This window comes from Pteronotus mesoamericanus, unplaced genomic scaffold (assembly GCF_021234165.1).
Source record: "Pteronotus mesoamericanus isolate MK-2021 breed Mesoamerican mustached bat unplaced genomic scaffold, CSHL_Meso_final scaffold_651, whole genome shotgun sequence".
Classification (NCBI taxonomy): domain Eukaryota; kingdom Metazoa; phylum Chordata; class Mammalia; order Chiroptera; family Mormoopidae; genus Pteronotus; species Pteronotus mesoamericanus.
The window spans coordinates 31850611-31922406 of NW_026555325.1; the positions used below are offsets into that span (position 1 = coordinate 31850611).

General features: G+C 45.0%; 1 protein-coding gene across 1 annotated transcript; it reads left to right on the top strand.

Moving 5' to 3' along the window:
* The first annotated feature begins 5673 nt into the window (after nucleotides 1–5673).
* On the top strand, nucleotides 5674–45991 carry GAD1 (glutamate decarboxylase 1). Its single transcript, XM_054562658.1, has 17 exons — nucleotides 5674–5804; nucleotides 7209–7353; nucleotides 10649–10711; nucleotides 16148–16306; nucleotides 17659–17901; nucleotides 24345–24435; nucleotides 31343–31455; nucleotides 32706–32821; nucleotides 32904–32983; nucleotides 33208–33262; nucleotides 34536–34652; nucleotides 35721–35785; nucleotides 38927–39005; nucleotides 40091–40240; nucleotides 42207–42314; nucleotides 43665–43754; nucleotides 44602–45991. The coding sequence occupies exons 2-17, from the start codon at nucleotides 7272–7274 to the stop codon at nucleotides 44773–44775; spliced, it is 1785 nt and encodes a 594-aa protein (XP_054418633.1). The 5' UTR covers nucleotides 5674–5804; nucleotides 7209–7271; the 3' UTR covers nucleotides 44776–45991.
* The last annotated feature ends 25805 nt before the right edge of the window (nucleotides 45992–71796 follow it).

Sequence of the window (71796 nt, forward strand, 5' to 3'; positions counted from 1 at the left end):
GGGCAGCCGGTGCCAAGACACTTCCTGGGTCCCACCTTGGTTCTCCCTGGCCGTCTTGTGTATTCATCAACTGCTTCCACAAAAGTGATACATAACACACCATGCTGAAACTCATGGATTTGCAATTCCGCTCCATTCCAGTGGCCACAGCAAACTGGGTGGCCAAAGAGGATGGGGGGTGTGCAGCAGAGGAGTGTAGAGTCCTGATCCAGAGCAGAGGAAAAATTTTTTTAACCACTTCAAGTCTCCCCATGCTCTGATGCTTGCCCGGGGCTTGTCCCTGGCTATGAGGTTGAGAAAAATGTGCCTGTAGCCCCAGTGAGAAGATATTTAGAGACTGCTTGAGATTTCAGGTTGTGTAGATCTCAGGGATCCCTGACACACCCAAAGGCAAAGAAAACAGGAGCTCGACGTTGGGACTCAGTGAGACAGAAAGAATAAGATCCAAGGCAGGCAACTCACTGCCCTGGAAAGCCTGGCATTAGGGATTTCAGATGATCCAGGTGAGAGCCTTGGGTGCAGTAAAACTCCAGTTCTTACATGAAGGGGTGGAGCTAGAGCAGCAAAGATGAAGCCCCTTCCTGTAGGGTTCCAGTTTTCTCCCCTGAGCAAATGGCCAGGATTAGGGCATGAACCCTATCTGAAATAGAGGTTATCAGATTCTCCTAAACTAAATCAGAACTTTCCAGTACTTCACAAACAGTAGTCCCATACATCTAAGTCTGAAACAAGGACTAAATACCTGTTATTTTAAATAGTTCAAGAACTCTTTACACAAAAAAATGGATAAAATATTACTGTACCTAGTAACCTATTTCATACTGTTTCACTAAAAGCATCTTACGGGAAATCATCATTTTTGCATCCCACTCTTTTGGGAAAGGACTGAATTTGCCTTCGTTTTTGTTGAACGAAGAACTGAAAACATAGATACATCCTAAAACCTCTCTGTCAGAATTGCAATCCAAATCTGTTGCTTCCTTAGTTTCCAGTTTTGCAGTGAGACACCTTGCCTATCAGCAAAGGGTGAGAAAAGGATACTCTGCATCTCCTTCTCTTTCACCAAAAGGACAGAGACTCTGGACGTTTCAGGCCACTTCCGGCTGCATCTCTCCGTTTAAAAAAAAAAAAAAAAAAAGGCTCTGCTTTGTGAAATATGGCAGGGAATGAGTGCGAACTGGAAAGGGCCTGCAGCTTTCCCCGAAGAACTGCTCCTTTGTCGGGCCGTTGTTTCTTCTCAGAAACTGTTATCTATCGCCACCTGCTGGTGCCTCTGTCTTCCTATTGGAACGGCAAGAATTGGGCGTCTTAAGATTGTACGAGATTTGCCCTAATACAAATCACTCTGTCCTCCTTGATTAATTTCTTTAATACTAGAATACTTTCATCTTCTGGGTGTCAAAGGAGAAGGGGCCATTTGACTATATTCTCTGAGCCATTCAGCTCTCGAGGAGAAAAGGTTGTAATTTCCGGAGTCCTTTCCAGCGTCTGCCTGGAATTCTGCCTCCCTCGCCGCCCTTTTAACCCTTCCCCGTCTCCGAGGAGTGAGAGCAGTGTGGTTTGCTGGGATAGGGGTGTCGTTTAGCTCTGGTCTCCAAAGTCCAGAATGATTTGGGGAATTATCATTAAAGTAACACAAGCAGACTACGTACACCTCAGCTCCGACCTAACGAAAACCGGGTGTAAAGTTGACAATGCTTCCCACGTCCCCGGTCTCGGGAGACAGACGTTTAAACCGTGAGCACTGCCATTTTCTCTCTCGCTCGCTCGCTCGCTCGCTCGCTCTCTCTCTCTCCCCCCCCCCGCCCCCCATAAATTAGATACTTAAAATAGACCTTAAAGAGCCGGCTAAAATGAACCAACACCGTGCCTCTAAATCACCTTTCCCGGAGGCTATAAATGCTAAATACGTCAAAGAAAAAAAAAAATCGAGATTGACGTTTCTTATTTACTCACCTTGACGTGGACGCTATTTTACACAAGAAAATCTCCCCCGCAGCCCGTGGGGGCGCCCCCTCCACGCCTGACTCTTTTCCCACCCACTCCTTTTTTCCTTGGCTGAAAGGCTCGTCCCCAACTCCGGTTGGAACATCTTTAAACCTCCCCGGGAAAGGGCCCTGTGGGCGCGGGGGCGCGCTCCCCGGGTGCAGCCGCGCTGACCTACAGGGAGGCTGTGCCGGCGGACGGGATCGAGGGGCCGGGGCCGCAGGCCGGCAGGTCCGGGGGAGAGTCCGGGGCGGTCGCGCTCGCCCACTCCCGCTGCCTCCGGGCGCCGCGCTCCCATTTCTTCAAAGCGCCACACGTTAGGATCAAACGGAAACCAAACAGCTGGGCGGCTACCACTCCCTTCCGAGCTACCCCTCCCCTCCGGTTCGGGTCCCTAGAGAGCATATCATTTTTCCACCCCACCCCACCCCCATTGTCCAAAGCATCTTCGCCCGGTAGTAATAAAAGATAAAAAGAAGAGTGAGAAACACAAAAATAGAGATTCCAAATGTTCTGAAGAGCCAAAAGACGACCGCAACCGCCCTCCGTACGATTTCGTAAGGGGAGGAGAGAAGGGGGCGAAACTCTCCACCACTGCTAACCCCACCCCCCAAAATGGGGAAACAGACAGCAGTTACTGCCCGGGAGGGAGGCGGGCGGAGGCCGCGGGCTGGTTGGCCCGAAGCAGGAGACCACAGCCGACCCGGGAGAGGCTGGAGGGAAGCAACGGTGGGCGCTGTCCTTGGTGCTGAAAGGCCCGGGCCCCGCCTCCGACCTCCACTTGCTGGAACTGCGTGGGATTCTACGCCTTCAGTTCCTTACCGCCTCCTCTGAGCCCAGGATCCTGGCTTGGGACGAGAGATGCTCGGAAAATAAATCAAAGTCCCCCAAGTCTGTTACTCTCCCCGCCTCACTGGCATGTCCACTCCTTGAGTGCAGGGATAATACAAGTTACTGGGACAGCGTAAGCTCCGTGAGAACAATGTCTGGCACATAGTAGGTGATAAATATTCGTTTAATTTCTAATATTGAATTAAACATTTTTGAAATAAGGACAAATCCTTACCCCCCTCCCCCCATAATAGAGAAAGAGAGGAATGTCCTCGCAGCTGGAGCCACTCAGCTTTCGTTTGTGACACCTGGTCTTGTAGACTTCTTTTTCCAAGGAGATAATTTTCTTGACCAAAACGTTAGGGGTGAGCGGTTTGGACACCGGGGTCAGAAGGGGAGGTGGTTGGAAATTTCTCAGTCTGATGACACAGAGGAAGGTAAACGAACCTCGCTTTAGGAGATGCTCGGGTCAGGGGAGAACGTTGAGGAGACAGAGGGCAAGCAGGCGTCTTCCCAGAACGGCTGGCCCCGAGGGACGCCAGGACTTGTTGTCTCTTCCCGCCTGTCCCCTTGCGCCAAGCGTGTGGCATAATTTAGCACTGGCACTGGGCTCTGTGATTGGTGCAACGATCTCTTTGAGGGAAGCTCGAGGAGGGGGCGTGGGTGGAACTCGAATCCTCACCTGAGAGTAAACCGCGCGTTTCAAGCACCGCAGAGAAGCTGCGCGGAGCGCGGCGCGCGGATCCTTCCTGCGCGGAGTGGGCACGCCCACCCTTCCCGGCCGCAAACTCGGGACTGGAGCTGCGGTCACCCCAGGCCCGCCCTTCGGGAGGCTCTTGTGTCTTTAAAAAGTGCCCAAGCTTTTGTTGGAAAGTGGAGAAAGGGCGTCAGTATTGATTTTAGTATCAAGGACAACGCGGTTATTTCAAACCTCACAACGAGATCTCTTACTGATCGGACTCTCTTCTCAAGGCCAATCTTCCATCTCCCTTATGGAATTTTCAGTGATTTGGAAGATTTCTCTGCATTTCTACTGTGTCGTGGTGGAAAGTGATAAGACCTTAGGACAGGAGGGGCAGGCCAGGGGGGCGGGGGACCAGGCAGGCAACGAACGTGTCCATAAATAACCTTTGCCGGCTGCGCCGCAAAAGGAAAAAAAAAAGTCACTGTGAAAAGGAGTAAAGGTTACCCGGTGTCATCCAGGCACAAAGAGCAACTTTGTTTTGCCTTAAGTAAAAAGGAGCTGAAGTAGAGGGGAAAGGAGAACGTAATTTAGCAACGAGGGTAGCTGACGGATGGCTTGAAGGGACAGGAGGGCACAGCCAGCCCCTCCAGGTGTTGGCTCTGGCGCCCCAGGAAAGACCCGACCAGCAAAGGGCCTCTCGGTTTCTGGGTGCCTGGCGCCCTCTGGTGGAAGTTTTTCCGAGAACGCCTTTTTGTAGTAAGGGGCTTTCTGAACGCGGCAATTCATTAAATACGCTTAAATATTGCAAAAGCCAGAATCTTAAAAGCAAGGAATTTTACGCACACAAACACCCACATTGATCACTGTGCTCCGGTTTCCCGTGTGGGTAGAGGAGCGCTCATGCATGTTATTAACCTTCAGATGTGATCAATCAGAATTACTTCTTTCCCCATCACCAAGAAGACCAAAGCCAGTGAGGAAGAGAATCAAGAAATAAAATGAAGTCAAGCTAGAGTCAAGCTGCCAAATTACTAAAAATCAAGTAGGGTGAGGCATGAGGAAACTACTCTTATTTTAACTAATCTGGGAACTTCAACTTTTTAACTTTCCCGTCTTGTCTCAATGTCCGGATGTACATCAAACCTCCAGATAACCTTCCGATTATCTCTGCGGACTAAGGCAAGAGTATTCAGGCATCCCGACCACCTGGCATCCGTTATCCACAGCACCCTGCCATCGAGAGGATGACCACCTCGGGCCAATCCAGAAGCTGCGAATGCAGGACTTAATTCTCTTACGAATTTTTACTGTCAGAATACTCACCTTATCTTTCTTCTTCGGAACACTTGGGTATTGCCTAATTGTGTTTGCAGTGTGCAAACCCTAACACCCTTGAATAAATCTTTTTCACTCATTTCCAGCCAAGGCTTCTGATTCGTTTATACTAGGTGGACACTTGGAAGGAGCGCAAATGAGTGGGAAACGAGACCATTTTCTCGGCCGCGGCACTGGGTAGCTGTGCCCAAGTGAGGGGCTTTGGGGAGACCTTGCGCTGAATCAAAGAACGAGTGAAAAGGAGATGGCGACCCCTTCAGGGGTCTGAGCGCTCCCCTCACCTCTGCCTCCTTTGCTTTTATAACAATCCTTGCTAAATAGAGAACCAGGGTGGACACCGCGCGGAGGGGTCGCAGATCTGGAGAACGACTGGAAAAGAAATTGAGGCAAAGCCACTGCTTTCGTCTTCTCGAATACATGGGGGTGGGGGGAGTGGAAGGAGGAAGAAGCGCCAGCCAAGCAGAATTCTTTACGAGAATTATCTTTACCCTCGTCTTACCCCTACACTGCCTATTAAAAAAAAAAATAGACCGTGTTGAGTACATTCTGGATTACTCATAGGGTTTTGGGTTTGGGGGGTGTTTTTTTTTCCGTGCGCAAAACCGTGATCTGGATTTAGAAACGCCGTATAAAGCTCCAGAGGTGGTCAGGCACCTGCAAAGGAGCCCCGCCGCTCTGGCGACTAGCTGCCCCCGCGAGCAGCGGCCTCGTGATTCCCCCGCGGAGCCGGTCCCGCCTCCCTACTCCGCCCCCGCCTCCCCCGAAGCCAGGCAGCAGCCTCTCCCCGTCGCTCTCTTCTCCTACGGGCGTTAGCGTGCGGGACGGTGCTAGCGGAAGCGAGGCAGCAGCTGGAGGTGACGCTGGGCCGGGCTGATAAGCCTGTGGCAGAGCCAGACAAGCCGAGCGGGTCGCTGGGCGCTGCGCAGAGGAGCGGCGGGAACGCTCTGCTTGCTGTCGCCGAGCCGAGGTGGGTAAGCGCGCGACCGCTGGACTTTCTGGTGCCCAACCTCGGCTGGTCAGCTGGGTCTTCTTCATCCGCGGTTTTTCGGTCAAGCCCCACACTGGGCGTCCGCCACCTACCCTGCGCAGCCGAGTGCCGACGGCCCGCCCAATCCTGGCTCTCGGCTGGTACACCGCTTAGAGACCACCGCCCTCGCCCTCGTCCTATCCCCACCAGCGAGATTCACGCCCTGGGGAGGTACAGAGGCTGAGCTAGCGCAGAAATGGATCGAGAGTGATCTTCTCCTGCGCTTCGTGGCTGCGAGCGCCCGTCTCACCTGAGGACTCCTGGGCAGCGGCAGCCGAAGGCGCGACTCGGAGCGGTAACCTGTTACTTTCCCAGGAGCCACCGTCTACCCGCTGCCTGCGAGAGTGCGCGCGCGGGGCTAGGTGTGGGGTCCTAGGGAGGGTGAGGAGGCGGTGGCGGGTGGGCGTTACTCTGCGGGCTCTGAAATCAACCCACATTCGCCCTCACTCTTTCTGTCCCGGAGTCTTCGGACGCCATCGCGCCAGCGCGGAGCGCTGAGCTGGGGCGCCGCGCACCAATCCTTGTCTGCCGCCTCCCGCGCGCTGGGCGCAAATTTGTTTCCCTGGTGACGTTCCCTTGTCTTGCCTTCCTCACCTCGCCGACTCTGTGCGGCGAGAAATCCGGGGACCTGAGAGATTTGGGTGGAGGGGAAACGCAGAATCCTGGACTGAGCCTTGTCCTGGGCTTCGAGATGGCTCAAAGCGGGGTGGGACTAAGAGGGAGAAAAGCGAGGCTGTGACGCTCTGCTTTCTGGCTGTTTGGAGTGCAGGTGACTGTAGTTCGTCCCCGGCCAAGTCCGAGGAAGAACGTAAAAACCTGGACCGCTTATTTCCTCACCTTGTCTCACCAAAGTCCTCTGTCCCCGGAGCAGTTAGCCTCCTTCTTTCCAGGGAATTAGCCAGACACAACAACGGGAATCAGACACAGAACCAGACGTGCCCGCCCCGTGCGCCCTCCCTGCGTCTGCCCTCCAGCCGGCTGCTGACAGCCCAATGGGGCTTGTCACGGCCAGGCTGGAAAACCGCGCACTGAGCCTCCCTTGCCCTCCTAGCCCCGTCCCCGCACCCTCGCGCCCTGCACTGGCTTTGGGCTCCTCTAGTCTCAGCGCTGCGCTCCAGGTCGCCCCTCTGCTCAGCCAGACTGGAGAGCCGCCCGAGGCTACCTTGCCGGAGCCCGAGCCTCAGAGCTCGCGCGCACATCTACCCCTTCCCCCCTCGCACCCCGACCCAGCGGGCTCGCTGCCCTTCCTCCAGCTTCTTTCCCCGCAGCCGGGACTTCAGGAGGAGCCTGCCGCGCGCCGGACCCCGGAAGCCCTCCCCGCCTAGCTGTCGCTTTTCTTTACAGCTTGCTCCTGCGCCTGACCGGCCAAGGACCCCGGAGAGCAAAGGCCCCGGGACGACCGAGCTGATGGCGTCTTCGACCCCTTCTTCATCCGCTGCCTCCTCGAACGCGGGAGCGGACCCCAATACTACCAACCTGCGTCCCACAAGTAGGTCCTGCCCCCGTTTCCTATCAAATCGACTGCGGGGAAGATGAGGGCGCTGGGACGTGAGGAGGCTACGCCGGCGGAAAGGGAACGGGGAGCGCGAGGATAAAGGCTGGAAAGAAACGGGGCCCTGACCCGTCCCGGCCAGAGGTCATTCTACTGACAGGGACGCTAGGCGATCTGGGGGCGCTGGAGAGTGGGAACCTCACAGGGTTGGGGCGGCAGCGATCCTAGAGGGTTTCGCTGCGGGGGAGAGGCAGGCGGCTAGAGTGTTGTTTTTGTTGTGTTGTGTGTGGTTTCTTTGCTTAATGGGACGTCGGAGGTCTGTGCAGGGGGCGGCATGAGGAGCCGGGAGTCTCAGCGGGGATTGAGCTTTCTGTCTCCAGCTTTCGTTAAGCCGGGATCCCCCTTTCCCCCCTGCTCTGTGCTCGAAGTCTGTAATCAGCGGAAATTTCGACGTTAATTGCAGCTTTTAGAAAACTCGAGGTCCCTAATTGCTCCAAATTTGCCTCAAGCTATTGACAAGTGAGAGAGAAGTCAAAGGCGAGGAAGGTGCATAAAACGGTTTGGGGTTGAGCCTGGACGTTTTAGACACTTAATTACATCTCAGAGACCAAAAAAGAAAAAGAAAAAGAAAAAGGGAGCGACAGCATCCTGAGTGTCGAGGTTGGGGGGCCATGGGGCCCAGGAGGCCAGCAGGTTTGCCCCCGCGGGGGGGAGAGAGCACCCCTCTCTTTTCTCCGGAGACCTGTCTGCAACTGACATGTCCCGGAGAGAGAGGAAGAAAAGAACCAGATAAAGGGCGGAGGCGGCGAGGAGATTTATGCTTCCTTACTCTTAGCTCAGTGAGCTCTGAAACCCATTCCAGAATCTGTCTTTAATTCAGATTGATTTCCCACTTTTCTGTAGAGCCATGGAGATGAGGGAATTTTTTTCTTCCAATTTGGATGGACATGTACCTCCCCCCACATCTATCAGCTCCAGATAGTAACAGCCCCAACACTTCCGTATAAGAGAGACTCAGGGATGGCAGTGTGGTTGAGAGGGCTTATTGCTGAGCTTTGGTAGCACTTTCTATGAGGTTAAGGAAAGATCGATTGTTCCCACTGACCGAGATGGGGGATGTTCTGGGGTAAGGCCGCTCTCCAACCCCTTAGTGCTGCCCCTGGCTCCCGGGCTGGAGTCCTTGTCTTACGACCGTAGGCTGCGTTCTAGTTCCCTGTGCAGCCTCCTCTCCCTGCACCCCCCCGCTCCCCGGCGAGCTACAATTACCCGCACAACAAAGAGGGGCTCGGGAGAGCCGCCAGCCCTGGTGGCACGTGAATCCGGGCGAGCTGGCTGGAACAGGCCGGAAGGAACCGAGGCCTGCGCCTCTTTGTCTCTTGCTCTGGCCTTGATGGGTTTCTTTCCAGTCTTCTCCGCATTTCTCTCCCCTCTTCTGCTGCCCTGCGGGGTGGGGAGGCCGTTTCTGTTCCCCTGCCCTTGGGTCCTGCATCCCCACCTCGGACCTGCGCTCCGCGGCTGCAGCCGGAGGTGGCGTGCATGAGCCCAGCCCCGGGTCCGAGACCCGCTAGAGGCTCTGAAGTGAGTTCGCACACGGCCTGGCGCGACTGGAATCCGCCGAGGCAGCAGGAAGACAGTCGAAGACACCGCCGGGAAGAGCATACACCTGTCAGGAAAACACTGTCGCTCGCCCCCAGCAGCCCAGCTGCTGCCTGACCTCCCAGGCCGCAGGCGCTCGCCAGGGTCTTCACCCGGTCTCAGCCTCCGCTGCAGACATGTCCTCGCCCGCCCAGGTGGCTCCGCTCCTCTGCCCCTGCAAGGTCTCCTGGGAGGTGGCCTTGCTCAGTCTGCACAACAGTTCTCGGCCTCTGGCTCCGGCGGCCCCTCCTCCTCGCTCTCCGCGACTTCCTACATCAAAGGGGCTCTCTCAGTTCCTCTCCCCATTCTCTCTTTCCTTTTCTTTTCCCGTTATTCTCAACTCTGGAAGACCGAGCAGAAAGTCCGAACACCAAAGGTCCCGCTGAGTGACCTTGGAAAACTCACTGAGCCTCTCTGAACCTCAATGCTTTGTATTTGTAAAGTGAGTCTTAGAGTAGCACTCCTCTGGTTTCAGAGGGTGTTATGAAAACTAGCTGAGATGGTGTTTAAAGTGAAAGGCACTTTATAGGCTTTTTACCCGCCAGGTATTTTATTAGGGTTTTGCTTTCCCACCGATTTCCTGTCCGTTGCAGGAACTCCATCTGTGACAGGCTGTCTCACTGACGTCGGGCTATTTCTTCCCTTCACTGGGTCTCTGTTGTGCTTCGGTTTAATGGATGTCACTCTTCTTATCGCAGCCAACAGTCGCGCGGGACTGAATACACCGACCAGGGTGGGATGGGGGATGGGAGTGGCTGGAGGAGCCTGGCTTTGAAGGATCCGAAGGGAATCTCACGCCGGGCCCATCACAGAAACTCGCAGGCGGACTTCGCAGCAGGCGCCCTCGTGCCCCTTGCTGGAAGCCGAACCCCGAGGGCAGGAAAGACCCTGAGGAGTTTGGTAATACGGCGCCTTCTGGGTTCGCGGTTAGGACCCAGAGGCACGGTGCCTGATTCCCTTCGCCAACTCCAGACCCCAGATGTCGAGGGAAGGGTTAATGAGGGGCCGGTTGGGACGAAGGGGCCGGGAATGAAGACCGGATGCTCACTATTGTCTGTCCGGCTCCCCGGCCAGACTGGAGAGCATTCAAGCGCGTCCGATCATCTAGTCAAATACTATTTTTCACCCAATTAATTCCTGAACTCTTCCGCGACCCCATTTCATGCCAGTTTATTTTAAGCTGCCACTCGGCTGGAGACCCGCCAAGAAATTATGAGATGTGTTGGTCCCAGATGCCTCTGTGTTCCCTTTCCGAGCTGCTGTGGTCGCCCTTCGAGCCTCCGGGGCCGCGACCAAGAGACAGGGCCTGGAGGGTGGGTACTGGGCAACTCGAGCTGCCGATCCTGGCCCTTTGCTCTTGAGGTCAGTCTGCTCCACCCCGACCCCCACCCCCGCTGCTCCCCAGCGAGGGTCTCTTGCAGGCCGGGCGGGGCACTGGTGCGTGGCCTCTCAGAAACAGTGTTCTGTACCTGAAAGTGAGAGCAAGACACGAGTCTGCCCACCTGCCTACAGATCTGGCTCCTTGCTCCTTTCAGGAAAGAACTTGTAGTGAGGCTCACCGGCGGAGACCTGCCCCACCTTCCCCAGAAAAACCCTTGCCCTCGCCCCGGTCTCCCACGGTCCAAGCCTCACTGATCGCCCCTCTCTTGCTTTCTAGCGTATGACACTTGGTGCGGCGTGGCCCATGGATGCACCAGAAAACTGGGGCTCAAGATTTGCGGTAAGTGGAAGGTCCTGCTGAGGCTGGGCAAGGCGCGCGGCCAGAGGGCTTGTGGGTTCATGAGAGGGATGCACGCGAAAGGGGACCCTGGCTGTTGGGTCCAGCTTTCTAACGTACCTACAGCCCTGAGGCGGGGCGGAGACGCAGCTCCACAGGCCTTGACCCTCCTCTGCGCTCTCCCGACCCGTCCCGGAGGGACATTTCTGCTGGCGTCCCCGGCTCCCTGAGGCCGCCGGGCCGCGCCCCCCCCGCCCCCCCGCCGCGCCCCCAGCCCCGCCACCGCGTGTCTGGGCGCAAGAGCGCGGGCACAGCGCCCCCGCGCGGCAGCCCGGCCTTTCTTGCCGGGCGCAGGGGCCGCTCCTACCCTTGCGCTCTGCCCCGCGCGTCCAGAAGGTCGTGCAGAGAAGGTGAACTGGTCAGGCTTTCCCGGAGAGCAGGCCTGTGGCGCAGTGTCTGCCTAAGGCGGCGGCTGACACGTTGTCCCCCTTCCCTCTCTACCATCGTGCGTTAAAAGTGGCCTTTCTGGCTAGAGGTTTTTGCCCTGAGATGCCCTAACAAATTCAGATTTTGTTCTTTGGGGCCTCGGAGGGCAGGAGAAAGGATTTCCGCCGGCCCCCGGTGGCCTGCCTGGGGAAAGGGCAGGCGGCCAGGCCTAAGGGTTTGCTGAGCTTGCCCTTAAAGTAGAGGAGGGAAGGGAAAGGGAACAGGCGAGGGCGGGGGGCCGCAAGAGAGAAAGGGGGAGTCGGGTGCGGTTTGCCAGAGAAAGGAAAATAGATCTGGGAGCTGGAAAGGAGAAAGAACAGCTCTCTGGAGACGTGCGGGTCTGAAATGAAAACGCCCAAGGGATGTAATTTTTTTTAAAGGAAAAAGGAGATTTGCAGGAAGGGACACAGCCGAGTGGCTCCGGCTGAACAATGAGGACTTGCGTTCCTTGCTACAATTCACCGTCTAAAATCTTTAGCCTTATCGGGCCAGAAAATACGGACGTCCCCGGGCAGGGGGTGGAGCGGCCCGGGAAGATTAACGAGGGGCTTATTAAAGAGCCATCCATTAGCGGCTGCGCGGCTGAGATAGGCGGTGGAGCCGCGCCGGGCCCGCCTGCCCGCCCCAGCCCCCGAGCATCCGCTGGTGGGCGAGCGAGGTGCTCCCTGGCCCTGATTTTCCCAGGGTCGCTGCGCCCTGGGTCCCCGGGCGGCAGCCGAGGGGTTATTTAGAAGCTTCCGTGAACCACTCTTCCTTTCCAGCGCGGCGCCCTCCCGCCGTTTTTCGGGCTCTGTCTCTGGGATCCCCGAAGGGTTGCTCAACTCCAGACCTAGGCATTTTACAGGGAAAGCCCAGCCCCGGGGTTTGGCCCTCTCCCCGGCACGCGAGGCCCGTGGGGCGAGGCCGGTAGCCGGGTCCCCGGCGGGGGCAGCTGGCAGCAGCCTAGCTTTGTTCTATAAATAGCTCCCTCCCCCAGCCGCCATTCCCGGCTTAATGGCCCGTTCCGCGCCGTGTCCCTTCCGCGAGGCGCTGGGCTTCGGCAGCCGTCATTGTCATGCAGTCGGGCAAGCAGAACTGAGCCAGCTCTGGGCGCCTGCCGCGGTGGAGGACGGGGCGGAAAGGCTTGGGGTGAAGTTCGCTTTTCCTGCGGTCCTGGGCCTGCCTGGGGGCAGCCTCTCCCGCCCCAACCCCCACCTCCTGGCCTCGGCCCCCGGCCGTGCTCCGTGCTCCGTCCTGCCGGGACTGCAGAGCCTTCGAGGCCAATGGAAGAAAAGGTCTAAACGCCTGTTCGGGTGAAGGTGCTCGTCTGGGTTCGGGAATAGGGGCCCCAGAGTTTGCATCGACTCCCCGCCGAGAGGACATGGGGGGACTACCTTCCTTAGAGAGTTTATTTTCTGTTCCTATCCCCACCCCCCAGCGCGAAGTCCAGGGAAGTTGAAACCCACGTGACAGGTCAGGGCTGGTAGTCCGTTCAGGGGAAATTGCCGCCTGCTAAAATGCACGCTTTGGGGCCACGGGTTAGGAGGCTTCACATGAGGTTTGATTCTGAAAGGAAAGAAAACACCACAAGGCTTTATTTTCCATACGTTGAGCCAAATCTGGCTTTCCATTTTAATCTAGTGGGGGCGAAGTGCAGTCTTTAGTTTTGACCTAAACCCACAGCCCCCTCTTCCACACACAGACACCTCCGCCCACTTCGTTCCAGACTTTCTATGGCCTGAAGGGCACCCTCTTCACCTGGCACCATTTGAGGCTGGTTTGACCTTTCACTTTCAAATAGTAGAGTGACCAACGGTCCTCTTCCCACATCCATTGCCCTGCCCCTCCCAAACCTCTTCAGGGCCTTGGCAAGATTTTACACCCACCCACGCGCTTACCCCTTCCCTCTGGAATGAAGCTGCAGTGAAGACGCTGCGTCTCACCAGTGGTGCCCTTAACTCTGGAGGCAGAATTCCTGGGAAAGGAATCAACTGAGAATCTTGTCAAGAGGCAGAGTGCAGTGGCCACAGGCATGGTGGCATCACCTAAATAAATAGGCGCTGCGGCGAGCCGTAAGTTCTGGCTCTGGGCTCTGCTCACTTCCCGGTTTGTCCTTGCGTAGCCATCACTGGTCTATGCAGAGGTCCCAAACCGGCCGCCAGTGATAGCCTCCGAGCTCTTTCATTTAGCCTATGCAATGTGTGTGTGTATGTGTATGTTTAATTTTGTATCAGTTGCCAACTTTTGAACATAGACCAAATATTCTGTATTTTGGGTTTCTCTTGAATACTAAAATAAAAGGAGGCAGGGAGACCTGGCAGGGTACTTTTATCCCATAAAAATCTGAACAAGAGCCCCTTCCTCTAGTTAGATGCCATTCTGTGCTGCAGCCGGTGAGAACGGAGAGTTGGGCTTAAGGCCCCACTTCCCCCTTGGCCACCACCCTGTGCCACTGGCAGCCCCAGCTGGAAACAGTTGGCTCGTGTCAAGTGCTCCCTAGCTCCCCACACTTTCCCCCACTCACTGGGCCCCCTCGACCTATGAGTTTGGTGGCAGCATGAGGAACCAGCAGCAGGACCTCCCCGCAGCCAACAGGTGGAGGTGTGACTAGGCGCGCCTCCCGCCTCCTGTCGCGAGCCTGAAGCCAGCCAGAGTGCTGCAGCCTGACCCAAGCCGGATGCAGCCTGGCTCTCACTCTGTTGTGCCTCTGCCTCCTGAGAATGTGGAGCTGGGTCACTAGCTCCTCAGTCTTCAGTGAGGACCTCACAGCCAGGGTGCAGAGCAAGAGGGAGTGTAGTCTGCTTTAGTCTCAGGGACTTCTTGCCAGCCAAGGAAGTTGTCAGCGCACTGACCTCAAGTCAGCCCCCACCGGGCCATCCTTGCAGAAGCGCACAGTTCCTTCCAGGGCTTCTCCGAGACCGGAGGCCTACCTCAGTCACCTTTTTATGAGGCAGGCTTCCAGTATTGTAGAAAACAAATACCTTCCAAGAAATTGGTATTCCAGTAACAATATATATTACGTGTTTACATGATCAGATTAATGGTTTTTGTCACAAATTAGAATGCAGCGTAGGTATGCTATTCATAAAATCACTCTAGGGCTTACAGACAATATGGACTCATAGGCTACTCCAGGCAGTGCGGCTCAGGAGTGAGAGGCAGCTTTGAAGTTGGGGCGCAGTTGTTGTCTGTCCATCCTATCAGGACACCTCTGAAACTTAGAGATGATATCAGAAGGCTACGTGGAGATCTGAGACCCTGCAGCTGCCCAGAGAAAAGACATTTCTAAGGGGTTTCAGGTAGAAACTTGCGGCTTTTCCCAGGAGTGGGTCAGAGCCAACCAGGGTTTAAGGACCTAAGAGTAGAAGTTTAGCAGGCAGGACCTCACCTCCATTTGGCCACATGGATTTGGTCTTTTTGACCTGACACATTCCACAGCTCCCTGTTCCTGGAGCAGCGCTGGAGCAGTCTCTGAATTCAGGAGCCAGGTGATCCTGCATCCCTCTGGCAAATAGGTCCTGGCTCCTGGTTTTGGACTTTGGGGATTTGGAGAAGGAATTCCGAAAGTAGGAGATGAGGTGAAGGAAAAGATACAAGCCCCACCTTTATATGCCAGCATGGAGTCCTGTTATGCATTAGTGTGGTGATTTTCATCCTTTTTTATCTCATGGCACACATAAACTAATTACTAAAATTCTACAGTACACCAAATGATATTTTTTTGCTGACCTGAAAATAAACAGGTATAATTTTGATTCATTCACACTGGACAGCTATTGTTGTGTTGGCTGTTGCCATTTTTTTATTTGACAATCTAAGTAAAAAGAGGTCCATGCTCCCAACTAAGTAGTCAGGCATTGTGTGTTTTAAAGCAAACAGCAGTGCGCTGCAGCGGTGTGTTTTCCCCTCCTGGTGTCCTTTGGGAGTTCAGTGATAAGTTTACAGGGTGCTGGGAACAATGAAGGGGGGGCACCTCTGCCTTCCTAGTCTTCCCTCCAAAAATAGACGCTGCTCCTGTGTGTGTGCGGGGGAGGACCCTGTTCACCCCAGACTTCCCCCTGGACCCTCCGTCCCCACCCCTCGCCACTGAATCGCAGTCCTGGGGAAGCAGAGCAAAAGTCCTCAGATTAACTTGCCTCTTCTTGAACCTCCTGAGACTTCCCTCCAAGTCTGCCTTGCGATATAAGTGACTCCCCAAGGATCTTGGTAGCTGCAAAGACAGCTTTGGGGTCACCAAGAAGCCTAGAGCTCTCTTCTTCTTTTCAGCCCGGAGCACTGCAGGCTGAGGAGAGCAGGGGCGGGCCTGCGGGCCCCCAGCCCGGAGGGGCTGTGTGGAGGTACCAAGGGAGGCTCTGTGCTCAAGGCTCTTTGGACCCCACCCTGGGCTCAGAGTTCACCTCCGTGGGGTTCTCGGATGGCTTTTGAGCTTTGTTACCACACTGGTCACCATCTGCCAAACTGTAAGCCCCTGGAGGGGAGGGGTCTGCCTCATTTCTCTTCAGAAAAATTGCACTTACAGCCAACCTGTGAGCTGTCCTTGGTGGCTGAGGAGAGCATCTAATCCCTGCTGATGGTCCTCACCCCACCTCTGTTTGCACAGCCCGGAAACCCATTGCTGGCAGCCTCCTCTCTGATTGTGTCCTTCCCTGAAAACCCCCTCCTGGGGCTGGCTGCTGGAGTGGGAGCTGTCCAATGGACTTAATTCTGAGTTCACTGTCACATTCATAGAGGAGAATGGGCTTTGCTTACTGTTTTTCTCTCTTGCATGACTGGGTCTGTGCCACTGATGACACTTGGCAGTGCCCCTTCCCCGCCTGAAGGCAAGCGGTGCCAGAACCCTTGCATAGAAAATGCAGGCACTCAGCTTCTTTGGAGAAGGGAGAACCCGGCTTGCAGAGTCCACCTGGCTGGGCAGCTGACCCTCTGATGCCGGAGTTCAGGGCACTCCCTCTGACCCAGCGTCTTGTGCTGCAGGCTTCTTGCAAAGGACCAACAGCCTGGAAGAGAAGAGCCGACTTGTGAGCGCCTTCAAGGAGAGGCAGACCTCCAAGAACCTGATTTCCTGTGAAAACAGCGAGAGGGATGGCCACTTCCGCCGCACGGAGACCGACTTCTCCAACCTGTTTGCCCGAGGTAGTCCCTCCCCACCCTCACCCTAGCCCCCACTCCCCCAGCCATAGTGCTATCCAGTGGGTTCCCTGTTTGAATTCCTTGACTTTTTCTTGATATTTTACTTCTTTTACTAAAAATGTCACTACTTTCTCTGGACTATCATGAAACTACTTTTCCAACATTTGAATCCCTCCTTCCTTCATGCCCAGGTCTTCCCCGCTTTGGAAGCCAGATGAGGGTAGGCAATAAAACAGGCAACTCCAAAGACACTTTCAAGGACAAATGTGGATCCATAGAATCCCAGAGTCCATAGGACTGTTACATATAGGAAAATCCAGTAATTCCCTTAATAGCATTTATCCCCCAAGGTCAACAGCAACATCAATAACAGCAAGAACAAAATCGCCTTGGCTGGGCCTCATGACCAAGTGTTGTCCTGAAACTTCTTTTCTTTCACCATTTACTGTTGCCCCACATCACTGGTCTCAGCAGGTGCCTTTCCCAGTCTCTCTCTCCCAAACAGCTCAAAGGCAAACCCACCACCACCCACCTCCACTTACTCCCCACAGGCTCCAGAGGCCAGACCCGAACAGTAAACAAGACTTTAGTAAACCTCAGAGATAATCCAGGGAACAGACACAGAGCATCACATACAACCATTCTGCTTCTGAGCTGCGGCTGGCAACCTCAGCGGGGCCCCCGTGGCTTTCCACCTGAACCCCTCGCCTGACTCTGCCTACCAGAGGCAGTAACCCGAATTCACCTGCCAACACCCCCAAGTGCAGGCCAAATGGATGAGGTTAAAAGAGAGGTGGGAGATCCCTCTCTCACCTTCCTGAATCTCATCTTCCAGTTCTAGTGTTCTGTCCGAGGACACCACCAAACCAAGGACCCCCCTCTTTCAGGGGTCACCTCAGCCTCCACCCACAGAGGCCTTACCTCCTGCTGTCAACAGAGCAAGCACATCATAACACCAAAGCAAAAAGCCCAGTGTCTGAACCAGATGCACAGGGACACACTGCCACCAAAGGAGCAAGAAGGAACCCCCGTCCCTCACAGACCTGACCGGTGTCAGCGCAGCCTGCACATGGACAGCTGCAGCTGCTCACGGCTTCCCAAAGCTCTCCGTTTCCCTTACGAGCAGCCTAACTATCAGGAAGTCCGTGGACACCCAGAAAGTGTGGGCAAAACCTCTGTGTAGATGCTTATGTGCACTTTTCTAGGGAGATGGTACATCAGATTGTCAATGTGCATACATATCCGGGAATGAAATCAGGCCTAAAAGATATCATGGCTGATATTTGGATTTCTGGGCCTAGGAAAGGCAGATATGAGTCAAGCGATAACCACTTGTTGGCTCCCCAACCCCCTAGATCTGCTTCCAGCTAAGAATGGGGAGGAGCAAACCGTGCAGTTCCTGCTGGAGGTGGTGGACATACTCCTCAACTATGTCCGCAAGACTTTTGATCGCTCCACCAAGGTGCTGGACTTCCATCACCCACACCAACTGCTGGAAGGCATGGAGGGCTTCAACTTGGAGCTCTCTGACCACCCTGAGTCCCTGGAGCAGATCCTGGTTGACTGCAGAGACACCCTGAAGTATGGGGTCCGCACAGGTAAGAGTAAGAGCCAGGTGGACGAGCAGCGGCTAGCTCGCCCTGCACCGCACCCCTTCTAGCTGTGAGGGTGTCAAACTCATGTTGAAGGAGAAACACAAACCCAGTGAGGAAAGGAAGCCAAGTGCTCAGTGACCACACAACAACCTCAGACAGTGGCAGTTGATGGAAGGGCTCATCCCTAGCAAAGGCCTGTCATCATTTATTGTTGTAAAAGTAGGTTTAAAAGATAATACATTATGTGGTATTATGTCAAATTCTGTATAAAGTTTCCACTTTTGGTTCTAAGCTATTCACAACCTAAATATAGCAGAAGGACCCATTTTATGTCTATTTCATTCTGGTAAATCCTGCCCTTGCATGTTCCTGAAATTGGGGGAAATTGGGCCCATTTCTCTCCCTTCTGTAGTAGTTCCCTTACGCTGCCATAACAAATTACCTTAAACTGGGTGACTTAAAACAATAGAAATGTATCCTCTCCCAGTTCTGGGGGCTAGAAGTTTGACATCAAGGTGTCTGCAGGGCTGTGCTCTCTCTGAAGACTCTTGGGGAGGATCCATCTTTGCCTCTTCCAACTTCTGGTGGATGCGGGTATTCCTTGGCCTTCCTTGGCATGTAGACGCATCACCCCAGTCTTGGCCTTCACCTTTACGTGGCATTCTCCATGTGTCTGTGTCCAAATTTCTCTCTTCTTTTAAGAACACCAGTCTTTGGACTAGGGCCCACCCTAATCCATTATAGCTTCATCTTAACATCTTATCTTGATTACATTTGCAAAGAACCTGTTTCCAAATGGTCATTCACCAGGAGATAATACTTGAACATATCTTTTTGAAGGACACAGTTCAACCTTCAACACCTTCTATTAGCTAGACCAACACACACACTTCAAATTCTGATCTTACCTCTGGAGTTTAGACACCCTACATCACCAAGTCTTATCTCCAGCAGGAAGCTCTTGCCTCCTTTTTTTTGTTACATGAGCCCTCTCTAATCAGCAATCCTGGCCAAAATGGTTACTTAAAAACTTTTATTTACTTCTTTCTTTCTTTTTAGAGAGAGGAGAAGAGAAGGGAAGAGACACTGATGCGCAAGAGAAACGTAGATCAGTTACTTCTCACATGTCCCCAACTGGGGACCTGCAACCCAGGAATGCAACCTGACTGGGAATTGAACCAGCAACCTTTCGGTTTGCAGGACAATGCCCAACCCACTGAGCCACACCAGTGAGGGCTAAAATAGTTACTTTTCAATTGCCTCAAGTTCAAGGACATTTTGAATCTCTGTCTGGCTATTTGGAAGCCTAGGAGTTAAGCAGTGGTTTCTTCTCCGTGCCATCTTTCCCCACGGCAGCCTGGCTCTCCTGAGCTCTCAGGCAGATAGGTCTACATGAACTGGCAGTCAGTGCAATAGTAGCCACCACACGGGAGCCCCTAAGGCCAACACCGGTAGCCTCTTGTTCTTTTGTCTTCCTTTTATCTCCTCTCTTATTATCCCTCTCACTCTTACTAGCCATTTGAAAGTATGAAAGTATGAACTACGTATGAGCCGGGGGAGGTTGGTGGTGGTAGAGCTGAGTAAGTCTATTAGACATCAGAAACAAAGTGTTACAGTGAAATAATGAGGCTGACCAAAGAGGCATTTTTAAATAGAGAATCACAAACAGCTTTCCAGGCCTGCCAACGCCACTAGAAAGAGTGTAGCTTTCTTAAATGACTGGAGGGTAGACAAGACTTAATTATATTACAAAGTCTCTCTCTGATTTTTAAAGAAAAGCACACTCATCAGTTTAGTTACATCTCACCTTGGTGTCTGATGGCTAACCCATTTCTGAGGGAGATCAAGTAGTGTTATTTGGCTGGATAAAAAGAGTCAGCAATCTCCATGTATCCTTTAGCTTGACTTGTTTTGGTCCAGCGTTTTTTATTTTGTCAGCTCACTTTACATACACTTTCCCAAAGAGATGAGACCCCATACTTCTATCCCTAAAGCCCAGAATAGTGTTGTTCCTCAATGGAAAATACGTGAATGTGTCATAATAGCAACTCCTATCGGCTATAAAACTAAAGCATCACCTGGTCAGAGAAACATGGGCTCTTTTTTAAATTTTATTTTGCAATTACAGTTTACATTCAATATTATTTTGTATTAGTTTCAGGTGTACAGCATAGTGGTTAAACAATTATATACTTTACAGAATAGTCCCCCCAATATGTCTAGTACCCGCTTGGTACCACACACAGTTATTACAATATTATTGACTATAAACCCTATGTTTTGTATCCCCATGACTATTTTGTAACTACAATTTTGTACTTCTTAACCCCTTTGCCTTTTTCACACAGCCCCCCCTTACCCTCTGGCAACTAAGTGTCGGTTCCCTGTTCTGTGCATCTGTTTCTATTTTATTTGTTCATTTATTTTGTTCCTTAGATGCCACATATAATGAAATCTTATGTTATTTGTCTTTCTCTGTCTGACTTATTTCACTTAACATAATACCCTCTAGGTCTATCCATGCTGTAGCAAATGGCAACAATTTCATTGTTTTTATGAATGAGTCATAATATATGTAGTGATGGACACTTGGGCTGCTTCCATATCTTGGCTACTGCAAATAACACTGCAATGAACATAGGAGTGTGTATTGTCTTTCAAATTAGTGTTTTGAGTTTCTTGGGATATGTTCCCAGAAGTGGAATCACTGGGTCATAGGGCAGTTCCATTTTTAAGTTTTTTTGAGGAACCTCTGAACTGTTTTCCACCCTGGCTGCACCAATCTGCATTCCCACCAACAGGGCATGAGGGTCCCCCTTTCTCTACTCCCCCATCAACACTTGTGGGTTTATTGATGACAACCATTCTAGTGTGACAGGTGTGACATGATTTCTCATTGTGGTTTTAATTTGTATTTCTCTGAGGATTAGTGACATTGAGCATCTTTTCATATGTCCAGTGGCATCTGTATGTCCTCCTCGGAGACATGGCTTATTCAGGTCCTCTGCCCATTTTTTAACTGAATTGTTTGGAAGTTTTTTGATGTTGAGCTGTATGAATTTTGTATGAATTTTGGATATTAACCCTTTATTGGCTGTATCATTGGCAAATATCTTCTTCCATTTAGGGGGTTATTAGTGGTTTCCTTTGCTGTGAAAAAAAACTTTTTAGTTTGATATAGTCTCATTTGTTTATTTTTATTTTGTTTCCCTTGCCCAAAGAAATTTATCAGAAAAAATATTGCTAAAAGAAATGTCAGAGATTTTTCAGCCTGTTTTCTTCTAGGACATTTATAGTTTTGAGACTTATATTTAAGTCCTTAATCCAGTTGGAGTTTATCTTTGCATATGGTGTAAGAAGATGGCCTAGTTTCTTTTTTTAATTTTTTTGCATGTATCTGTCCACCTTTTCCAACACCATATATTGAATAGACTGTCATTACCCCATTGTATGTCTTGCCTCCTTTGTCATATATTAATTGACCATGTAGGTGTGGGTTTATTTCTGGGCTCTGAAAAATGAACTCTTATTAATCCAGAGTATGAATTCACTTAGATATTCACCCTGCAGCCATCTATCCCTGTTCCTCAGAGCAGCTTCTGGGAGTGGATATTTGTATCCATAGAGTTTATTATCTTCCAGACAGTGTGAAACCTCCTGCTGCATCTCAGGGTGTCGACCTGGCGAAGTGTCCTGAGGCTGCCATGTGAAAACAGCTCCTGGATGCTAGTTTCTAATTTAGATGCAGATACCAAAGCAATAGGGTAAACCCTGCAGGTAGCTACACATAATGGAAGATTTATTTTTAAAGAAGGTTATTGATACTAAGCCAAAATAATGAATTCCTTTTTTTAAATTTTTAAAAAAGGTTTTATTTATTTTTAGAGAAAGGGAAAAGGAGGGAGAAAGAGAAGGAGAGAAACATCAATGTGAAAGAGAGAAACATCCATCATATGTGCCCCCAACTGGGAACCTGGCCCACAACCCAAGCATGCAACCTGACCAGGAATCGGACAAACAACCTTTAGGTTTGAAGGATGATGCTCAACCCACTGAACCACACCACTCAGGGCTGAATTGTGTTTTAATAGTGAAAACATGCTAATCTAGGTACACTCCATGAAGAGATGATGATGATGGCATTTGGAGATTTCTCTACAAATTAACAAAAGACTTCTGAAAAAGGGACCAGTATATTTAGATTGTCCATGAACTGAGGCAGATGCAAATCATCCCTCAGTCACAGTAAATATGTTGACTTCCTTAATTTTTCTTTTTAACTTTTTATTATGGAAAGTTCTAAACATAAACAAAATAGAATAGTATAATGAGACCTATATACCCAACACCCAGCTTCAACTATTATCAGCTCCTGCCAATTTTGTTTCACCTTTCCCCCAGACCACCAGCCCTTCTTCTGTATTATAAGGAAGCACATCCCTGGCATAATATTATTTTATCCATAAACATTTTTTTTTTACCATCAAGGGCCCTTTAAACAAAAATAATCACAATATCATTATTACGTCCAAACCCCCACAAAGTTTACAGTTCCTTAATGTCAAATATTCAATCAGTGTTGAAATTTTCAATGTCTCATGAATGTCAGAAATGTTTTGTTTTGTTATAATTTTGAGTCAGAGCCCAAATAAATCCCTCGCATTGCAACTGCTTGATATGTCTCATAACCAAAGTAGATTTTCCCTTCCACTTCTCCTTTTCTTTCTTGAGGTTTATTTGTTCAAAAGCGTTACTTTAAAAAATTGCTCTTTCTTTCTCTCCCTCCCTGACTCTAGGGCATGTACTGCTCAACGTCATACCTGCCATCTGTTATTTTCATAGAATATAGAGTTGAAATTGAAATTTAAACTAAGTCATTTTATTTCTTGATATAAATTCTGGTATAAGATGTTGAGGGCGTAAGACTATAGCTATAAGAGAAAAATAGGGTTTTAGGAGACTTTGTGTCCTTTATATTTTAATGGAGAATGACATACCATATCACTTTTATTTGAGGGCATTTCTGTCAGTTTGTCTGTCTGTCTTCAACCATCTTTTATCTCTGTCAGGCCATGTGGTTTTGATGCATTGTCAAATAGTGTGACTGAATTTATTTATGATTCCGTTTTGTACTAAAATGAAAGGTTTGTTAAAAGTTTTCGAATGGGTATCACATGTATTTTAAAATGAATTTTAACAAAACTGTTACAGGAGACCTCATAGGTTCTGTTGACGTTGAGCAGAGCAGAGTGAAATAGGCTAGTTAAAGCTTAGGCGATGTAGGCTACACGAAGGCCTGGAATCTGGCCCCATACTTACACCAAGCGTAATATTTATACCTCTTTTATCTTTTTAAAAATCAGTGTTATTTTTGAATCTGTTGAGATTCAGAGATTCGGCTGTTTTAAGAAGTCAGAGCCCAGATGTTTTGCATGAGTCCCCATAACATGCGGGAAAGAACGGACATTCTCAGAGAGGAACCTTCAATGAGGAACATTCAAACACTAGCTTTCTGACAGTTACTTCAGAGGCAAAAGCAATTTCCACTGGAAACACAGCAGTCAGCAGATCTTTCTAACACTTGCTCTCTGTCACATACCCCTAGATAATCTATCGCGTTGACTCCTTTGGGTCAGCCGAGCCAAGCCTGCTGATGTGGGGCTGAGTTTTCCTGTGAGTGCCAAGTAGGCCAAAACTTGGCAACAGTCCTGACTTCCCTGAGAACAAGGCCTGTGAAAGCAAGCTCTGGGTCACAAAGGGCCTCAAAGTTACATAACAATAACAATTATTTTACCAACGACTCAATGAGTGAATGAGACTGTGTCCACCCCTGTTTCAAAGAGGAGATGCCAGGTCATCTCAGCAATAAATTTTGTTTAACGGTTACTCGTCTGTATATAGGCAAACACACTAACGCCTGACGTCACATCTGACTGACACAGAGCCCCAGAGAGTGACGGCAGGCCCTCAGCAGCAGCATCGCCGCGGGCACGTCCCCTGGGCTTGCATTGGCCCACAGAGCCATGCACTCTGAGGCCTGCAGCCTCTCGTCTGTTAGCAAACCTTGATGTGGGGATTAAAGGACGAAACATTTATGAGGAAAATCAGGACCACTATACTCTGATTTGTAGTTAAAAAAATAAATAAATGAGAATTTCATGTGGAAATTAATTAAGATATTGGAAAGAGTAGTAGTTTCATAATATTGGATTTTTTATTTAAAAGCATTATGCGTTAGAAACATATACATCTGGGGACATCATTCATGCTAGGAGTTTGTGTAGGGCGAGTCAAACAGATCTTCCCTCTCCATACCCTGGGGCAGTGCTCTTAGGCCCCTGGGATGCAGGCCCATCAGTGTGGCCTTGTAGAGCAGGCTTTTGCTTTGAGGACAGCTTGAAAAAGCTGGGTTCGCCTTGATGCTTGCCTGTTACTTACTTCTCTAGGTCATCCTCGATTTTTCAACCAGCTCTCCACAGGACTGGATATCATTGGATTAGCCGGTGAATGGCTCACATCAACTGCCAACACAAATATGTAAGTCCCTCATATTATTTTTATTAAACAACCATGATGTATGATTATGGCTTGTTACTTTTAAAGTGTAATCCAATGGCTCTATAATAATTTTATGAGAGTTACCCTAGCCATCTTTTCTCTTTAAACCTTTTAGGTTTATCACCATATACATCTATTAGGTTTATACTGATATAGTAGTGGGTAATTGATGAACTATTTTTTAATTGAATGGTGCAATTTAATAAAAGCATAGTTATAAGAAATAATAACTCTAGCTTTCAAATTTTGTGTGAATTCCATGTTAAAATATTCCATATTTCTTAATGATGCACATTAAGAGGTCATGTTTTAGAGTTATGACCTTGGTCAATTTACCCATCCAAGTACATCGGTCCTTACATTGCAGTTATATTTCCTTCAGAGTTAAAGCTGCCTTGAATCCACAAACTAATTTGGTCAACCTATTGCTTAGCTAAACATTCCCAAACAAAATTCAGCTGGTAGTGATACAGTATATATTCCTCTCAAAATCATTGATTGTTTTTCTGAATTTGACTTTTTTTCCATACTTGTTTGAGTAGGCAAGGCCTTTGTGTCTACGTTCCTGTAAATGTATATGAAACTGATTCTGAGGTCCTGGGGGGCGGGGTGCATGTACTACCTGGGTCTTCTGACAATCGCCTCAGTCTCCTCTATGTATGCATTACCCTCTTGGAGACGAGGACAGGCGATGAGGGGACGGAGTGTCGTCACGGCCTGCTGAGTACTGTCTCTCCTCGCAACACTGTGATCATGTTTTACCACTATCTATACGCCCAGACAAGGGTGCCACATTGTTTAAGGATCCAGGAGAAATAATAAAACAAGTTTCTCCCAATAATTTTAAAATAACTACATAAGGATTATATGGGTTTTAGTGACTGTGGAAATATTGAGAAAACCACCTTTTAAGTTCATGGTAAAGTAGATTTGAAAAATAAGTTTAGGGTAGTATTATTTAAAATGAGTAATTCCTTTTGACATCAAGATAGAATGTAAGTTATTAAAGTTGAAAGTATTCTATTTTTCTTCAGCAAACTACTCCTAGCCATAGAATCTGCAAGAGCATTTTAAAATTACTTACAGAGTCTTGAGTGTTCCAAAAAGGTCTTTAATGCTGTGACTCAGAATACTTTACTTATAGAAAAGTTTATATTAATTAAGGGTTCTTGCTATGTTTGCTAATTTAAAACAATGACAAATTTTTCAAAGCAGATGTGACAAGTGAACCCTTTCACACTAAAAGGCGTAAAAGATTAAGTTGATTGAAATAAAAAATGTTTTTCATGCTCCCTGCTTGCAAGTCATGGTTAACTTCACGGAGTGTCCCTGTTGGACCCTGGAGGCTGCGAAGGGCGGAGAGGAATCCGGGTCAACAATACAGTGGCTTAGATAGTCTCCTCAAACAAAAAACTTGCCTTTGCAGTTTTTGCTATAGTGTAATTTGTGAGATAAAAACATATCAGCAAGCACAGACATTGTAACATACTAATTATAACTTGAAGAGACACTAATGCTTAATTGGAGCGTCTCACATTAAGGAACAATTTTAATTAGAAAGTACAGTTTTTAAAAAACTTAATTATTTAGTGAATAAATGAGAAAAATAGAGTAAAAGATACATCTCTGTTAAGGCCCAAATACCCTTATAAATATAGGCCCTGCATTCACCCAGCACCTTTAAGTGTGTATTCTACAGGCTTCTCAGCTGCAATTTCCTAATATATATATAATGTATATTATATGTGTGTGTGTGTGTGTGTGTGTATCCCAATCTCAATATAAATAAAAGGAACCCACCCCTTTGAACTGTTTATGACCAAATATTCTCCTAAATGCTTTTCTTCAACCAGAAAGTTCTCACAAACTCTCCTTCTTTCTTTGTATGTGTTCATAAAAATCAAAGTTCCTTATTCTTTCCTTACCTCAGCTCAGCCATGAAACACTAAAAATGTCCCAGCCATCTGAGGTCAAGGCCAGTCCAACTAAATGGCACATAGTAATTGCAGCTGTACTGAACAATGGATATTTATAAAATATGATCCGATTCCAACAGATCGATAGAGAAGGTGATTTAAAATAGTGAAATAGTTTCTGTCAGTTCTGGAGACAAGGCATTGTCTGAAGAAGTAATAACTATTATCTAGAAATTGTTCTAAGCCAGTTCCCCTGGAAGACCGTGAAATGTGGCAGACCTGTCAGGAGCTTATGCAGAAACGTGCTCCTTGTGAGAGTTTCTTCTCCAGCTGGGAACGGTGTTCAGCATATGCCTAAGAAAGAATGGCAAAAGGCTCTTGATTTGGCAGAGCTGAGTTTATTGACACACTCATTTTTTTTTTGACCTGCACTATAATTAAGTTTGGGTGGCATGAGTAATAGGAAGATATTCCTCAGGATAATATTTATTGTTATCCTCACCTGAGGACATGCTTACTGATTCTAGAGAGAGGGGAAGAAGGGAGGGAGAGAGAGAGAGAGACAATCATCAATGCGAGAGAGAAACATTGATCAGTTGCCTCTCGGATGTGCCCCGTAACTAGGAACTGAACCCACAACCTAGGTATGTGCCCCAATCAGGAATCAAATCCATGACCTTGAGGTTTATAGGGCAACATTCCAGCCAACTGAGCCACACTGACCAGGGCTCGGTGTAATATTTTTAAAAGAAATGTCCAATATCCTAATTCAAGTGGCACAGTATTAAGTATCTGGCCGTTAGAATGAAAAGAACATTTATGCTCATGCATTTATACATGCCTGTGCATATGTATTTGAGACATATTTTTCCAAGCAAGGACCCAGTGAAGATCCTAAGAAAATGTCGCGTCTGTAGTCTCCATGGCATGTACAGTTCTTTTCTTCCAAATTGGGGCCACCAGGCACAACGGTGCAGGTTGAGCAGTACCCAAATGTAAGCAACAGCCTTCCCACAAGTAACTGAGCACAATTCATAATCTTTATGGCAAGATCTATCACAGCCCTTTGTTATGAGGTTATGATTTCAACTACCTAGTGCTTTATTTTCATAGAAATTACTCAGGAGAAATTTTCTATGGAGTTATCAGTCATTTTATACTACGGGGCAGGTTGTCAGAGAGGAGCCTGCAACAAGCAGTTTGCATTTGTCATAGAAAAGCAGCTGTGATATAAAGGACGTGGAATTCTGACTCTGAAATATACTACCTGGGAGATCCTAAAACAAATCACTGAATCTCTCTGAACCTCGGTGTCTTCTTCAGGGAAGTGGGGGATAATAATATTCATTTTACAGAGTCGTTCTGAAGACTAACAAAGGCACTAGTCTCAAGTGCCCAGCGTATGCAAGATGCAGTGTGCGCACACATGCGCGCACACCCCGCCCCCCGCCAAAGAAAGGCAGCACCTCCACAGGTCACTGTTGTCATTTAACACCTCTCCCTTCAGCCTCCCAGCTCTTTTGTTTCTGTCTCTCAGCATCACTGGACAACAGGGGGGCTCACTAAGTTCCCCTCAGGTGTATTAGCTTCTAAGGTGAAGACAGGCCACCTGCCACATCTGTAAAGAGGTGAAATCTAAGAGGAGTGTCAAGATGGTCAACATAAACAATCATTTCTTTCTCTCATTAAAGAAGTTTCCAGTCTGGCAGTCATCAGGCATCCAGTGTCCTTGTGCTTTTTCCATCCCTGTGGGAGCACAGGGCTCTGGCCTCACAGCCATGTTTCAGACCTCAGGAAGGTGGGAGAGTGAGGGAGGGCAGGAGGAAAAGCAAAAGGGGAACATACTCTTCTCTTCTAAGAAATTTCAGAAGCTCCACCTCTTTCCTGCAGCATCTCTTCAGAGAAAACTAAGTCCCATGGCCACACCTAGGGAGTCTAGGAAAGGCAATCTTTGATCTGGGTGAATTGCCACACCAAGATTGATACTGGTTAGCAACCCGCAGACTTTGCCACAAGAGAAATACAGCTTCTTAATCAGTGTGCCTTGGTTCTGAGTGAATCCCTCTGGAAAGGTGAGTTGAGCCACAAAAAAAACGGTTGACTCACTACCCTACTTAGAATATAGGAAGACCCAGAAGTCTCCTTCGGCGTCACTCCATGAGCCTTTTACATCTTTACTTCCAGTCCCACATTCTTGTGCTTCAACTTAGAGGTTTTTTGCAGGTTTAATTCCTTGGTCTCTGATTCAGAAATATACTCTTGTACTCCAGCTCTAGCATCTAACCATCTTCTTCTGAATCCATATTTGACCTTTGATCTCTTGACTTTATCTGCTATTGTCTGTCATTTAGGGGAGGCGTACCTAACCTGGAGTCCAGGTTGCAAGAGGGGTGTCTCCTACAATTGTATTCTAAATGATGTGCGTGTCCTCATTTTATTCCTGGGAAGAGGGATCATAGCTTGCCTAGGAATCCTAAAGGGGCCTATGACCCCAGTTAAGTGAAGAATCACTGCTGTAAGGGGAACTTCAAGGCCTTTTGTAAGGTTTTGGGTGTAGGCAGACTGCCAGTTGTAAGCATGGCCCAGGATGGGAAGGCAGGGTCACAGAAATGTCAGACACAGAGCACCGTGTCAACCCATCTGTCAGGCCTGGCTGAGGATCAACAGCCATGGACCAGCCTATCTGCTTCCAAGAGAGGATGTCAGAACTAAGGTCGTGAATCAAGATAAGCGTGGTCTCAGCTATGAAATAACTGGTCCTTCAGACCCAGGCAGGAACTGTCACACGAGACGCAGCTAAGCCAAAAACCAGAAGCTGGATTCATCCTTGTAAGCTTCTTCCTCACGGCTGAGAATGGTGTCTTATAACATCTTTGTCTCTTCAGTACATAAGATGCCACCTGAGAGAGAGTAGCCATTCAGTAAGCATTTGTTGAATGAAAGAAAGGTTTATGAACGGGGTACCTGGCACAAATAAGGAACCTGGAAAAGATAAGGTCAGATGGTTTCATGATCAAACTCTCTAGACTCTTTCTCCTAGTCTAGAGAGTAATGGCCATGCTCCTGGTCCTTAAGCAGGAAAACTAATTTTAAGAATAAACCTGGGGCCTAACTTGATTCAAATCATGAAGTAGACCACTCCCCTGGCTTCAGTCCCATCCCTTCTCCCTTCCCCATGTGGTTCCCACCTGGCCATCTAACACTGATTTGACTCCAGTCAGCTTCCATCCAGTCCTTGGTAACGTTCTGGTATTATTGTATATAATTCCACGCTCCTTGCCTATTGTGAGATTCCAGTACACACACTGCCACCAGTACCTATTCACCATGCAAACACTTTTGCCATTCCAATATTTCCAAAAATCAATGGCACTATTAACGCATTTGTTCAAGAATGGTTAGAAACACATCATGAGTTTGACTCTTGGTACAGCACAGGCTAAACCAGGAATCCTTCTCTTCTTCTTCCTTTATCAGGCCATCAGACATGAGGGAGTGTTGGTTGCTACGATGATGGGGCTCAGAGCAGAACCAAAGCATGATTGTGACCTCCAGAGGTGATGGTAACTGAATACATGATTTCCAAGGGTCTTCCTCTAAATTTCAAGGGTCCTACTAAGGAAAATGGACATATTTTCTCTCTCTCTCTCTTTTGTTTGTTTTTTTTTTTGAAACAAAATTCTTCTACCAACAGATGTATCCTGAGGATTCTCCAGGATCTTTTTGTCCTCTTTTCCAGCTGTGATTAATTTGATTGCTTTTTTTCTCCATGATTAAAACTTAGTACCTTCACCTGTGTCTCATATACAACAATTGTTATCTCATCCTTGCAAATAGCTTTTCTAAATCATTAAGCCAGCAAGAATTCCCATTAGTCCTCAGCATTGACATTCAGCTCAAACACCTTATCCAATGATAGAGCCTCCCCATATCACTTGGCTGAGTCAATCTAGACATCTCTCCTCAGTGCGTATAGTCTGAGCCAAGCCCACAGACTCCAGGGCTTGAGAAGGTCAAGCAAAGGAAGAAAGACAAAGAGCCTCAGACTCAGTAAATATCTTTTTGTTTTCTGGCTACGTTTTCTGTGAATGCACCTTCTTTGATTTCTTTTAAGCCCTACGCTTGGCACCATGATCTTGTCTCAATGACTGGTCTACCAGACTGTGCTCTGTTTGGAACTGATTTGGGAATAGTATGGCTTGCTACTTTTAAATCAGTTTGTTAGAAGACAAAGGTAACCTATCAGGATACCTAATGCCCACTGTTAGCTGTTTATGCCAGTTGACCATCTTCTTGTTTTTTATAATTGGTAATTAGAAAATCATCACTTATAATTATTCTTGACAGATATCGACTTTGGAGAACTGTAGAAACATAGCTGTGCTTGGGGATTATCAGTAGAAAAACCATGTAGATAATTATATGAAGATCTTTGAAACCTGGGTCAATATTTCCAATTATCCTCACAGTTAGCTTCCAGATGTTTTACATTGTTTTTAAAAGGTGGAGTTTGGCTCTGGGTTTTATAGATTCTACAAGTGTGAAATTGGCAGTCATTTTTTTTAATGTTGCAAACCAATTTTATATAAAACTTAGAATAAAGTTTTTTCAATTAACATTTGCATCATTCTACAATCTAAGAGGTGAAGGGGACCCAGAAAAGTAATTTTCTTTCATTCTCTTTCTTTCAGTGGACTACATCTAAGACATCCCATTTAGATGAGATTCTGTTTTGGTGGTAAAGGGTCAGAGAGCAGGCACTTCCACCTCCTCTTTTGGTAACCCAGGCTGGTTTCTGACATTTTATGACTGGCGACTGAATGCATTTCTAGGAAATGAATTGTTTTAGTGGTTTCGAACCTCTTTTTTTTTTTTTTTAGATCCCAAGTACAAATACTAAACCAGTCATCTGTGTTCCCCAAATAAGTGGTTGACTTCTTTATTTTCACTCATTTTTACCACTTTTCCAGGTTTACTTATGAAATTGCTCCAGTGTTTGTCCTCATGGAGCAAATAACGCTTAAGAAGATGAGAGAGATAGTTGGATGGTCAAATAAAGATGGTGATGGGATATTTTCTCCTGGTAAGTTTCTATTCTCTTTCCCTGACACTCCTCCAAGTTTGTAGTATGAATCCTTAGGACCCTTTTCAGAATACTAGACACAGAGTGAGTACACAGAAGAATAATGACCTTTAAAAATACCATTTTTCTATACTCTACCTTTCCGTCTTTGTCAAGGTGAAGGCTAGCAAGAATGCTGCATTCTATGTGTACTAACCAACAAAGGCTAAGCCTAACCTGTGTAAACTGACAAAGGCTATGTCTAAATTATGCTAAACAACTCCAGTTTGTCAACAGTAGTTGGATTAAACTGAGGATCAGTGAATCAAGATTATCAATTGACTAATCGATTTCTGCAAAAATAGTGCATCTACTTTGAATTTCTAATTTGATGTAGATCGGATAAGAATTTTTTAAAAAAAGAACAGATGTTCTTGGTGTTAGGAAGGAGTTTAGGATAGTGTCAGAGATAGTGTAATTGTGTACAAGGGGAAAAGAAGAAATTGTCCAGGGAATTCAAGCCAACCACGAGTTTGCCTGTTTAATTGTCAGGTGATTGATGCAAAACTGATTAGTTTGTGTTGGCCAGATATACCTAGTTATTTCGATTCTCCTGAGTCCTTTGAGGAGAGTATCCAAACAATATCACTGTTTCTTTTGGGGGGCTCCATTATTCTCTCTTTCTCTGTCTTTCTGACTCAGGGAACAAATTCATCTTTGTTCAGTAAATAGATTGAGCAGAATGTGGAAGCAGGGCTCTGGCCGGCTAGTCCAGCTGGTTAGAACATCATCCTGATACTCCAAGGTTGCAGGTTCGATCACCAGTCAGGGTACATATAAGAATCAACTAGTGAATGCATAAATAAGTGGAACAAATCAATGTTTCTCTCTTTCTCTTTTTTCCTCTCTGTAAAAATAAATTAATTAATTTAAAAAATAAAGCAGAAGCAGAGAAGTTGTAACTCACCCATCTCTTTATAGCCAGTGCCACCTCTTATGTCTAGGCTGTAGGCAGGGCAGGCCCTGGAGTACGTGACTCAGGTCCAGCCAAACCACCCAGGTGGCTTTGGTGATGAGTGTGGCTGCTGTGTTCCCAGGGCAAAGGGACCAGAGGGGAAAGCCCTGGCAATAGGAAGCCATCAAAACCTATCAAGATACTGTCCTTCCCCTTTCTGACCTCCCTTGTCTCTTGAGACACCAGCTTAGCCTTTGCTGTTAGAAACAATAATGAAGGAGCTCCAACACCTCCCAATGTGTCTGCTTGCCGATAGGGGGAGCCATATCCAACATGTACAGCATCATGGCTGCTCGCTACAAGCACTTCCCGGAAGTTAAGACAAAGGGCATGGCGGCCGTGCCCAAATTGGTCCTCTTCACCTCAGAACATGTGAGTCTGGTGCTCTTGCTCATGGATTGTGGTGCTTTCCAAGGGACTCTAACGTCTAACCTCAAGCCTCTGTTTGTTGCAGAGTCACTACTCCATTAAAAAGGCTGGGGCTGCACTTGGCTTTGGAACCGACAATGTGATTTTGATAAAGTGCAATGAAAGGTAGGCAGGGGAGAGTGAATATTCGGTTTTTGATGTATTAAATGTGTTCATCTGTTAAATTTGTTTTATTGTGGTTAAGGACTGACTCAGTACAGCGTGCCAAGCTGCTAATGGTCTGTTGAAAATATCCGATTAAATTACTTTTTTGCTGTGGCTGAAGTTTTTTTCATGTGCAGTCTCATTGATTTTTCATATTCATTTCTCTCCTTTTATAATAATTACAGGGGGAAGATAATTCCTGCTGATTTAGAGGCAAAAATTATTGAAGCCAAGCAAAAGGTATATACTCTATGGTACTTCTAAACTCTGGTGAATACAAATTTTAAAAAATACGTTCTTTCTGCTGTAGACAATAAAAGTCTTTGATGATGTAAGACGTTGTTTTATTGTGTTTCTAAAATTCACTCTTAAATGTTTATTTATTTCCAACTTATGAGATGATTTGACTTTAAAGCTATGTCTACAGTATATCAATGTTTTTTGAAAAATGAATAATTCAGTCATTAAACCACTTGCCCAGTGTTAATTGTGCCAAATGATTGGTTACATGTACTTCAATAAATCCACTGCCCAAGCACCATGAAGATACAGCCTATTCAAGTTTTCACTTGCTACTTGTTAGGTATAACCTTATTTTAACAAATGTCATTTTAGCTTAGGATTCTGTTTTAAACAATGCTTCCATGCCCTGGCAGATGGCCCATGATACTTGGTGAATCAGCCTCAGTAAAGTCTATTAAATGAAAAAATCTCATAGAACAGATGTATCCACAAGACACTGCCAGGTACTTGTCAGGCCATTTACCAACTCGTTTTGGCTACATTCTTCACCTCCTTCTCTAACAGTGGTTGTTTGCTGGGGTCTCAGCAGGGGAGGCTGATGGAAATGCCATTCGGAGTGAGCAAAAGGCAGAAGTGGAGCTGAGTTTCAGCAAAACCCAGGACTCACAGGTTTCCCCCAGCCTGTCTGACTCCACTTGCCCATTTATTTCTTGTTCACATTAAAATTTTACAATGTCCACTAAGAGTGAAACAATGTACATACCAGTTTTAAATAACCAACGCTTCAGTATTATTATTACATCAGTACACCTAAAATAACACAGCTTCTAAAGTGTCCAACGTCCAGATGATATTCAGAGCTACCTGTCAGCACTTTAAACTTACTATTACTCTTTCCTGCTTTATTGTTCACCATCGAACTTGTCCATATCAAACATACTGTATATTTTGCTTATTTAATTTTGTTGGTTATCTGTCACTGCCCACTAGAATGTAAACTTCATGAGGGCAGAAATCTTCATCTGTTTCTCTCATTACTCTATTCCCCTCATCTACAACAGGGGTTGGCACATTCATGCCACTCAAAAATTATTTGTTGAATAAATTAATGAATGACTGAATGTACCAACAAAGAATACTCCCAGGTGTAGTGTCTGATACCACATCAGCTCAGCTGATCTCTAAATAAATGCTACTGCAAATCACCTACTTCCTGTGGAAAGGAAAAGGGTTAAAAAAGGCTAATCAGCCTGTCTCTCTTGCCTTACAGGGATATGTTCCTCTTTATGTCAATGCAACTGCTGGCACGACTGTTTATGGAGCTTTTGACCCGATACAGGAGATTGCAGATATATGTGAGAAATATAACCTTTGGCTGCATGTCGATGTAAGTGCTATAACTCACAGAGCGGCCCGGCCAAGTCGGGGGTGGAAGAAGCTCTGCTTTGTGGTTCTCCCCAAGCTTCCCCCACAGCCCCCGCCAGCTCTGTCCACACCACATTAGTTCCACTCCTCTGTGATTCATTTTAGAATGTGGTCTCTTTTACCTTCCCAGGTAGCTTTTGTCTGGACAAATAGCCACAGAGAGAAATATAACTGATTTCAGAGGGAAAAAATGTAAGATACAATGTGTAGAAAGTGGCCATGAATCTGGACGCTAAGCTAGCTGCCTTCAGTCAGCCATCTATGACACTGTTCTAAAAAAAAAATGCATATCTGGTTCCTGTAGGAAAAATAAGGCAATATATGGAAGGAGATAAGAACTAAGAGATTTAGTCCCAAATTTTCCCAGGAACACAAAAAATATATTTTCACATGCTTGACTGAATGTATTTTTTTCCTTTTTCTCACTCCATTCTCTTATGGATGTAACTTCTCACAACTGGACAGTTGGGTAGCCTGTGGTGCTATTGAACAATTAACTAACAAAGGTGATCCTTGTGTCATCTGGTGTCCCTAGCTATTCCTTAAACGTATGCATCAGGGCACCCACAAAAACATATTGATGTTGCAGACGCTGCAGTGGGACATCCACGTTTGGCAGGGCTGCTACTTCCTGAGTTTGCAGAGGCCTGTAGGATTCTACCCTCCAGAGAGACAGATAACAGGCTCTAGGCCTTGGTGTCACTTCCAGAGCCACCCCGCGCGAGGTCACTGAGTGTCTTCTGCTCTTCGAGAGTACTTGTAGGCTCTGGGTGTTGGCACCATAGGCTCAGACAAGATTTGCCCGTATCACTCATAGCTACTCTCACTTCAACCAGGAGGAACTTTTGAAGAAAGGACAAATGATGAATTATAACTGCCACTGGTTGAACAATCAGTATGGGTTCCTTTTGTCAAAGAAGCTTATGTTTTGTGACCATTTACTTTCTTATGTTTTAGTAGATGTGTGGGGTGACTGGGTTGGATTCTCAAACGTCGCTGCTCTCCCCTCCCCCTTTCTGTGTCCTCACAGGCTGCCTGGGGTGGTGGGCTACTCATGTCCAGGAAGCACCGCCATAAACTCAGTGGCATAGAGAGGTAAGGGCCAGAGTCCGGGGCCTCCTTCCATTCAGACCATCAAACAAGCCATACCATTGAGTGTGCTGATGTCTCCAATATCTTATTTCAATCTGGCTGAGCTTACTCTTGCTCAATAGGCATTTATTGAGCATGTTTGGTATGCTAGGCACTGGGAAATCAAAAATAATTGATTTCTCAGTCAAATGAATCCTCACCTGAAAGAGTTAACAATTGAGAGAGAGAGAGAGAGAGAGAGAGAGAAATAAACAAATACTTAAGCCCTATGTGATAAACACAACCATGGATGTGATTGCTGGATGCCCAGGAAGAAAAGAAGGGGAACCAAGCAGTGGAGAGATTTGGAAGCTAAATGAGAGTTTGCCAAGCGCACAGGAAGGGGCACTGATTCATTTAACCCCCCTTTCTCAATAAGTTTACTGCTGGGAAAAGGGAAGGCACTCAGCTCATCCAACTTAATTTTCTTGTTCACCATTCACGTTCTGTGGGTGTGCTAAGCCAAATATGATTTTGACCTGACTCCAATGTATTGATCCCAATTGATCCCACTGATTCAGCAAATATTTACTGAGCACCTGTCACAAGCCAGGCCGGCCTGAATGCAGTACCCGCCTTCAGTCCAGCCACCTGTGGCACTTTTCTAAGAAATGCGTACCTGGTACATGTAGGAAAAATAAGGCAGTATATAGACAGTGTCACCCACTAAGAGATTTACCCTCCCGAAGCTTACATTCCAGTGGGTTGGATGTACATAAACCAAGAGATAGTTCATCTCTCTCACAGTAAAGAAAAATAAAACAGGGTTAGATAACAATGAGTGCCGAGGCACGCTCTTCGAGACAAGGTAGTCAGAGGCCTTTCTGAGGAGGTGACATTCAGCAGATACTGGGGTAGTGGGAGACAGGAAGCAAGGGTACAGGGAAGAGTTTTCTAGGTGGTGGGAAGGACAAATGCCAAGGCCGTGAGGCAGGACTGTCTCGGCAAGGTGGAGGGCCGTCAGAGGCCAGTGTGCAGGGGGCAGCGAGACATAGCTGGGGAGGGGACTGGGAGCAGGCGCACCAGTGCCTTCTCTCACGCAAGGGGCTCCGGCCCGAGGGTTGGTTATCTCTGCTGTGGCTCTTGCCTTCTGGCTCAGTTTTGAAAGGCCAATGGCAAGGTGAGTGGGACCAACCCTTTCCAGCATCGTTATTTGGCTCTATAATTTGGAGGATAATATATTAAATACAGATGAGCCAGTTCAACTGTACTTTAGAGCTCTTGGGCAATTTTCATTTTCCCTCTTTGAGTATAGGGAAACTGGAAACATTTTGCAGTAGCCTTTTACTTATCTAACATTTTAAAACACATATGTCTTCTGAAGGAAATTGAATCCGTATCCTATCTTTTTACTTTCCATTTGTAGCGGCAAAGGACCATTTACTTCAGACCCTTAGGACATTCAAAAAGCACTTAATGTAAGAGATCTAAATATACTTTTTAATAACTCAGTGGTGATAGCTATGAGAAAATTGATTAAATCTACTACCTTTAAAATATGGCTCGACACACTACTGCATTTTAATGAATAAGCATTTAGTCAACTTTTCTTAGAACTTTTCATAGGTCTCTTTTACAAAGGTTTTCTTTATTATACACTTAGGGGGACAGGACTTCAGTCCTTTCTTATTTTTTTTAAAAAAGATTTTATTTATTTTTAGAGAGAGGGGAAGGGAGAAAAAAAGGGAGGGAGAGAAACATCAATGTGAGAGAGAAACATAGATCGGTTGCCTCTTGCACACGCTCCGACAGGGGACCGAACCCACAACCCAGGCATGTGCTCTGACCAGGAATTGCATCAGCAACCTTTTACTTTAAGGAATGATGCTCAACCGACTGAGCCACACCAGTCAGGCTCTCTTTTATCTTTGAAACACAGTGCACACCCTATCGTCACATATACACTAAATTATTTTCCTTCTAAAGGACCTAGGCAAGATGAAAAGGTTAAAAATTCACAGCAAGGATTTAGCTCTAGGGAGCAGAGTCTGTATAATTCAGAGCCAATTGCTGTGTCTGGGGAAAACATCCTTCACAGGTATTAAAGCACCTAGCCCAGCTGTGGGCCAGGCCATTGGGAAGGAGTCTAAACCACTGAAGCAAGTTACCCAAGTTTTAATCATCATGCATTCTACTTAGTGGTTTCCATAATGTCCTAGCTAGTGTGCTGCTTAACCATTTAATTGTGTCTGACAGAGTAATGGGGTTGCTAGGAGACCATGCTTGTTAAGCTATAGTTGCAGCCTAAACTGGCAACGTCATGTTCATTTAGCATTTAAACAAAGCTGCTAAATAGTCAAAGTCTAGAATCGTCTAAGTGATCCTTGCTTTCAAGTGTCACTCTTCATACCACCTCATAAGCAGGCCAGTCAGCACGGCCAGCCCATTTTATAAATAAGAATAGGAAGGCAGCGGCAGCAAGGGTCTGCTGCCTAGAGGGAGGCAGGCCATGGAGGGCACTGGCTCTGCAGTTCCACTCCCTGCCCGACTCTTGGCTCCAGCACTTCCTAGTGGTGACATTGAGTGATGTATTTAACCCTTTCATGCCTTGGTTTCTCCATCTAAGATAGATACTAGTTCCTACATCATAGGGTTGTTGTCAGAATTAAGTATTCCAGGCACAGTTATCAGCAATACGTATGTATTTATTAACTCATTTTCTTCTTTATTCAATTCTATGACAAATATTCCCCATTTTACAGATGGGAAAACCAAGTCACAAAGGAGTTACTTAACTTGCCCAAACTAGCAAATGTCAGAACCAGGATTCAGATTCGGACAGTTTGGCTCCGAACTCCTGAGTTGTTCATCACGGTGCCACACTGGCATAACATAAGCCTGTAAAGCTCTCAGAATAAGAGGACATGAAAGTTCTTCATACATGGTAGCCTTTACTAATAGCGGTTGTTTAGAAGAGGCAGTCTGCAACTTAGCACCCTGACGCTGCCTGCAAAACAACTGTTTACCACTTGGCAGTCACTTTAGGGGAATAGACACCAAAGACATGGATTGACTTGGGTTGCGCTGGGTGGTGTTTTCCTTAGAGGACAGTCGCCTCTTGCTGATTCGTGCTCGTCTCCTCAGAGCATCATGTGTTTCTTCCAGGGCCAACTCAGTGACCTGGAACCCTCACAAGATGATGGGTGTGCTGTTGCAATGCTCTGCCATTCTCGTCAAGGAAAAGGTCTGCACTCCCTCTAGAGATGAGCCAGTGGCCTGTGTATCCTTTAGAAGGCACAAGAGGGAAAAGCATGGGGTCTTTTTATAGTGCTAGGTGACAAACTCATAAGAAGGACTGCCCCCTAAGGACTGTCTGTCACTGCTGTTGTCTCCTGCCCTTACCTGTCAGTCATCAGCAAACCGCATGCCTCGTCTAGGCTCTTGCCTGCTGCTGCCCTTCTTTCTCCTTCGGTGCTCAGGGCCCTGTCAGTGACAGGAACTGTAAGGGCAGCGTTTCATTTCACGTTTCTCACGTTTGTACAAATAAAAGTGAAAGCAGGCAGGGTACCAACTCTCACCTCAGAACAAAAGAGTGGTCACTGGAACATACTTTAGCTTCTTAGCATGAATTCAGGGTCCCAAGAGCTGAAAAAGAGTTGACCTTTATGTGTTACGAATGTCAAATCAGACTGAAAGGAGCTGTTGACCCAGAAGCTTCTGTAAATGAGTCAGTAGTGTATTCCCTTCTATGAGCATCTAATAAGGGGACCCTGCCCTCAGACACTGTTGCTCCAGGGAAACGTTTGCACCGGAGGCGTTCCTAAAAGTCTGTCACCAACCTGGAGGAGCCAGAGCCTGCACACGGCCTCTACTCTGCTCTGAATTAGAGTGTCTATTAACTTCATAGCAGATCCTGGAAAAGATGGGAAGACTTCTTAGTGGATGCTTTTGGGGAGGACAGTTCTTTGCAACATGAGACTGCCCCAGCCACTGCAGGAAGTTTTTCTTCCCTGCCCACTGAGTGCCATAGCACTTCCCAGTCTTGGAAACAATCAAACACCCACACACACTTCCAAATGCCCTTAGGGGGAGAGTGGAGCCCTTGTTGTTGGCACCTGAGACAAAAGATTATTTTCTAGAGTGGCAGGGGGGAAGGGGAAAAAGTTTTTCCAAGAGTTATTTTAGAGAACATCAGAACAAGCGCACGACCTCATGAGACATTAGAACAAAGTTCGCATGTGACCCCAGGTCCAGCCAGCCCTGTTGGAAAGCCATCCACATCTCTGACCAATGTATGCACATGCATGCCTGTCTTGATTTCCATGATAGGGGATACTTCAAGGATGCAACCAGATGTGTGCAGGCTACCTCTTCCAGCCAGACAAGCAATATGATGTCTCCTATGACACTGGGGACAAGGCAATTCAGTGTGGCCGCCACGTGGACATTTTCAAGTTCTGGCTGATGTGGAAAGCAAAGGTACGAGAAAGGGAATTCAGGAAATAGAGAAGAAATGTAACTTGCACAGGCTGGCTGGCAAAAAAGAGGAAAGCTATATCACAGATAATTCACTATGCATTCAATCAATATCTAAATAATTCAGTTAACTGTATTTTCTTTGCGAATGAAATCTCTTTATTTTTCATGTCCAATTCTCCCTCCCTCCATTCAATCTCCTGAGTTTGAATTACCATGAAGTTTCTCTATAACTTTCTCATACAACAACTAGAAATAATGCCAAGATATGGACTTCCACAACAATCCTTAGGGATGCTGAAATTATTTGGTGCAGATATAGAGAGAGAGAGATAAAGATAAAATTACTGCATTACTGTGTACAGAACCCTGAATTGCTTTATAAGGCCTCAAATCATGGGATGCATATGACAGTTTTAAATTCTGTTCAAATAATGGCTTTCCCTTTACTTGTAATTTATACACTATTCTAGAAAATACATATACTTTATTCTGAGAAATCCTACTGCTAGACTGCATGCTGGTTCTGCATTCATCAATCTTTCAGGTCACATTTCTGTGTCTAGGAAAAACAAAAGCAAACTATTGGAATTTTCCCCCAAAATATGGGTGAGGGATAGGATTACCATTTGACTATTTGTTTCAAAAGTACTTTTATGCAATCAAGTAAAGGCAATTTTTATTTCATGCCTGAATACCATATCAATTCTTTTTATTCACCTACTGTAAATTAATTTTAATAATCTCTATGATTGAGACTGGGTCTACCTAATACCAAAACAACAAGGCTTTCCAGTGAAATATCTAGTCAAATTTTTTTTTTCTGTAGGAAGAATTTGACAGATCATTAGTCCTTTTTCTCATTTAGCCATTTTGTCTTAATATAGAAATAGTCTGAATTTGATGTCTACCACAAAGTAATTATAGGTATTTTAAGCATATAAATAGCCATTAGTGACAAGAGAAAGAGCCCTATCATTTAGAAATATAATAACCACACTGTCTTAGTAATTTGCATCTTCATTTTGCCTAAAAATAACCCCTTGAGCCATCTGTGGCAGTTTGGCTCCCAGTGCATTGGTTGCTGAGGTGGGGCCCTGGTGTGGGCTTGCTCCCTGGGTGCAAAGTGGCCTGGGCAGGGTGCGCACCCAGCAGTGGCTGCTGCTCCGCGAGCATGGGGCTTCACCCAGGCCCGCCAGCCATCCATGAGCCAGCCTTGTGCATCTGCTCTTGTTAACACTGACCCACTCAACAGCCTCCACACTGCTGTTATTAGTCAGTCACACTGGCTTTTGAAACTCATGCTCACCCAGTCTGTCAATCGTCGGAACAATTGCAGTCTCAGGGCATGTACTGAAGCCAATGGCTTTCCCATCTGCCTGCCTGCCTGTCACCATGAAGGGACAGTACTGTCTATGTGGAAGTAGCCTTCCTGGGAGGGTGGAGGACGTGCTGGACGAGGATTTACTGCTGGGGAAGGTGGGTTCTAAAGTAGTGTTTCTCACACTCTCGGTGGTGAAGAGCCAGTTGGTTTTTTTCAACCTATCACAGATCAGTACAATGAAGATGAATTGCTAGAAAAATAAAATAAAAAACCATACAAGGTACAAGCACCAATTTTTAAAATTAGATTCAGTAGACATTAAAATTATTCTGTTAAATTGCTATAAAAGTCTCTTACTACTTAATCTCAATTTCTGTACTCATCTTCTCATGGATCGGTTACAGTTTGAAAACTGAGTAGCACCGTCATAAAGCAAACCAGAAAATAGGCTTCAGGTTCTGGCTGCAGATAACTAGCAGGGAACCAAAAGCCTGTTGAGAGTAACTGGCCTTCTTCCTAATCATCTCCAAGAATATTCTTATGTTTATTTCCAGAAGACAAGAAGAGCATAGCCTTCTCAAATACCCACCACAGGGAAATATAACCGCTCACCAACAAACTTGACTTTTCTTTTTTTAAAAACAGGGAACAGTGGGATTTGAAAATCAAATCAACAAATGCTTGGAACTGGCTGAATACCTCTATGCCAAGATTAAAAACAGAGAAGAATTTGAGATGGTTTTCAATGGTGAGGTAAGTTTTCATCATGGATTAGATGTACAGCATTTCCAGAAAATCTATTGAGGGAAGCTCCAAAAGCCGTATTTCCCTCATCACCAAAAGCCATTTCTAAATTTTCATTCTTCTGCACTATTCATTTAATTCTTTCTGTGTCTATAAACTTTTCTCCCTGTAGCATTGAGATGACTTTTCCCCTTCACTCTTTGCAGACAATAGGTCTTTCCTCGGCAGGCAGATCTGAATCCTGTATCATTTTTGGTTGGTCTTATTATTGTGTTGAACCCTCAGGATAAATTATTTCTCAGTTCCAAGAAGCTTATAGGATGGGCATATATTTATCCCCCAAGATGGGTTCAGAAATGAAGTTCCACTTTTCATAGATTCAGTATGAGGAGAGCAAGGTACAATGGTTCTGCTCCGAGTTCATACCTACACTGTGCATGATGAAGTATTTGTCACACCAGTGGAGACTGAATGCCCGCTGGGCACTAGGCCCCATGCCAGGAGCTGGGTTACGTGGTGGTGACCAAAGCAGACGGTGTCTGCCCTACTGTGGCTTACAGTTGGCTAAAAAAAAAGTTTCCATTGTTGAATGGGAGCCAGTGTTGAAAAAAAGAAACTCCACCCTTAAGTCAATATAATGTAACAACAGCTATATTCAACTTAGTCCATTTATTAGGTAGCGTAGGCTACTAGGAACACACTGGAGAATCACCAAATGAGGAAGGAAGAGGACTCCTTCCTTTGAGCAGTTCAAATCAATGATACAGTGCTCATGCATTTCACCCATAAGGCCTCACTCTGATCATTTTCACTATTTTAAACATTCTTCAGATTAAAGATGTGATGCCCCCGGCCCATTAGAGGCAGGCACAATGGTGGCAAACAGCAACTAGGGAGGAAACTGAAAACTGTAGCAAGAATACGGAAGCACTAAAAAACCTAAGAGTCTTTAAGGGAGGTGCACTAAACAGTTCAAGGCATCACGGTTAGTCTTGTCTTACAGGTGGGAACCAGTGTTAATGTTCATTATGATAATCGTGAGTCATCAAGAAAAGATTCAGTACCGGTATAATAAACTCAGTAAAATATTTAGTTATCAATAAAATACATTGTGTTTCGAGCATTTTCTAGATACAAGGCACTACAAAATAGCAAGATGGATAATACCCTTTTTTTAAAACTACCCAAATGCGATTATTTTTTAACATTTCTATGTTTTTCCTTATTTTGTTTTTTGTTCTTTTTGGTTGGAGAGAATTCCACCAAGGGTCTCGAGGGATTTGGGAGAAGCCTTCTGTCAATTTCCCCTAATTTTCTGTTTTGCTTGTATGTTTGCTTGTTTGTGAAAAATCTCTGCAGCCTGAACATACAAACGTCTGTTTCTGGTATATTCCACAAAGCCTCAGGGGCGTGCCGGATAGCCCGGAGCGACGGGAAAAGCTACACAGGGTATGGAGTCTCTCCTTTGTCTCCTCTAAACCTTTGCGTTGCCCTGACTGGTCAGAAAATCCTTACTCTAATGTGTCTTTCTAATGAGGGAGAAATAAAAATTAAAGACTCGGGGTGGTGGGGAGCCATCTTGTTATATTCTTCTTGGGTCTGGATCATCCCCTTGCTGTGGTTCAGATACCACAGGAACCTAAAGGATGTATTCCTATCCGAGGCTGGTGTTCTTTATTGAAGAAGGGGCCCTCTGCGGGGCAACTCAATCCTATGCGTATTCCTAGGAACTCCCATATTACCCTATGTCTCTTACAATATATTTTTATTAAGTTCAAGTCTGCTCTAATGCTGACTTGATCAAGTCTGATCAATTCTGATTGTTGACTTCTATCTCTAGTTTGCATATTATTGACATGTGTTAGTATATTTAATTTGTGTAATGTTTTATTCATCCAACCATTCAACAAATAGACATTGAGCACAGCCTCTGTGCCAGTCTGCATCCCAGGCAGTGTCCTGGGCTCTGGATTGTATAGAAGCCTTAATTTGTGTAGTCGCCCATAAGAGTTCTTTGTTTTTTATTTTGATTTTATTATCATCGTTCTATGACTGACTGTCAAAATTCAGTTGCACAGTACTTTCTGAGGGAAGGTAAAATTGGGCAGACTAACAGGCATTAGAGCTTAGCCACTGAAGACACCTAGCTATAAAATATTTCTTTGTCTTTATATCAGTGTAAATACAAAGAATACAAAGCAAACTGCTCTTTCTTTTTCCAACCAAGAAGCAGGTTGCATTATTAAAAGAGCAGCGTTGACATCAGTCCTGAGCTTTGTTTTGTTCCCATCCCAAGGTGGCTCCCAAAATCAAAGCCCTGATGATGGAGGCCGGCACGACCATGGTCGGCTACCAGCCGCAGGGGGACAAGGCCAACTTCTTCCGGATGGTCGTCTCCAACCCGGCCGCCACCCAGTCTGACATCGACTTCCTCATTGAGGAGATAGAGAGACTGGGCCAGGATCTGTAATCGCCCGCAGAATAGGAGCTCGTGGGGTTCCCTCTCCCCTCGGGCATTCTAGAACCACCTCTGTAAGTTGCTGAAACACTAGGCCATTTCACTGAGGGTAAACATAATATCTTGAAGAATACTGTTAAACCCTTATTTAAGCTTGTTATAGTTAGCAGGAAATAATGTTCTTTTTAAAAAGTTGCACATTAGGAGCACAGTATATATGTACAGTTATATATACCTCTCTATATATATGTATGTATAGTGAGTGTGGCTTAATCATAGATCACAGCATGTTCCCACTCCAAGACAATTAACTTTGCCTTCAGCAGTTATTGAGGGACCAAACATGCTGCCAACCAGCTCGCCCAACAACCCCAGGAAGATGTTTCTCAAGATGTCATGCTGTAGAGACCAAGGGAAATTCTGTTAGCAGGAGTTGACCTCGTTGTCATTGTTTTTCCCACCTAAAGTGATGATAGATGAGAAAAAGCACCACTCAATGACAAGAGTCACACCCTTCCCATTAGTATCCTGTTAGGGAAAAATAGAAGCAGATTCATTGTTACAGGTGTACTGTTGCTGTATTTTTAGAGATGAATTTGTGTAGATTGTGCATATCTCTGTTGTCTGACCTTAGGGGTGTCGGGGAAAACACATCGAATGATTTAAATGACTGTTGAATTGTAGGTAAATGAAATATTCGCTTATTTATATTCAGAGATTTACCATGTTAAAGAGGTGTCTTGTATTTTCTTCCCATTTGTAATGTATCTTATTTATATATTAATGCAGTAAGTTCTGAAAACTGTTTATGGTATTTTCGTGCATTTGTGAGCCAAAGAGAAAAGATTAAAATTAGTGAGACTTGTATTTATATTAGAGTGCCCTTAAAATGATTTAAACATAAGTTTACTGTCTGATACTGTACTACAGTTCTGATACTGTACATAGAGCCATATATATATGGAAATCCCATTACTTCAACAGCATCTGCTCCTCTCTTACCCTCTCTGTCTGGCTGTATGTCTGGTGTTCTCAATGCTTTTCTAGTAGCTGTTGGGTAATAAGTAGATCTCCTGTAATTTTGTAGTAGTTCATGACCAATCTCTGTGACTCGCTTAGCTCAAACCTAAGGCAACGTTTCCGAAGACCTTCTGATGATCTCAGATAAACTGACCAGGCTCACCACTGTTTTTGAGGAAAGGAAATTCACACTGTGCGTCTTAGAGTATGCAAGAAGAATATAAATAAATAAAAATATTCTCCACGGAGAATTTAAACAAAATTTTCTTCCAGTTTGTGTTTTGCACAGAGAGAGAGATTTCCAGCTACAGTTACTTGGCTCGCCACGGCCCTTTCGCTGTCCACTAGCTGAATTCAGGCGGTACTTAGGACGCTTATTAAGCTGGGACTCAACCCACTGTCGTAGGTCCCTGAGCCCCTAAGCTATAAAATCACTATGATTGTAATTGTAAAAAAATTTTCAGGTTAAGCCTGGAGAAAGAAAAGCCATCTTTTTCTCATGTTCCTAGTCACACAACACACGTTTCTTCCTCTGCACCAGGCACTGTCCTGGGACAAATTTTCCTTCTGGTGGGATCTTACATCATTTGGTGCCTGTGGTATCTGAATACCTCTAAGACTCCAGAATCACGCCGTCCTCCACCTTATGCTTGTACAGTGTCCCAATTCACCTCCTCGGAAAGTATGTTTTGGTGCTGGATCATTGGGAAATAGGGCCTATTTTCTGACATTCTATTAAGATGTAATAAGACTCCCTCCCTTTTTTGGAATACAAGGAGATCCCTATTTAGCTCAGGTAGGAACAGGTTATGAGTCATTTGTAATTAACATACTGATTGCCTGTGTAACCACTGTATTAAACAAACTGGGGTCTGCAGGGACATGATCATAAAAAGTCACTTTATTTTTTTTTTCCTCACTGTTCATTCAAATCCCCTCTGTGAGCTCATTCTTTTCATGCCCCTATTTGAATTCAGGTCAATTCCACAGCTTTTCTGGCCTCTCAGTCACAGGAACGGTCTCATTTTAGCAACTAAATGTCCAGCGCAGTGTAATAAGCAAGTCTTCACATTCATGTACAGCACAGAGTTTCTCCTCTGCCTTCACCTGGTTCTGCTTCAGACTGCAATCCCACAGTGGCAGGGGAATATGACTTTGCCACAGCTGGCAAATCAGGGTCCTGTCTCACTTTTCCGCTCACCTCTGCTCCCTAGCTGCCACTGTATTTCCTTATCCGGGGCCATCCATGCCTGGGGGGAAAGGGATGAAGTAGCAAAGGCACAATTTTAGCTGTTAAATTATTTTCTGGCATCTGGGCCCATGGTCCGTGAGAGGTTTTTTTCCTATGGGACAGTTTTTTTGAGGGAATGGGGATTTTTTTATTACAGTAAAATGAAGATACAGTAAAATTACTCATTCTGGCGTACTGTGTATAGTGTTCTGTGAGTTTTGACAAACCCATTCAGCCACGTTAACTACCACCGCAATCAAGATTTAGAGCAGTTCCATCGCGCCCATAAATTTGCCGCATAACCTTTGTACAGAACATCTCTTCCAATCCCCAGTTCCTGGAAACTTCTGATTTGTTTTCTGCCTCTAGAGTTTCTCCTGTCCCATCATCTTTATGGAATCGTATCACATGCAGCCTTTTGAACTACTTTTACTTAATGCAATGCATTCAAAATTCACTGATTTTGTTTGTGGCAGTTGTTCATTGTTTGTATTACTGCTTAGTGTTCATTTGTATGGATGTACCGCACTTTGTTTATCCATTCTCTTGTAGAAGGAAATTTGGTTGTCTGCAGTTTTTGGCAAATAAACATTAGTGTTGCATATTTTTGTGTGAAGATAGGTTTTCATTCAACTTGGATAAATACCTATGTGTAGGATTGCTAGGTAAGAATATGTTTAACTTTATAAGCAACTGTCCAAAGTGGCTGTCTTATTTTGCATTCTCAGTAGCAATGTACAAATTTTCCAGTTGCTCTGTGTTCTTGGTAATGTTTGTGTTGTCATTTTTTCATTTTAGCCATTTCTTTTTGTTAACAGTTTTATTGAGATATAGTTCACATACTATGTAATTCACCCACTTAAAGTGTACAGTTCCCTGGCCTGTAGTGTATTCACAAACCTGTACCTCCATTGCCACAGTCAAATGCAGAACATTTTTGTCACTCCAAAAAGAAACCTTGTATCCATCAACAGTCATTCCTCATTCCCAGAAACACATAACCTCTAGCTTCTGGAAACCACTAGTCTCTTTTCAGTCTATAAATATGCCTTTCCTAGACACTTTGTACAAATGGAATGCCATAATGTGTGGCCTTTTGTGACTGGCTTCTTTCACTTAGCATGTTTTCAAGGTTCATGCATGCTATCCCATGTATGAGAACTTCATTTCCTTCATTGCTGACTAAATATTCCATTGTATGAATATACTGTATTTTATTTATCCATACATTGGTTAATGGACATTACGGTTGTTTCCACTTTATGGCTATTGTAAATAATACTACTATTAACATTTGAATACAAGTTTTTGTTTTAATTTGCTTCTGCATGAAGCACTTTAGAAAGATTCCCTTGGAGTCCTCCCACCTTACTGCACACGAAGCTATCGGAGTCTCTCCTCCTGTGACCTACTCAGACGCTCAGGCCTTGGCCCCTGGCAGTCTGTGCTGCCAGACCTTATAGCAGGACCCCTTCTCCTCCAGGCAGTCCTCCTGGATGGGTCCCTTTTATGTAAAAATCAATTATGTATATTATGTAAAGAAGGTTTTAAAAACACAAATGTATATGATAAGAATAACAATACTTGGGTGCCCACTACTAAGCCAAATAAACAGAACATTCTTAGTACCTTGGAGTTCTCCAACGTAGCTACCATGACCCCTTCCCAATTGGATACTCCTCCTCCCTATGAAATGATCATTATTTTGAATTTTGCATTAGTCACTCTTTTGTTTTTCTGTTTTATAGTTTTATCGCACATATATGAATCATTTAGTTTTTACTTTATATAAATGGAATAATGTAGGATACATATACTTCTGTCACTTGTCTTTCTGATCAACATGATTTTGTGCAGCCAGAACTAACCCATAGGGAGCTTTTGTGCAGTTTAAAAAAATAAACAAAAAGGCACCCCTTTCTTCAGGGACAGGCATCCTTGTGCCAATGTGTACCTCTTAGCAGGTGGAGCATGTGGCAGATTTTAGTGCCTATACAACCCACCCCACAACCTGCAAGCACAGTCAGGTGGGAGCCTCATGCTGCTGAGAGTCCCCTTAGGTGATGGTTCCAGCTGTAATTCATCCACTTTTGTGGTTGTAAGGCTATTTCTTTGTATGAATGTACTTTGGCTGGTTTATCCATTCTAAGTTGTTTCCAGTGTTTTGCCTTTAGGGAAATATTGCTATGAGCATTCTTGTACTTGTTTCCTGGTATACCGGTGCAAAAATTTTTCTGAAGTTTATACCTAGAAGTGAAATTGCTGGTCATAGAGTACTTGTTGAACTGTACTGAGTAAAGCAGAGAGGTCATACCAAGTTGCACTTCACCAAGCAGTGCACATTGTTACATAACCTTACCATCACTAAGTATAACTTTCGCCAGTCTGGTATGGAAGAGTATCTCATTGTGGTTTTAGTTCATCTTTCCCTGGTTACAAATGAGGCATCTTTTTACATTTTTTTATGAATCATTTGTGTGATCTCTCCTATGAAATGCCTAAATCATGCCCTTTGTACAACTTTCAATAGAGTTGTTTGTCTTTTTCTTATGATATTTATATGTTCTTTGTATATTCTAAATACTAATTCCTTTTTATTATATGTTTGGTGAATATCTTCTAATTTGGGGCTTGCCTTTTCATTTGATTAATGTTCTTTTTGAAAACATACATTCTTAAATTTAATGTAGTAGAATTTATCAATTTTTATCTTCATGATTTCTGCTTCTTTAGTGTGTCTTCTTTAAGAAAGTTTTCCTTACTCTCAAACTCACAAAGATATTCTCATATATAGGCTTCTAAGTTTTATTTCTTTGACATTTAAGTCTTTAATCCACATTGAATTGATTTTTCTATTTTGCTCTCCTTCAGAAATAAAATATATGTGGAAGAGTGAAAGGGCTAAATATATTTTAAAATCAATTCATCAAGTTCCACCAAAAAAATCCTTTTGGAACTATTATTGGAATTTCACTGAATGTGTGGATCAGTTTGAATAACATTAACATATTTTCAACATTGAATATAGTAACTACAAGCATAGTATACATCTCCACTTAACTAGGTCATCTTTAATGTCTTTCAATAAAGTCTCATAATAGACATGCACAACTTTCAATAGATTTATTCCTCAGTGCTTTTTATTATTATTTTAAGTGGCATTTTTTAAAATTACATTTTCTGACGGATTGTTGCTGTTGTATAGAAATGTAGTTGCCTTTTAGGTTATGGTTCTATATTCAGAAAACTTGCTAAAGCTCAAATAACTTTGGTTCTTTAGTGTCTTCCAAATACAGAGATAGACCACCTATGCATGGATAATGACAGCTTTTTAGTCCTTACGGTTCCTTATGCCTTTTTCTTTTCCTCAGTATGCTGAGCGGGCCAGGACGCCCCACACACTGTGGGGATGGAGTGCTGGTCACTTCTCCTTGCCTGATTCCTCATATTGGAGGAAATGCTTTCACCAATTACCACTTAGTTTTATCTTTCCTTTAGGGTTTTTCATAGGTGCTTTTTACTAGAGCAAAGAAGTTTCTTCTTATTCTTAGTTTGCCAAGAGTTTCTATAATAAATGAACATGTTTAAATAATGTTGTATAACTCAAAAACTAAGGTTTTCAGGTCTTCTTGAGTCATTTTTTGTAAGTGGCATTTTTCCAGGAATTTATACATATTTTTAAGTCTTCAGATTCATTGGCATAAAGTTGAACATAATAGCCTCTTATTTGAAAAAAAAAATCTGTTGCATCTGTACTTATATTCTCCATGTTTTTCAATAGTAGTGGCCATTTGTGTCTTCTTTTTGTATTTATTAATCTTAGCAGAGGTTTGTCAGTTTCATTAAGCTATTCAGAAAATGCCTGTCTTGGTCAATACTCTTAATTGTATGATTGCTTTTTCCTCATTAATTTCTGCTTCTATATTTATTATTTCCTTTCATCTACCTGTTTTCAGCTTTTTTCTAACTGCTCATTTTTCTATGCTTAGGTCATTAATTTTGAATTTTTCTTCTTTTCTAATGGAAGCACTTAATGATGTACTTGAGATATATACTACAACATTTCACATACAATATTTTATCATTCAATTCTAAATATGGTGGATTTGTTGATTTTCCTTATAGTTTAATTTTTGCTTTGTTATTGGGTATAAACAAGTTTTAATTACCATATTTTAGATGATTTAAAACTTTTATCATTATGCAGTGACCCTCTTTTTTTTTTTGCCTTCTTGTCTATTTTGTCTGATATTAATATAGCTATGCCACATGATTTTAGTTTTAGCCTAATATATATCTCTCCTCTTTGAATTACAGTATTTCTGAATCCTCATGTTTTAGGCGTGCTTCATTTAATAGCTGAATTTTATCATCTTTTTCATCTGACTATCTTTGTCTTTTAACATAGGGATTTCATTTATTGTGATTACTGCTACATTTGGATTTAACTCTGCCATCTTATTTTGATCTGTCTGTTCCTTTTTTCTCCTTTCTTGTGAAAGATTTGGCTTAATTGAGGTTTGCTTGTTCTTTTTCTGTTATTCTTCACTGTTAACATATGAGAGCTTAACTACTCATAATTTATACTCTCGCTGTTTTTCATTGCTTACCCTTAATATATTAGCATGAATACTTTTCCATTTAACAAGTTTTTCCACTTAACAAGATTTTACTCTCTTCATGAATCATATTAGAACCTTAAAATACTTTTACTCTGATTATCCTCCTTCTAATATATATTCCATTGTTATGCAGTATTTTAGGTCTCTCTTTATTAACCCTGTAATTTATACATTATTAATAGCTTTATTCAATTCATTTTTCCTTAGATATATCTATGTATTTGCTGCTTCATTCATGCATAATTCCTTCTTACATCTCAGACCTTTCATTTGGGTCATTTTCTTTTTCCTTGATCTGCCTGCATTTGAACTTTTCTTTATTAAAGCCTGTTAATAGCCTCTCTAACTTTGTCTGCTTCCTGGGCATCATTTGTGAGGCTGCTTTGAAAGCACAGTGATTTGGGTGGTTTGCTGCCTTGAAGCTGGAAAACCTAACCATTAGATAAGGCAGGCTGTTAAACAAGAAATGTTCCAGTCACATCCAGGGGCCCTGCTCCTGGGCATTATGGGAATTCTTTTATCTCTTACAGATCAAGGAACCCAGATACATGTACTAAATTTACCTGTAAGAATCTTGAAATCCTTTCATCTGACCAAAGGATGATGTAAAACAACTTAATAAAGGGGAACTCGCTATATTTGGGGCTGAAGAATGGAATTTCTTATAATACAAGGTTGCTTTACTATACCAATAAAACCTCTCAAAACTCTTCATCCTGAGTCCTCAGTCTACACATAATGAACATCTGTGTTTCAGGCCTGCCCATCACCTATTCTCTCTTCTTCTGATGACATCACTCTAATTTTCCTTCAGGAGGATATTCTTTCTTCATTCTTTCCCAGTGTCATTTGGAGAGATGAGTGCACCCTCTGGTTCCAGAGATGGTTATCTGACTCAGGTATAGCCAATCAGGGTAGTCCATCCCTTGGGCCACAGGAATGGACTCTTGACCCCTAAACAGGTTGATGAGATTCCTACGGTGGGGTAACAAAGCCCTAGACAGTAAGAATCCCATGAGCAAAGCAACATGTGAGACGCCTAAGGAATCTAGGCCTTGACACAACAGATGGAGCAGTGGCCCCACCTTGGAAGCCGAGACTCTGTTCACCCCAAGATTCTTTAACAATGGCTGAGATTTTCTGCAGGGTTACATTAGTTCCCTATTGCTACTGTAAATAATTAGCACAAATGTAGTGACTTAAAAGAACATAGATTTACTTTCTTACAGTTTGGGAGGTAGAGCTATGTTCCTTCAGGAGGCTCTAAGTGAAACTCTGTTTCCTTGCCCTTTCCAGTTTTGAGAGGCTGCCTGAATTCCTTGGCTCATGGCTCTACTGCCCATCTCCATTTTTGACGCACCTGCCTCCCTCCCTCCATTGTAAGGACCCTTGTGATTACATTGGGCCCACCTAAAAAATCCAGGATAATCCCCCCTTCTCAAAATCCATAACTCAATCACATCTGCAAACTCCCTGTTACCATGTAACGGATAGGTTTCAGGGACATAGACATCTTCGGAGGTGGCGGGGGAGGCGAGTATGGGTAGGATCCACCATGAGTTACATGTGCATAGGGGCCAAGGTGTCCTAACAAAAACCTCACCTGAGGAAAAGAGACAGTTGATGGTCCAAGGACAAGGAGTTGGTGTGAATAGGAATCTGTTCAATCGAGCAGGAAATATCTTACTGAGATTAGTTTTTAAAGACGGAGACCTTGGATTATTGCTAAGAACTAGTACCAGAAATCTATGAAGAGGAGATGGTAAGAAGAGAAGTTATTTCCCTACAAACTGTGAGAAATTTTGTCACAAAAATTCTCACAAGTGGCATAACTTTTTGTCGCATAACAGAGGACTCCCCGTTGGGGAGGCTGAGGAATAGAATCTGATGGCTCTGTGGTAGGGGCTATGCCGTCAGCCTGGGCCTCAAGTTACTGCATTCAGTTGGGCGAGAACAATGACTCTAATGACAATGGCTTCTAAGTGGGTAACTTTTGAGGGTGTTTTTTCCCACCCAAAGTACATTCCAAGGCCTCAAAGGAAGAAAACGGGGTGAAAAGGACAAAGCTGCCAGGGCTGCAGATGCTTCTGCTCCAACACCAGGATGACTTGGCCGTCACAGCGCTACACCCCGCCCCCACCCCACCCCCGCCCCACCCCCGCCGTCTCTCCAGCAGGTGGGAGCAGAGGAGCAGCGGGCAGGCCAAATGGCAGCAGGATGTGGCTTGATGAACTGTTTCTGGGTCTGCCTCTGCTCCTGGTCCCTGAAGCATGTGTGAGGGGAGAAAGGGAAGAGGGCATGAGGGATGGTTTTATGCCCTGTAGCAGGTTACTGAGTAGAGCTTTTCTGTTTGCCCCAAAATTGGTGCTTAGGATCCAATTCGGGAGACAAAAAGTGGTAAGTACCTCACTTTCTAAAGACAACTGGCAACCCTCAGGTTGCTCACCTTGCTCACAGCTTCCTGAGATGGTAGACTAGGCCTCTCTAACCAGCGCTCCAGGCCAGGCCTTTCTAACCAGCCCTCCAACCCCACTGCCTCCTCCCAGAAAGAAGAGAAAGGATCTGTCAGAGGTGTGAGATGGGGTTCACCACCCCGGAGCAGCTGGAGCCAGAGGTCGAAGGGGAGGAGGCATCCCAGAGGAGATACAAGCCCCTCCATTCTGAGCTGAGGGTGGAAGGAAGAGGAACAACCAGTTCATGGTCCTGGATTTCCCATGTGGGCCCCTTGAGTCTCAAGTCTGGCAAGATGGGAAGCAGACAGCTTTGAAAAGCTGGACCACCTTTTAGGAAGCAAGAACAAAAAGGAAGTTATGGAGTCTAAGGCATTGCTAAGGATCCCTCTACAGACTGACAAAGGGAGATTCAACAGTTGGAACCAGAGCCTGGAAGACAAAACAGGTTCAGGTCTTACCGCACTAAGTCACAGCGGTTCAAAATTATTTACACTGAACTTGCAAAAATGGCAGAGTGAGCACCAAGGATCTTATTTTATCCTGTTAGTAGGCAAGCTGCCCTACCCTTGAATAGAAGGGGCAGCAGGGGAACACATGAGGAGGGGAAAGCAGGGGTGGGCAGGGGAGAAAGAGAAGTGAATGGCACCTGTGGCTGAACTTAGTCGTGAGCCTTGGGAACATCAGCTGAAAGGAAGGAACGGAGTGAGGTGAGGGTTACTGGTGCTCAGTGAGCTCCAATTACGACCTGATGGAATAGCAAATGAAACTGGTTGGGCAATCATTTCAGACTTAAGATAAAAACATCTTAAGATGAGTCTGAAAGAAGCCTGAATCCTCCCGGGAGGGAGAAGTAGAAAGGTGCCTTGTTTTACTGTAACTTTCAGGGTTAAAGGTGGTAGGAGTGGTGATGGTGGTGGGTGGAATAAATAGACAAGAAAAAGAAAAGCCAAAGAACGCTTTCTTTGTGCCTTTTTTTTTACAGGAAAGCTTTTATTCTTTCCTCAGGTTCCATAGACGCCACCTAGCGGGCAAACAACCATCTCACACCAGCCAAAGACTACAGCCGGCTCAGGTTGGACGTTTCGTATTTACCTCAATTCATCTGCCAAAAGAAAGGTGTAAACGGCATTCTAGCTCTTCAAAGGCTGCCCATGATATTGGGGTAGAGGCAGCAGCTGATCTGGGCAATGGAAGGTGGCCCAGAAGAGTCTGGGAGCCCCAAGAGCTGGCATAGACAAAGGGCTGTAGTCTGGAACCGAAGAGGCAGAAGATTGGCCCCGGGGTTATAGCTCTCCGTGGTCAGCAACAAAGCAAGGGGCTGGAATCTGGGGCGCCTGGTGAAGCAGGCTGGAACTCCTCTGTTTCTAGACAGAGGTCAGACACTTAGAAGGTCATAATTATTCAAACAGTGGCACTAGCCAGCAGGAACAAGAAACAGTGCTGAGATTCATTCTAGGCAGAGACCACCTGTCCTCTGACCCATTTTGTATTTTATAGCATTGGGTGCGCATTCTGGGCCTGGAGAAGGCTCCTGGGGCCCATAGGAGACTGGGAATAAGGAGCATTTCTGCTAGTCTGAATTGAGTTTTGTTTTGTTGAGGTATACTTGACATATAATATTATATTAGTTTCAGGCTTACAACATAATGATTCAACAATATTTTATATATTGCAAAATCACAAGTCTAGTTAACACAGATACCTTACATAGTTGCAGTGTTTTCTTGCGATGAGAACTTTTAAGGAGTCTCCTTGCCACTTTCAAGCATATTAACACAGTATTGCTAACTGCAGTCACCATGCTGCGGCATCCCCATTACTCAGTTTTTTTTAACTGGAAGTTTCTGCCTTTTGACCCACTGCATACGGTTTGCCCATCCCCACCCCCAGCTCTGGCAACCAGCAATTTGTTCTCTGTATCTGTGAGCTTGGGGTTTTTTGTTTTGTTTTGTTTTTGTTTTCAGAGTCCACATGTAAGTAAGATCACAGAATTTGTCTTTTGCTGTCTGATTTAATTCACCTAGCATAATTCCCTCAATGTCCATTCACATTGTCACAAAAGGCAAAATTTCCTTCTTCTTTTATGTCTGTGTGTATCTGTGTGATATATATGTATATATAATGTATACATGTATACATATATACATGTGTGTACATATATGCATAATATACATGCATACATAATATATGTGCATAATATACATACATTATACATTATATATACACATAGATACCACATTTTCTTTACCCATTCATCCATCGATGCACTCTTAGATTGCTTCTGTGTCTTTGCTATTGTAAATCATGCTGCAGTGAACATGGGGGTGCATATATCTTTTCAAATTCGTGTTTTCATTTTCTTTGAATAATTACCCAGAAGTGGAATTGCTGGATCATATGGTGGTTCTATTTTAAATTTGTTGAAGAACCTTCATACTGTTTTCTATAGTGACTGCACCAATTTACATTCCTACTAACAATGCACCAGGTTCTCTTTTCTCCACAACCTCATCAACACTTGCTATTGCTTGTCTTTCTGATGATAGCCATTCTAACAGATGTGGGGTGATATTTCATTGTGTTTTTATGTGTTTTTCCATAGTGATTAGTGATGCTGAGCGTCTTTTCATGTACCTGTTAGCCATATGTGTGCCTTCTTTGGAAAATTGTCAATTCAGATTTTCTGCCCATTTTTAATTGGATTCTTTGGAGATTTTTTGTTTTTTGGTTTTTTTTTTGCCATTGAGCTCTGTGAGTTCTTTATATATTTTGGATACTAACCCTTTATCAGATATATGATTTGCAAATATTTTCTCTCATTCAGTAGGTTGCCTTTTCATTTTTTTGGTGGTTTCCTTTGCTGTACAGAGGCTTAGTTCTATGTAGTCCTACTTCTTTGCTTTTGCTTTTGTTGCCTCTGCTTTTGGTGTCAGATCCAAAAAAATACTCACAAAGACCCCATGTCAAGGAGCTTAGCACTTGTATTTTCTTCTAGTTTTATGGTTTCAGGTCTTACATTCAGGTTTTTCATCCATTTTGAGTTAATTTTTTTTTGCATGGTTTAAGATAGTAGTCCAGTTTCATTTGAATTGAGTTTATGACACTTAAAATCAAAAGAATCCTAATATAGTTGCTAAGTCCTATTGCCAAGGACTTTGGAGAGTGCCCATGGCCAGAAATGAAGTAACAGCAAGGCAGTTAGTGCAATCCCTCCACCTGCCCACCTGCAGTGCCTTCTAAAAGGCTGTCCTGCCTAGAAGAGCTTGATGAAGGTATGGATCTGCATGTGTTACTCCAACCTAGCACTAGACCAGAAGCAGGAGCTTGACCCCAGGACAGTCAATATAGATTAGATTATGCTGCCTTAACAAATAACACCTGCAATATTAGTGGATTAAAAAACATAAGGAGGGAAAGAACAAAACATGGGTTTATTTCCTGATCACATTCCATGTCCATAATATGTCACCTGAGGGTTCCTCTCCAAACTGTCCTCAATCCAGGGCAGGTTGAAGAGACAGCCACCTCCTGGAGCATCGCTAGTCACTACAGTAGAAGAAAAAAGAAAATGGATGAGAAAGGGTTGAATTGTCCAGTCAAACTCACAGGGATCATAGATCTTAGTACTAAAATGTATTAATAAATCAAAGGATATAGAAAATCCCAGGAAACAAGTGAAACATGTAGAAATTTGGGACCATCAGTGCAATTCTCCTTCTCCCTTTCTTTCTGCATTAGGACATGTTCTTTTCCAGGTTTAAAGGGTCGGTTTTAAGGAGAGCTCCACTTGGAAAAAGGAAGTCTTTCAGATGTGAAATATCTCCCATTGGTACTATAATCAATACATAGCTTATTGACAGTTCTCCAGTGGACCACACCCTATAAATACATAAATTCCAGATTTGGTTACCATAAGCAACCTGGACAGGCCAAATTACCTCCTGCTAAAAGCATACCATAGATGAAGACTCTCTATTATCTTCAGAAGGTGTGCTTAGCACATTTATAAGAAATAAGTCCTTTTAATCCCCCTACCACCCACTCGTATCCCCAGGAGAGGGAGAATGGGTTGCAGACCAGCTGCTGACCTCTTCCTTTCTGATGATGAATCATGCTTTGGCTCTTAACAGCTTCTGTCTGTTCTTCTATATTAAACATATCACTTCTACTCACATCTCATTGGCCAAAGCAAGTCACATGGCCAAGCCTGGACTCAAGGAGGTAGGAAAGTATCATCCTTCTTCTGGGAGGGGAACCAGATATTGTTGAACAGTTATAAAGTCTACCACAGGCAGCTAATGCTCAGTCAGAAAAGGGAACCTTGACACAGATTTGCAATGTATTAGGATAATGCTAACTGCTGTAACAGAGAAACTTCTAGGTGCTTAACACAAAGAATTCCCTATTTCTCTTTCACATTACAATTCAGTGTGATAAGTGGGTGCAGCTTTCTACGTGGTAACTCGGGATCGCAGTCTTCTGCCATAAAATTGCTCCACCATCCCCCATGGCATCAGCATTCTCTTCCAGCTGGATAACAGGGAAACAGGATGGAGAAGTGAGAACTGGTGCTTCTTAAGAGCTTTGGTTCTTAAGTGACACACACAATTTCACCTATATGCAAGGCAGTCTAGAAACTGTAGCCCCAGACCCCCAAACACAATTCCACACAGAAAGGGAACAAAATCTCTACTGGAAGCCAGCCAACTCTGCTGCAGGCATTAAAAGATGGGGCTAGGCAGGTCTATTTTTTCTCGGAAATTTCAACTCCCAAACGCTAAAAGAAATTTCCAATTTGTAATAGAGCTGTAGCTAAAGGAATGTATCAATTAGGATTGGGTTGTGTTGTTTAGGGGTAGAGGGGGAGGAATAGCAGCTCTAAAAAGAAGTTTGTTTCTTTTATGTTAAAGTCCAAAGACAAACAGCCCAGGACTAACATTGTGGCTCTGCTCCAAAAAGCCCTCAGGGATCTAAGTGCCTTCTCTCTTATTTTAAAAGTATGGCCTTCCATTCCCAAGGAGTGGTTCCTCCTGGTCCCCAGTGATGAGTTCATGCTCAGCCATCTGTCCATAATCTAACAACAAGAGGAAAGACAGGACAAAGAAGAGGGTAAAGGGCTCATACCACCTGTCATTTTTCTTGCAAAGTTCCTGGAAGCCACAGTATGATGCCACATCACATGTTTATACTCCTCTGACCAGAACACACTCAAGTGGCCAAATCTAGGTGCTAGAGAACCAGGAAATACGACCTGTATTCTGGTAGGCCAGGGAGTTGACTGGGAGGGAGAGAATTGCTCCTTTATTTTAGAAAAACAGCCCAATGGAGGGGGTTGGTTATGAACAACCAGGCTCCTTGTGGATTAACCTAGTTGGGAAAGAGTTAGTTAAATAGAATTCAGTTACTTTCCACAACAAAATGTCAGAAAATTTGAGTCTTCCTCTATTGTGCAGAAGAGCAAAAATGTAGGAATACAGATGAGAAAGAGAAAGGTCTTGATAGAGGAGGAATCTGGGTACCAAGGTGTGTTGGTCTCCTAGGACTGCTATAACAAAGTGCCACAGACTGCGTCACTTAAACAACAGAAATTGATTGTCTCACAGTCCTGGAGGCTAGAGGTCCAAACTCAAGATGTTGGCTAGGTTCGTTCTTCCTGAGGGATCTGAGGTAAGGCTCTGTCCCAGGCCTCTCTCCTTGGCCTGTAGATAGCTGTCTTCCGCCCGTGTCTCTTCTTATCACTTTCCCCCTATGCGTGTCTACCTCTGTGTCTGAATGCCCCGTTCATATAAGGACCTAGTCATACTGGATTAGGCCCAGTCTAGTGACCTCATTTTAACTTGACTTCCCCTGTAAAGACACTATCACCAAATACGTTTACATTCTGAGGCACTAGGGTTTAGGACTCCAACATATCTCTTCTTAAGGGACACAATTCCGCCTGTAACAAACAGGGAGGAGAGGAATGGCTGTGAGAAATTCTCTGGGGAGGGATAGCAAAGGCCTTTAAAAATGGCAGTGTTAAAAATTCAGTTTAAATGGACACACGTTCATTTAGATGTAAATCCCTCTGTTACCCAAACCTTCAGTAAAGGGTGGACCCCATCCATACAAACAGCGTTCAGAGCAGGGGTGGTTTGGAGAGTGTGAGTCGTGTCTGAGGGAGCACTCTGGGCCCCGCATGCCCGCTCGGCCCGCTCGGCCCGCTCTCAACACAAGCCTGGAGAGTTAAGGCGCCGAAGCATCTTCCAGCCACTTCCAGAGAAGGTGTTGGTGGGTCACCACTCCAATTTCCTTGCCTTGGTACAAATCTGAAGTTCCTTCCTCCTCCTCTCCAGATTCTCCAGTGGCACTGAGCTCCAATTGCCCAGGGTGGTAACGTACACTTTCATCCCTTCCTTTCCCTCCCGACCGCCTGTCCGCACTTCTCCAAGTAAACTACTTGCGATCAAACTCTGGTTTGAGGGATGATCCCGCACTTAGATAATAACCAAACATCTGAAATTTTAAACTGGAATCCAAGAGCTTTCTTAGGCTAACATGCATAGGGAAAAAAAAATCCTAACATTTTAAATAAACGTCTATTAATGTCTTTGACAACCCCCTGCCCTGGAAAACAATAGTGTATCAAAGTTTGTTTTATTCACAGGCTTTCAACATTATATTTGAAAAAGTGGACAACAACAAATAATTGTGTCTTCAAAGTTTATTTTTATTTTATGTCCTCCTAGCACCTTGAAACAGGTGGTATCCATTCAAATGAAAATGAGGTATAAAAGTGATTTTTATTAAAATTAACATTTAATTTAAGTTTTGCTTTATTATACATACCAAAAATAACTGTGAGCTCCCTGTAAATAGGTTGTATATATGACATAATTTATAGCTATTCATACTCTACCAATTACATTGAAATTATGACTGGTGTTACCACTGAACCTCAATAATCATTACTATGCAATTTGCAGTTTTCTGGATAGGGGAGCTCTTTGAAAGCTACAAGTAACTAGCCAATTTTTTTCAGAGAGTACAGTAATGACTGTTATTACTGAGGAGTTGAATGAAGCTCCTTTTATGCCCTAAAGATTGCTTGATAATTACACTCGATGCTATCATTAAAAGAAAACGTGCCAACAGATAAACAGACAGCAAGCTAACTGTAACAGTCCAATAATGTGGGCCAATATTGTTCACTGTGAAAATTAACACATCTTCTATTGACTTTTATTTCTTTAATGGGAACACCTGCCCATACAAGTGCACTTAATTAGATGGATTGTCTTGCCTCATGAATGGCATTAGGAGAAAAATAAGTGAAATTAAAGGGAAGATTTCTGAGATCTGGCCTATTACGCGAAAGGACAATAGGCTGCAAAGAAGATGTAAACTAAGTCAGCTGACTTGAAATGAACCTTGCCCTGTCCTCCTTCCAAAGCTCCTTGAACATGGCGCCCAGATCCACCACCTGTGTTTCCCTTCAGTAAGCTGACCCTGAACTAGAATGTGTTCATTACTATGGCCCACATCTTAGAAAATGTTTTATTTTCTACAAATGAAGCTCATTAAAAGATTTCTTATATTTAAGTTCTTGAAAACAATACTTCTCCTCTACTTTATTTCCTCTTAAACTAGGTCACTGTAGACTTTCCCCAGGCCTTTTTTTTTTTTATACAGGGAATGTACTTCTCATTTAGAATTGTCCCCAGGCTAAAGTGCTAGGGATTCAAAGTTTGGTTTCAGTCTCATTAACCTCCTTTCCTGCCTTTTTCTCCTCTCATCTTTAAAGGTTCAGTGCAAGTCAGAGCAAAACGTGCTTTTATGGTAATATCTTGTGCCAGCCCCTGTATTAGCTTTCCCAGTGATAATTACTCTGTAAAATTACCTCTAGGGGGTGAATAAAAGATTTTCTACCATGTTAAAGCACCTCGGCCAAGAGGAGGTCAAGTGTCTTCTGAAACTAGATGCCACAGTCTGCATCATGTCAGGTTACCTTCCGGCAACAGGTACTTCCACTGCCCACCATCCTGACTTCCCTCCTGGAAGAAGGAAGTCCCTGCCTGAAAACAGCCACGATAACAGCATGGAGACTTAGTCTTTGACGCCCTCATTTTCTGCAGCAGCTATTACAAAATAAAAGCTCCAGCTTTTCACTGGTAAGTTGCCCTGGGAACAACTTTAATAAGTCTAATAAGATTTTTGTTCATGCTGCTAGTATTGGCTCCTATTTCTAATTTTGATTAAACTTACACTAGCCAACTCATTGAAACAGCCCTCTTATATTTTTATTAAATAATTAACTTACAACGGAACTAAGCCATTTTGTTTAACAGTCTCCAAAAGCACCCCACAAAATGCTTCATGAGTCCTTTCTTGGGGCCATTTTAGTGAGCAAGACTTAGTATACTTTCAAAATTCCTGTGCTCAGAGTCTCATCTACTTGTAGAAGACACCAATTGATGGAAATACCATGTGTTAAAAAATCTACTGGCTGTATGGAATGAAAGAACAGACTGACAAGATGGATAGAAAGGCTAACATAGACACCTGTGTGATGCTGCTCAGCTCACCCTCTCTCAGGAAACTTCCTCACCCCCCTTTTACAGAGTTGGGCCGCTGACCGAATACTGATGCTTCTAAGTCGCTGTTGCCCTAGGCCACCACTGATTGAACGTGAAGAGAACATCTAGCCGAAGTTGGGCCTATCTGGTTCTCTGGCTCAGGAAGCTGGGCTTGAGACTGTTGGCCTTTATATGTCCCGCAGTCTCAGGAGCAGGGAGGTGGGGGTGCGAGGTAAATGTTCATGTGGACAGGAGAAGCAAGAAAGCCCATCTGAAGAGAAGGGAGATTAGGAGGAGAGGGCAAGAGATAAAAGCCAGGTGTTCTGACAGCAGTCCAGCTCCTGGACCCAGCCCTGGCCAAGGCTCAGCTTCACTTCCTCCTGCCCTAGAGTTCCATGACCCACCCCCCATAGGTGGGGGTGCTTTTAAAATCTATCCACAAATTCTTTGACATTCCTCCCTTTACATGGAGGCTAATTGCCCTCACCTGCAATGCGGGGCAGACTTAGCGGCTCACTTCTTAGAAAGAGAATGGGGTGGGCCTGACCATTTGACTGCCGAAACCCAGTCCTAAGAGGCGTTGCCGCCCCGCCCCTTGCCCTCGTACACCTTGCACACTTGGGGGGAACCCAGCAGCCACGTCCTGAGGACGCTCAAGTAGCCTGTGCAGAGGCCCCAGTGGAAAGGCCCGAGGCCGCCCGCCCTCATCCCGCTCTCCCTGCCAGCCTTGGAGTGAGCCATCCTGGAAGCGGACCTTCCAGCCCTCCTTGAGCCCTGGCCAATGTTTTAACAAAAACCTCAGGAGATCCCTAGCCCGGACCATCCAGCTAAGCTGTTCTCCAATTCTTAACCCATAGAAACTCTGAGGATATGTGTTTATGGTTTTCAGCCACCAAGTTTCGGGGTATCTTGTTACATGGCAGCCTTCATGGTCCCACAGGATCTGGGCCCCCTCTCGGTCCCCATTTCTGGCCCTTGCTCTCCTTGCTCCTTATGCTCTAACCATATATTTTCCTGCTTATGACCTTCACCCACACTATTCCCATTACCTGAAATCCTCTTCCCCCCAATCATACTTTCTCATCTTTTAGGTCTCAGCTTAAATGCAAATGCTTCAAAGAGACCATACCTAAGCTCCCGAGCTAAAGCCTGTCCTTTTACCCTGTCTCCACTACTCTCTCACAATATCCTGTTCCTAGTCTTCATAAATTTTACTGTAGCTTATAATTATATTTACTTGATTTGGGGTTTTCTTGTTGACATCTGCTTTCCACTGTAAGTCTAGAGCCGAGCATACACAGTAGATGCTCAATAATCTTAATGGAATAAATATTGGTAATGAAGTCGGTTCCACTAGCTATGACCAAGAAGTCCTAACTAACGGCCCAACACATAAATACTGGGTAGAGGACCCAGACTCTCTTTCTGGGTTTTTCAATAAGCTGAGTGTCCTTAGCTCTTCTAAAAAACCTGTGGGACTGGTAGATACTCTTCGAATGAAGTGTATCTTCACTGACAGGTGGTTAGGCTGTCAGAGGCCAAACAGCTAAAGGCCCGCGATGAGCGGGCCAGCCAGGGACTGAGACTCCCAGGCGCCAGCTCTCCCAGGCCATGCCACTGCTCTCTCTGTCCTCCTATGGATTCTGCGTACCTTGCTCTCCAGCCCTTTTCAGAGCAGCGGATTTACCCTAATCCCAGGATGTTAGAGAGCCCTCACTGTTGCCACACTTGGTGTGGCGTTCCCAGTGTCCTTTCTACCTGTGCCAGAAGCTCTTTACTCTCTTGCTCTCCTCTCTGATGCCACGAAAGGGAGTTCCTTCCTCCCCCTCCTTCCACACAGCTCCCCTCCTCACCAAGGGCCTCAGTCCTCTGTGTTCTCAGGCTCAGTCTGGTGCCAAGAAAAGGCCCTCCCAACTACCACCTCCAGCCTGCAATTTAGTCTTAGCACATCTACACCCTTGGCGACCCTAGGGTCACCCACAGCAAGCTGACTTTTCCTCACAACTAGCCAGGATAGAAAGCAGAGCCTAAACCTGGGGAGGACACAGGTTCCAAGACAGCAGCCGTTTCATGGGCAGAGCCCATGGCTTATGGGACCGAACGGCCACAGCTACCGCTCATTCTTACCAAGACCACTGGCCTCAGCCTGCCCGTGTCTCTGTTTCTATCTGCGCATCTGCTCTCTTCTTTTTTTTTTTCTTTTCTCAGCCTTAACCAGCTTCCTCTGCTTGCTTTTCTTTCACAAGGCCCACCCTCTACTTCATTTCTGTAGGACACCACAGCACCCACAGGCCACTGGGATTTCCCCCTCTATCTTTATACAGATCTGTATCTATATCTATATCTGCGGGGAGTCCCCTGGGCCAGCCTACTGAGCTGCAAGGGGCTGGAAACAGGCCCTCAGCAGACTGTGGGCAGGCACTCTTCCGGAAGAGGGCAGGGCGGGCAGGCCTCTTGACACACTTCCCCTCCACAGAAGCCCTCCCCCCCCTTAGGAGGGTACATGTGATTTGAGAGTCACTCAGCACCCTAAATATCTATTTTATCAATCCTCAGAGTTGAAGAAATTTTCTCCAGAAAAATCCTGTTACTGCACAATATGTTACATGCAGTTACATCTTGGAGTCTTATAAAATGGGACTTCCAAGACCATCTGGTCCAGAAAGAGCAAACCGGACTCATCTCGTGCGAACCCTGACCGCCTGCAGTGTTGGACAGTACAGACCATGCCCTGATGCTTCTGGGTGTGAGGGTTGGCTGGACGTTTGTTCAAACATGTTGGGTCACTTGGCCTCACTCCTTCAGAGGAGCCACCCCTTTCCCAGCCAGAGTGGTGAGCTGGAGCCTCCCTTGGGGTCTCCCATCCCTTCCACCCTCAGTCGTGGACACACAATCCAGGCTGGGTCAGCGACTGTCCACCATCTCTGTGGCGTCAGTGGTTGGTGCAGAGGTGGATGTGTGACCCCGCAGGGCCATCCAGAGTCTTTCCTATGATCTATACTTCTTGCTGAAGTAGCAGCCCTGAGGCTGCCAGGAGCCCTGTGCCCAGTAAGAACAGAGCTGGTCTGCTCTGAGTCGTCCTGGTTTCGTCATCCCGGCTCCACGGCATATGACATCCCAGCCCTAGGACATGAGAAAGCCTGCAGGCAGCCTGAGGACAGGGCAAGTCCTACAGAACAGAGAGTGAGAGTGAACGCAGGAGAGAGACCTTATTAAACATCATTTGACCTACTGGATCCAACTGTGCCCAAAGAAGCCAATACATTCCTTTTTTTCTTAAACACGTTTGATTTTCCTGTCACATGCAAGTAATAGAATTTAAACTAATAATCCCATTCATGTTACAAATAAGAAGAATGGGAGTCCTGGAGGTTGACTGATTTGCCTAAGACCATTCATGTAGTTAGTTATGTGGGCATTTGGAAAGCAGATTCTAAAGAATGTGGTATGGCCACCTGTCCTTGCTGATTCAGAGACAAAGACCCTGGTGAAAGTGATTTGGATGCTGATTCTGTCATTAGTCCTCTCTCTTCCAGTTCCTTGTCCTCTGAAACGTTGATAAGCATCCCATAAATGTCTAAGCCACTGTCAATATTCTTAAACAAAATGAAGCTAGATCTAAACCACAAAAACCTTTCCCCGTAATGACCCTGACCTATCGACTAATCTTTTGATATAGCTGTTCAATTTCTTACTCATCTACCTAACGATACTATTATGCAGTTCACACCCCTGTAACTCAAAGTGTGTCCTGTGGGCATCTGGTTCTCAGGCCCCACTCCACACCTTCAGACTCTGCATTTTAACAAGACCATCAAGGGGTTCCCTGCAGAATAAAGTCTGAGAAGCATGGATCGCCATTCTCTACATTAATACACACAATTTTGCCATATTCTTTCTGAAATGTAATAAACAGATACACACCTGGTTCGTATCTAAAAATCATGCAACCATGTTGAAATAAGGAACATGGTTAATGAGATGTCTTTTCCTTGCTGAACATGGTCAAGCTCATATTGGTCACTGCTGATAAACCATAATTTTAATAAGAAGAAGTATTTCCTGGGCTTAATGCTAAGTTGCCAGAACTACAGCTTAGAGCGCATTTCTCTTTTGAAATTTTTGAAAAAGGGGATCATATTTGCCCATCTCAAGTCCTTCCAAAACCAGCCCTAATATTCTTCCAACCGATTCTACACAGTTCCTTAAAGATGATCGAAGGGCGCAGCGATTTTATTTGCAAGCGTTTCCAGCTACTCTGGGACTCATCCAGATCAGATCACTCAAGCTAATTTAGGGTGTTTAGGTCAGTGGATTGCAACCATGGATGTACATTAGAATCACTGAGACAGCTTTAAAACTACCACCCCTTGGGCCTCTCAACAGGCCAAGTGAATTAGAATCCAGAGATGGAGTTCCAGCTGACATTGCTTTTTTAAGCAACCTTGGGTGATTCTAACATACCATCAGGGTTAAAAGCCATTGAAAGAAGATGTTTTTTGCTTTTACTTTTGGGGTGGTGGTGTTGGTGTTGTCATTGTTTAATCTAATACTCAAGACCCACAGATTTAGAATCTCTGTGGCTAAGGCTCAGGCAGCAATAGTTTTAAGCCCCCAGATGATCTCAGGTGCAGCCTTAATGAGAACCACAGAGGAGAAGCTGTTCTCAGTGGAAGCCAGATGTTTGCATTTTTCTGTTACATGCAGCCCAACCTAGTGATCCAAACTAGTGCAAGTAAGGTTCCCTGTCTGGGTGAGTCCCCCAGACATACTTCAGCCCTCCTCATGCAGGCCCCCTTGGAAAGCAAGGAGAAAAGATCAATACAAGGGGAAAGAACCGAAAAAACAGTTCAGGAAAAGTATACAGCTGTACACCAGATCACCTTAGTAACTGAAGGTGTTACTGTTATTAAATTGAAAAGATTCTTTTATCCAGCTCAATGATATTGAGGTGGCCCTTTGCCTGACCACATGAAAGTGATTTTAAATCTTTTGGGAATTTGGTCCAAGTCCCTGGAGGAAGCCTAGGGGAGACTGGGAGTTTCGGGAAGGTGGAAAGACAAGGGGAAGGTGCCCTGTCTAAGAACTCCAGCATATGTAGGCTAATTGCCCCTATATAGTTGTAAAGATGCAGAAATCAATCCAGAGTGTCACCCAGTCAAAGCTGAGTTAGTGAGGCCTCCTAATGTCACCTCAAGGACTAACCTTATGGCAAGGGCAGCACACATGAGTAAGAATCTCTAATTGCTTTTTTCTTTTATTGATCTCAGCTGACCTATTCATTTGGTCCAACCCACACTGAATGGAAGCTGGTCCATTTAGTCTCCTGACTGTGGGGCTTGCTTAATTATTCTAGGCTTAGAGCCTTCCTCATGAAAGATGTCATTGACACCTCAGCGAAGGGAGTTCTTTGTAGCATAGCATTTTTCTGGACAGGGTTTCACCTGCCAAATGGGAAAAGGCAGCTTATCAGGCAGTCTGGTGGAGCATTTTTCATGCCCTGGGAGTTTTCTTTCAGCTGTTTAGCAGGCTGTGGTCATCTGGGCCATTCTCCAGACTCCTGAGCACCCGAGAATGGCTTTGCCCACATAAGCCACACAGCCCTCCTGGCAACACTTCTGTGCCGGGGCCCCCTTCAGACCACGTCACTTTAGAAAAAGCAATGAGCTGCTGCTCTGGGTTCAGCTTCTGACTCTACGTAGGATATTGTAACCAAACACTGCCTGCTGCTTCGAAAGCCAACACTCAAGAGACAGGTGCTGATGTAAAAGGAAGAGGTTTATTCAGATGCCGGCTGACTGGAAGATGGGGGATTCCGTGTCTCAAAGCCCATCTCCATACCTCAGGGCAGACAGAGGTGTTTATAAGGAGGGAGACAGGAACGGAACAAAGAAGTCAAGAGAGGGAGTTGAAAAGTTCTCTACGTGCAGATAAGCACAGTCCATTCCCGATAAGAACGGAGCTGGTCTGGTGTGAGTCATCCTGGTTTAGTCATCCCAGCTCCATGGTCAGTGGAAGGTCAGCAAATCTCCCAGAGCAGGGATGCCTGAAGGTTGGGGTCAGTCTCTTTTGAAGTTAGTTCCTAGGATTCTTAGACAAACATGCTGTTCATCTACAAGCTACACATTAGTGAGAGTCAGCACTTACAGAAACAATGTCAAAAAAATGGTGGGTATGTTATAATTCCCCACTGTTACAATATTGCGGTAAGAAATAATCACAATATTGTGATAATAAGAAATACATATAGATCTCTTCCTTCAGTTCCTGACACAGAGCTCCTGAAACCCTTGTTAATTTCCTGGGTGATAGGAAGGTCTTCAGTTCTAATAAGGTGACTCTGGGTGGGCTCCTGGATGAGGACAAGTCACCAAAAAGACCAACCCATGATTAGAAGCTGAGAATTCTCAGCCCTGCCCCCATTCATGTAAGAAGGGAGAAGGACTGCAAATGAAGTTAATGATCACTCACAACTACAGAAGGAAGCCTCCATAAAAGCCCCAAAATACGGGGTTCAGAGAGCTTCCAGGCTGGCGAACCCAACTCCATGGGACAGAATCTCTGGTGCCTGGGACCCTCCCAGACCTCACCCTACAGATCTCTTCATCTGGCTCTTCATCTCTATCCTTTATCGTATCCTTTAATAAGCTAGTAAATGTGTTTCCCTGAGTTCTGTGGGCCATACCAGCAAATTCTGTAATTGAACCTGTGTAGGGGATCTTGGGAATCTCCAATTTGTAGCCAAATTGGACAACAGTCGTGGGTCATCTGGGGACCTACTACTTGTAATTAACATCAGAAGTGGGGTGGAGCCGTCTTGTGGGACTGAGCCCTTAACCTGTGGGATCTGATGCTGTCTCTGGGTAGATAGTGTCGGAATTAAGTGACAATAATTGTAAGGCACCTGGCTGGTGTTGTAAAGAATTGCTTGGTGTGGGGAAAGACCTCCACACATTTGGTGACCAGAAGTGAAGTGTTCTCTGTGAGAGTAAGAAAGACACAAGAGCAGGGGGGAACTGGAGGGAAAACTGCGCAGGCTTTTTCTTTTCAGCCCCTCACTCTGAGGTGGCCTGGGTGACAACTTTGGACAAATCAGTTAACTTCCCAGGGCCTCAGTCTATGTATTTGTAAAATAAAGGGTTAATGTATTTTTAAGAAAGCTTTCAGCTTCAAAATACTGTAATTTTGTGGGTCTTCTTATTATGAATAGAAAAATGAAAACAACTATATTTTTTTCACTGCACATAAGCAGTATTATTTAGTCAATAGCACACACACTTTGCCAGAAAGTATGACTACATTTTTTTGCAAAGATTACAATGTCAATATTCCATCCTCTCACCTCATGAATATTTTGCATAATTCTTTGAGATTTTTGTCTTAGCATAAACATGCTAGAAATCTTTTTGCAAAAATATAATCCCATCTGATTAACTGTTCTGTGGGTCTACTTTTTCACTGAACTCAATATTCAAAATATCTTTCTAAGTCAAACATATATAAATGTGTGGTGTGTGTTTATGTATGTGTATCATCATGTTGATTATCACATACTATTCTGAGACTGTAGCAAAATTTATTTGACCAAACTACTTTTTGCTATTGTAAAACCTGCTGTATTGAAAATCCATGTATATACATCTTATCTCAGTTATTTTTCCTTTGGAAAAATTCTTCAAAGTGAAATTCCTGAATTTAACAGTATACTTCTTTTGAGGATTTTATACATATTCTAAATGGTCCTCCAGTCAGTTGCATGAATTTATGTTCTGTAAGGATGCCAAGCTGTAAGAATGCCTTTTCCCCATCCTCTCCCTTGTTCCTTTTACTTTTTGTCTTTTCGATAGGTATAGTCTATTACTTTTCATTCTGCATTATTTGAAAACCAGTGGGATTTGTTCTTTTTGTTTGTTTGCTTTGAGATTTGTATATCTTCCCTAGAAAACTGTCTGTCCATGTCCTGTGTCCTTATCATTGTTGGGACTATCTCTGGGCTCCCTTCTGCAGGCACAGCTCTTGCCACCTTAAACGTGACAGATGGAGGAGATGTGACAGGTGAAAGGATGAAGAGGGGAGGGGTCCCCAAGGAAGGCCTCTAGGGGTGCCTGGAGCTAAGGGATAAGCCCATGTGCTCCCCACGTCCTGAGCTCCCAGCCCCTGGGTCACCCACTCCACAACACAGAGAGGAGGGGGATTGGGACCGGTGTCCTAAGGAGTGGGGGAGGAGGCTGCTGAAGCGGCCTCCAGGTGACTGCCTAGACCTTGGCTGTCCTAGCAGGGTCAGGGCACAAGGAGAGCGACGGCAGTCCAGCAGCCATCATTTAGAAAAAAAGTGACCGGAAGACAATGAGTGATGGAACGGGGTTGGGGGTGTCTCTAAAATATCCAGCTGCATCTGATACCTACCACACATTTATGCTTTAGATATTTGACAAATATTTACTGAGGGCCTTCTATAAGCTAGGGATGGCACTTGCCAAAATAAATAAATAGACAGTCATGTTGTTACTTATATCATTATTTGGTCTTCGTTTCTTCAAAAGGATTCCATTTTCGGCATTCAGTCGACTAGGAATATTTCATTTGACACAGTTAGACTGCATAGTCAGAGCACTACGTGGCATGGAATCTGACTGACAAAATGGAATACTGCTCCAGATGATATGTTGTTTTTACAGAACCATGTGATTAGACAGGACCTGGAGATGACATAAGGGTTTGCCACAATGCCCTACCAGGTTTCCGCGGGGCCGGAGGAAGTGACATACAACTATTCCCAGCCAGCTCAACCACGTGGGAATATATTTTCACAAAAGAGAAACTTACCAAGAGTTTGTACTGAGTCATGATAAGAAGTAGTAATACCAGCAATGGTAATGAAACATCTATCCGTTTTTATAGCGATGTATATTATAACATTTTAATGTGGAAATCTCCAGACTATTGACATGAAAGAAGGGGAAACTTTGGAATATGACCTGTGGCCACTGTTCAGGAATTCACCATGGCTGACTCAGAGAAGATTTCCAAATCAGTGGAGTTCAGTTTGTTTTCCTTGTCTTCCCCTAAATATCACTTTCTGGTACAATCAAAAATCAACAATTCAGTCGTGTGGGTTACCTCAAAGGTATGAGGTAGTACAATAAATAAGT

Excerpts from the sequence above, each read along its gene's own strand:
- GAD1 (XM_054562658.1), top strand. The coding sequence starts at position 7,272 with ATGGCGTCTTCGACCCCTTCTTCATCCGCTGCCTCCTCGAACGCGGGA. Across the intron at positions 42,315-43,664 it reads AGATGGTTTTCAATGGTGAG|CCTGAACATACAAACGTCTG; the intron begins GTAAGTTTTCAT and ends AAATCTCTGCAG. Across the intron at positions 43,755-44,601 it reads GACGGGAAAAGCTACACAGG|GTGGCTCCCAAAATCAAAGC; the intron begins GTATGGAGTCTC and ends TCCCATCCCAAG.